Source organism: Leptodactylus fuscus, chromosome 9 (assembly GCF_031893055.1).
Source record: "Leptodactylus fuscus isolate aLepFus1 chromosome 9, aLepFus1.hap2, whole genome shotgun sequence".
Lineage (NCBI taxonomy): Eukaryota > Metazoa > Chordata > Amphibia > Anura > Leptodactylidae > Leptodactylus > Leptodactylus fuscus.
Genome location: NC_134273.1, coordinates 82,717,456 through 82,781,493, shown reverse-complemented (window position 1 = coordinate 82,781,493; position 64,038 = coordinate 82,717,456). Strand labels below are relative to the sequence as shown.

At 43.9% G+C, this 64,038-nt stretch overlaps 1 protein-coding gene across 1 annotated transcript; it reads right to left on the bottom strand.

Annotated features, from left to right (window-relative positions):
* Positions 1–21,275: 21,275 nt before the first annotated feature.
* LOC142218724 (NUAK family SNF1-like kinase 1) lies at positions 21,276–45,588 on the bottom strand. The gene is made up of 7 exons (XM_075287619.1): positions 44,904–45,588; positions 37,809–37,929; positions 35,331–35,482; positions 29,745–29,810; positions 27,024–27,143; positions 26,177–26,309; positions 21,276–25,123 (listed from the first exon to the last, which is right to left on the bottom strand). Exons 1-7 carry the CDS (start codon positions 45,177–45,179, stop codon positions 24,180–24,182), a joined length of 1,812 nt encoding a protein of 603 aa, XP_075143720.1. The 5' UTR covers positions 45,180–45,588; the 3' UTR covers positions 21,276–24,179.
* Positions 45,589–64,038: the final 18,450 nt, after the last annotated feature.

Here is a 64,038-nt window from a genome sequence, read left to right as displayed (position 1 = left end):
TGCTCCCCACTTGTGTCATGGCGGCCATGTGATGTCACTATATCCTGTTCTATGAAACAGTGTGCGATGTAAGCAATAAGATAAGATAAGGTAATCCTTTAATAGTCCCACAGGGCCTGTACGAGCATTGCGACCCCTTTCAAATAGCTGATCAGTGATGTCTATACCCCTGGTGGTCTAGTGTAGTGAAGCTCATTATGTACATCCCTGGTAGTGTAGTGTTAGAGTCAGTGAGAGGGCTGATACCACCATGTGTAGTGGTCTTCCACAGTCACGGGTTTAATCCTGGTGGTCTAAGGCAGTAAAGGGGTAAATATCAAAATCCCTGGTGGTCTAAAGCATTGAAGTAGTGAATGCTAGTATGGCGGGTGGTCTAGGGCAGTAAAGGGGTTAATACCAGTATCTCTAGTGGTCTGGGGGCAATGAAGGGGTTTGTGTAAGGATCCCTGGTGGTCTAAAGCATTGGAGTAGTGAATACTAGTATAGCTGGTGGTCTAGGGCAGTGAAGGGGTTAATACCAGTATCTGTAGTGGCCTGGGGGCAATGAAGGGGTTTGTGTAAGGATCCCTGGTGGTCTAGGGTTATAAGGGGGTAAATGGCAGCAGTCTACCTGTTGTTCTTGGGCAATGAAGTGGTTAAAGGGAGTGTTTTTGGGCACTGAGAAAGTTAATTCCAGCATCTGGTGGGTGACAGGTGGGAGGCAAAAAAACTAAAAAGCTTTTTCACACTGAGTGCAATTCCATAATACTGTGGGTGAGGACAGGCGGGCTCCCGGGGATGTGTCTGAGTGCTCACACCATTGCCTTTGTGTCTTAATAATGTATCTCTGGAGCGGCCACAGAATGGGTCTATATTGTCCGTCGTGTTCTCTGCTGATGACATTTCTTCATGTACAAAAGGAAGGGACGGCCATTATTATTCTCACAGCAGAATCACATCAGGACACTCCGAAAAATCTATGAAGAAAGACTAATCTATAGAAACGTACTGCAGAGCTGAAGTTCACAAAGTGCAGCACAAACAAAGGCAGCAGGATCTAACGACGTATACCTGTCAGACGCCCCCGACATATGCCGTTGTATAGGTGTATATGTCGCCCATAGACTCCCACTCCCTATACTGTGCACATTCTGCAATGGTGTCCGCTACCGCAAACACCCCACTATAGACCGCTATACGGAGTCTCCATTTCTTTCATCCGATGTATATTTAATGCTTTTGTCGGCTCGCAGCATTGATGTGATGGATACAGCGAGGAGATAAGTGCATTAAAGATTCCTTGTCATTATCTTTGAGGAATTTATGACATCTCAAAAAAGAAGGGTTGGATGAAGCGCGTCGCTTGTGAAGACACATCTGTATATTTAATGTCTTCTTTGTGACCTATTAGGGCGGCGCTGAAGACTTATACGGAAAATTCATCGCACGATAAAACGTTATTCGTTTTCATCTGCGTGAGGCGAACTAATAGGGTCGCCACCCAGCTTTCCCAGGCAACTGAATGGCTAGATAGTTGCACATAGGTCATTATGTTCCTACTTTTGGTGACATAGTTATAGTTCATACTGGCGTCGGGGTGTCCGTTGGAGGACGAGAACAAAAGACGAGCGGACCGCTAAAATAGCGGACACCAAGGGAATCCTATTGACTATAATAGAGTCTATAAGGCGTCCGATTTTATTAATTGAAAGCCCTGGATGGAAAAGTTGCACTTGCAGAGTTAGAAGGACACTGCAATGGAGTCTGCGGGAACAACCACGGCGTGAACGCAACCGAAACCTCCACCAGTCAGCTGTAGAGGTCGCAGCATCCGATTTAGCTATATAACCCTTTCACTGCTTACCAAGTTCGGCGCCACACACCATATAGTGGTTACGCTTGGTATTGCAGCTGGGCACAATTCACTTGAATGGGGCTAAACAGGTCAGGTGACCGATACGTTTGACATCACTGCGACGCTTTGAACAGGTGACCTAATATTGACGCCTTCCGTATATAAGTTCTGGAAAACCCGTTTAGTAACATGGGAGTACCCCTTTAATCCTGAGAGAAAATTCTACAGTTATAAACATTTCCATTCATTTCTATGGGAAAATTGATGGCCGGCCTTATTCTTGCGTTGAGCATCCCACGGCACAAGTCGCTAACATGGCGGCTTCTCTCACAAGCGACAGCCATATTATTCAATAATATCATCCAGTATCATCTCTGTAGAAAATAATTTACCTCAGAGAAATAAGCTATTGTGTTATTTACATAGAGCGCCTTCCATATCCTGTCCTATATCATGGCGTGTCCTTACTATCAGGGCTCTGAGGTAACGAACAGGTATTGGCACCCATTTTACATTATGGAGGCCATTTACTGCCTGGGAGAAGGACAGCAGTGGTGTTGCAACCAATCAGACTGCAGCTTTCACTGTGAAAGGGAAGGTCAGAAAATGTAAGCTGTGATCTGATTGGTTGCTGTAGTCTATCGTCTTCTCCTCTCTGCACTTGGCTCTGTCCATTTCTGTCACAACTGAGTGTGTTGTCTCCTTGTGAGTAGCTGAAGAGGAGACTGTACGGCCATTACTGTGTATCCTCTACCTCAGCCCTGAAAATGGTGGATGGAGGAGAGGTTTCTGGATGTTTCTCTCACAGAATGCCCAGTAGGCAGCCATTGTGTCAGGGATTGGTGCTTGACTGGTCCCTCAGTGGTCCTGGGGTTAATATGACTATAGAAATAACTGAATCTGCAGATTTTCCTGGCAGGACATGATATTAAACACCTTAGCTGCTGCAGAACCTCTTAATACACAGCATATGCTGCAAAACATCATAGTACTTACTGCAGCTGCTGCAGAACCTCATAATATCTCATAATATATATGGACTACATGGCGACGTGTTATTCCACAACATAAGGTTGCAGTGTGTCACTACTACATTGCACCTAATGATAGTGAATAGGGTCGCACAATGACGTGCAAAGTGCCGGGCGCCATCGGTGGACAAAAATCTAACCCTGTTGGAGTTTTGTATGGCGGCGATCACTAGTTGCAACTAGCTGTGGCCTAAAATCGCCAAGTAGCTTTATCCTAATGCCTCAGCTGCTGCAGAACATCCCAATACACACCTCAGCTGCTGCAGAACATCCCAATACACACCCTCAGCTGCTGCAGAACATCCCAATACACACCTCAGCTGCTGCAGAACATCCCAATACACACCTCAGCTGCTGCAGAACATCCCAATACACACCTCAGCTGCTGCAGAACATCCCAATACACACCTCAGCTGCTGCAGAACATCCCAATACACACCTCAGCTGCTGCAGAACATCCCAATACACACCTCAGCTGCTGCAGAACATCCCAATACACACCTCAGCTGCTGCAGAACATCCCAATACACACCTCAGCTGCTGTAGAACATCCCAATACACACCCTCAGCAGCCGCAGAACATCCTAATACACACCTCAGCTGCTGCAGAACATCCCAATACACACCCTCAGCTGCCGCAGAACATCCTAATACACACCTTTAATATACAGACATAAACTGCTGCAGAGCATTACAACACAAGCCTGAGCTGCTGAAGAACATCCTAATATACACTCTAGTTGGCACAGATCCCCATAAAGACCTCAGCTGCTTCAGAACCTCATAATACACATCTCAACTGTGGCAGAACAGGCCAATACTCATGTCAGCTGCTACAGAACATCCCAATACACACCTCAGCTGCTGCAGAACTTTGCTATACAGACATAAACTATTGCAGAACATTACAACACATGCCTTAGCCACTGAAAAACATCCTAACATACACTCTAACTGACACTAATCATCCTGATAAAGACCTCAGCTGCTGCAGAACCTCATAATACACACCTCAACTGTTGCAGAACATCATAATACACACCTCAGCTGCTGCAGAACCTCATAATATACACCTTAGCTGCTGCAGAACCTCATAATACACACCTCAGCTGCTGCAGTACATTATACTACACATATCTCCTGACGCGGGGAGCCGCGTGACTCTCGGATCAAAACCCGCCTGCCACGACTGTCGCGGTCGCAGCTTCCCCCTCCGGAGTCGGCTCAAATGAATGGGCCAACTACGGAGGTTGCTGCCGCCAGGCGGAAGCCGTGGCTCAGCGAGCCGCGGAATCCGCCTGAAGAAAGGGCAGATCGCTTCTTTTTTCCGCTAGCAGCAACATGTCAATCAAGGAAAAAAGAACACTAGTCTCCATAGACGACCATTGTGAGGGGGCGGATTATGACGTGGATTATGCACCATATTCCACCCCTTCTGTGTCCGTGTGAATGGGCCCTAACCAAAACTGGAGTTCCTAGTGATGAACAGACCTTTTTTTTCAGTAAGCGATAAGCAGCTCCTATGCGGCGCTGCTTATATCCGTATAACCATCAGAGTATGGCGACTATACTCCTATTCTTTACAGACACCATAATCCTGTATATTCCGTATTACCGCCATAGGTGTCTTACCGATTCCATTGTTCTCGGATACTAATAGTCTTGTACGTTTTCTGCCTAGAAATTGAGTTTTTTTTACCCCATTTGTTTACTTTTCCTCCAGGCGCAAAAATGAATGTGAATGTTTGGAACATCAAAGACTTATTCAGCGTTCCTCCAGGAGCCGGGTGAGGGGCTCGCTGTATTTATAATGTAAATTATTTCTAGTAGCTTCTGCATCAGGTCTAATTCAGGGAAATAAAAGGATCTTAACTCCCGGCCTCGTGGGCTCGCTTGTGTCTTAGGGCGACCGTCACATAATTCTCTGCGGAAATGAGCTATTGCGACTCCATGGGCTGAGGGCATTTCCTGTCACATCTGTTCATCACAGATGACGAGGGCACTAAATGTCCCGAATTTATTATTCCGTTTATGACTGATAAAGTTGTACAGGTGAAAAATTTACAGCTAAAATAGGGTCAAAATCAATATATCTCCAAAAATGAAAACAAGGTACAGTAAATGTAATGTGTTTGACATATATATTTATTAAGTTTAAAGGTCTACACAGTCACCATCAAACTCAGTGCCGCACCTCCCATGAGGCGACCTGAAGCGACGGCATTTTTGCTGACCTAAGCCAGTCCAGGACAAGCTGGACTGGCTTAGCGTCACCGTCTCGGCAGCCCGGCACGGGAAGCGAGCGGTGGATTGGGGATGCCCTGTGGACGCAGCGCTGCTCCACCGGCCTCCCCTCACACTCAGGCAGAGAGCAGGTCCTCTCCCTGCCTGCTCTCTGCCTGCTAACTCCGCCCCGCCCCCTCCACTCCGCCTCCGGGGGGGGGGGGGGGGCAGCGGCTTTCTGTCGGATAATATCCTTTATCAATAAAAATGCCTCTTTCTTCACTTATCAGACTCTTCCTCCTCCTCGCCTTCCCTCCAAAGCTCTTACCTCTCTCCGAAATCGCTTCTTAATCCGTCTTGACTTCCCAAGATGGACTGTCAGCTTATGCATCAATTCACATGTGCCTATAGAAGTATATAGAGGGGGGAGGACAACAAAGGACACACAGACATGGTGCTGCAACGAATGTGTGCCAGTGCCAGTCCTGTATAACGGCATGGATGGCACGATTGATCCATGTACCCATTATTTCCTTCATTGTGTTTGGGCTGCAGAATGGATTCGTTCCTGTGCATGGAGCCTTAGGCCGGGTTCACACGGAGTATTCTGGCTCGTCATTTGGTACGTAGACGCCACGAGAGGATTTGTAGGCCATATACGCTCCCATTGTTTTCAATGGGAGCCGGTACTGTACACGTGGCGCTATTTTGCAGCCGTGATTTTGCGGCGGCCACAAAATAGCGCCGCGTGTACGGTACCGGCTCCCATTGAATACAATGGGAGCGTATACGGCCCGCAAATCCTCCCGCGGCGTCTACGTACCAAATGACGAGCCAGCATACTCCGTGTGAGCCCGGCCTTATAGTAAGTTTCTATTTCACCCAAGTGCTTTATTCGGTCCAGTACTGTTTTTCATGCTCCCTCCAAAACTCAACTCACTCTGCTGAAGCAGTCTTGGCCTCCCAAGATAGGGCGGATTCACACCTGCACCCGTTCTCCGCTTTAGGAAATCCGTCTTCTGCCATGAGAAACTGAACAGGGGACGGAAACCCGGCAGTCAGTTTTCAAACCCATTCACTTGAATGGGGTTGCAAAGTGACCGTCCGTGTGCGTCTTCTGCATGTCCAACTTTGTGTCTGGTTAAAAAAAACGGTTTCACCACGGAGAAGCAGAAGCCACACACGGGCGGTCAGTTTGCAAATCCATTTAAATGAATGGGCTTGAAAACTGACTGCCGGGTTTCCGTCCCCTATCCAGTTTCTTAGGCAGAAGACGGAAACCCGTCGGGTTGCCTAAAGCGAAGACCGGGCGCAGATGTGAACCCGCCCATAGACTGTTAGCTCACTGAAGTATCAGTTTACATGTGTCTATAGAAGTCTACACAGAGAGGAGGGGGAATCTGCAGAAAACATTTAGAAATAACGCTGCAGCTACTAGTAAGTATTTTATTTCACCCCAAGTTCTTCATTCTCTCCAATACTGTTCTGTACTTTTCGAATGTCCTATAAACTGCTGCTTATGAAAGATTTCCTTCTCCTATTCACTTCAATGGGAGGATTCGGGTGAAATCTGCATCAAGATTAAGCATGAGACTTTGTCTGCTAGCTGATTTCTTTCCGTTAGGGGAAAATGAAGTATCTGCCTCTCATTGAAATGAATGGGAGGTGGAATTTTGTGACAGATTCTGTCACAAAAATTCCTCCATGTGAACTTAGTCTGAGACTGACATTCGGATCTCTGTCATTGATGCGCTGTGGCTGTGCGGCAGAGGATTATCTCCAATGTCATTCAGTTATTCCAATCTGATTTCCATGGATGATTTTGTTCCAGAATGCAAAAACAAAAATACTTGCAGAGATTTTCTATAGCATGTGAACAGGGTTGCGGACGCTCCATTCACATGCATGGATGGGGATTGTTATCAGCTTTGGGGAGGATTTTACACTGGAATCTGATAGGTGTCAAAAGGGTTGTGCCAAGTTATCACATACTTGCTGGGGAAAAAAATGGTGACCTCCCAAACTCCCAGAAAAGCAGTTTTTATATGACTTGATGTTATAAGTAAGGGGACATGGTCATACCCATGGGGGCAGGGTGATGTCTAGAAGAGGCATGGCCATAGCCATAGAGGTCCGAAACATCTCACAGGGCACTTGTCGCGTTGTACTCACATAGGCGAGACACATGGGTTGTCTGGGGCTAGAGATGAGCGAGTAGCATTGGATCGAATACCTGGCCGCCATAGGAATGCGTGTAAGCGGCCGAACACCAAGGGCTTAAGCGTATTGACTATTTGATGCGCTTAACCCCTAGGTGTTCGGCCACTTACACGCATTCCTATGGCGGCGAGGTATTTGATCGAATGCTACTCGCTCATCTCTATCTGGGACTATGATACACATTCCTGGCAGATACCTCTTCACTACTTACTTCACAGCGCCATACATTGTATAGTGGCTGTGCTTGGTATTGCAGCTCGTCCCCATTGATTTCAATGGGACCGTGACGCAACATGGCTTTGTGACCGATGAACGTGATGCCTGAGTAGAGGTAGTGGAATTTAATATCATAATTCTGGAAAACCCAGTGGACTTCTTGTCTTGTGATTGGGGAGTCCTAGGGGTGTCAATGTGGGGTTCCTGTCATGTTAGAACTGCATATTACATCGGATTTTGCAGACTATACAGCTACAGGGCTAGCTAGTAGCCAAAATAGCACGAAACTCTGCCTCTAAAAATATGCTGCATATAAATATCAGATTACATATTAATTTATTCGCACATAATAAATTGTTGCAGGATTAATAAAACCGTAAAACGGAACACGGCGTCGAGCAACCATTCCAGCCAGAGCGACTCGCAGCCCCTCTTCAGCTCACAGTTGTGTCCTGACAGCTCTCAGCAGGGACCCCTGGATTATAACACACAGACAAAATATCTGAAAAACTCCAATCAAAACTCCCAAGATGTAAGTAATGGCGGCTTTATCCTGGCAGGTGTCTGTAGTGTGGGCAGGCGCTGGTAGGAAACGCTGGTTTAGGCCTAATGATGGAATGGTATTTATGGAAACGGCGTAACATCATCCTGTAGTTGACTTGAATGTGTCAATGGGGAACAAACCTGAGCCAGTGCAATAAGTTATTCAGCCAGGTTTTATTACATAAGTGCAGTCTAATACACCGGGCACACGGAAAGCCGCAAAATAGTCAGATACACAGCGCCACCTGGAGTGTGTGATGTAAATAACCGGTGTCTGATGAGAAGTCTCTAAACTGCTGAGATCACACATCACATACACAACTCCAGACATCTGTTTCACACCAGGTTTTCTCCTTGAAGTCACAATTTCATTGAAGAGAATTGACATTTATTTTACTGCCATTTCATAAGCATTATAGTGCCATACGTCAGGTCTGGGTATACAGCACACAGTGACTGCATCAGCAGAATAGTAAGCACAGCTCTGGAGTATAATACAGGAGAAGTAATGTAATGTATGTACACAGTGACTGCACCAGCAGAATAGTGAGTGCAGCTCTGGAGTATAATACAGGATAAGTAATGTAATGTATGTACACAGTGACTGTACCAGCAGAATAGTGAGCGCAGCTCTGGGGTATAATACAGGATAAGTAATGTAATGTATGTACACAGTGACTGTACCAGCAGAATAGTGAGCGCAGCTCTGGAGTATAATACAGGATAAGTAATGTAATGTATGTACACAGTGACTGTACCAGCAGAATAGTGAGCGCAGCTCTGGAGTATAATACAGGATAAGTAATGTAATGTATGTACACAGTGACTGCACCAGCAGAATAGTGAGCACAGCTCTGGAGTATAATACAGGATAAGTAATGTAATGTATGTACACAGTGACTGTACCAGCAGAATAGTGAGCGCAGCTCTGGAGTATAATACAGGATAAGTAATGTAATGTATGTACACAGTGACTGTACCAGCAGAATAGTGAGCGCAGCTCTGGAGTATAATACAAGATAAGTAATGTAACGCATGTACACAGTGACTGTACCAGCAGAATAGTGAGCGCAGCTCTGGAGTATAATACAGGATAAGTAATGTAATGTATGTACACAGTGACTGTACCAGCAGAATAGTGAGCGCAGCTCTGGAGTATAATACAGGATAAGTAATGTAATGCATGTACACAGTGACTGTACCAGCAGAATAGTGAGCGCAGCTCTGGAGTATAATACAGGATAAGTAATGTAATGTATGTATACAGTGACTGTACCAGCAGAATAGTGAGCGCAGCTCTGGAGTATAATACAGGATAAGTAATGTAATGTATGTACACAGTGACTGTACCAGCAGAATAGTGAGCGCAGCTCTGGAGTATAATACAGGATAAGTAATGTAATGTATGTACACAGTGACTGTACCAGCAGAATAGTGAGCGCAGCTCTAGAGTATAATACAGGATAAGTAATGTAATGTATGTACACAGTGACTACACCAGCAGAATAGTGAGCGCAGCTCTGGAGTATAATACAGGATAAGTAATGTAATGTATGTACACAGTGACTGTACCAGCAGAATAGTGAGCGCAGCTCTGGAGTATAATACAGGATAAGTAATGTAATGTATGTACACAGTGACTGTACCAGCAGAATAGTGAGCGCAGCTCTGGAGTATAATACAGGATAAGTAATGTAATGTATGTACACAGTGACTGTACCAGCAGAATAGTGAGTGCAGCTCTGAAGTACAGTATAATACAAGCTGTTATACAGTGTTGATATTAGATAGTAACTATAAAGGATGTACCAAGTTACGTAACTATGTTTGTACATATAAGGTATAGGCAGCGCTGACGTCTTCACTATTGGGTGCACGTCCTTTGGGTGTACAACCTTCAAAAAGTCCAATAATTAGAAAAGTGGCAGCGCTCCAAAACACTGTAAACTGAAGGAAGTTTATTCCCGATCTGTTCTGTGGCCGCGTCTCAGCTCATTACCTTCAGGCTTGAATTCCATTGGCTTGTAAAGGACTGAAGGTAATGAGCTGAGACTCTCCGTGTGAACATATGGGTGAATACACTTCCTTCACTTGTCATCATTTTGGAGTTCTGCCGCCTCTCTAATGAACTATTACTATCCTATTATTCATATATAACAATGTTCTCAGGTGGACATGCACCTCAGCAATGCCATACCTTCCCATTAAGGTTGTTTCCCAATCCCGGACATAAATGTTATAGATTCGGCTGCGCTGTGTTTGGTAAGTGGTGAAGAGGGCGCAGAGCAGAGTGGCCTGTCCGTACCGCTCATCTGATCAGACGTTGTTTATCTAGCCTATCACAGTCTCTGTGAATTTCATTTAACATACTTCCTAAATCTTCACCATAGAGTGAATTAAGTGCGTATCAGAAGTACCAGGCGAAACCTCCTCTGTGCAACATCGACCCCCATGAACCATTTCAACCTTTCGGACTGGTAAAATCCAAAGATATTATAGAACAATTCGAGGAAAGCAAGAAAAAAGCCAAAGAAAAACATGAAAGGTAAAAAAAATAACCTACAATTCCATTACATCCCAATATGTATGACATAGTGACCCGGGTCCAGGTAGGAACAGAAGGAGAAGAAGATTCTCTTTATAATCTGTCGTGTGACTTTCCTTCTTTACAATAGTGAGCGGCTGAACCAAGTCGTCACCAACATCCAAGAAACCTTGCAAGATGTAAGTAAAGATACGGTAATAATCTGTAATAATACCTTATATAGAGAGATGAGCGAACAGTAAAATATTCAATATTCGTTTCGAATAGCCGCTCAATATTCGACTATTCGATCGAATATCAAACCCCATTATAGTCTATGGGAGAAAATGCTTCGTTTCAGGGGATCCCACCATTCAACTCAGGAGGGTCACCAAGTCCACTATCACACCCCAGGAAATGATGCCTACACCTCTGCAATGCAACTGGGACAACAGGGGAAGCATGTCTGGGGGCATCTAACAAGCCCAAGTCACTGTTTTACCCCAACATCACAGTCTATCAACTACACACTTTCCACACTCAAAAATCCTCTATCAAAGTGGGAAAATACCTGGAAACCTTCTTTCTTCCCCAAATGGAAGAGCTGTTGTTGTTCTTCGGTTTTTCCCTGCCTATCTGAAGCTAATCGCTATCTAGCCCTCAGCAGATATGTTTCTCTCCCTATCTCTGACCGCAAAAATAGCGAATATCGCGGCGGTCGTTCTTATAAATGGGAGGTCACATGTTTTCGGCAGCCAATGGGTTTTTTCAATTTTTTTCACTGCCTCCGTTGTCGTAGTTCCTGTCCCACCTCCTCTGCACAGTTATTGGTGCAAAAAACGCACCGGGGAAGGTGGGAGGGGATACAAATTTTTACTGCGTATTTGAATGGGAACTAATACCTCGAACGGCCTGATATTCAATCGAATACCTACTCGATCAAACGGTGTTCGCTCATCTCTACTTACATATATTCACACACTTAAAGGACTCACGATTTTTATGTTTCTCAGCTCAAAGTACCATTCATAAATTTAGAAGAAACCACAAATTTGAGATGTCAGTCCATACTGGATAGTATTAATGCAGTCTCTAAAGCAGGTGAGTTGATTTTTTTAAATTTTTTCTTTCTTTACCAGTAGAGGGCGCATGAGTCTTATAAATCATAAGCAGAAGCAGCGGATAGTAAAGAGTCTAGCCATACATTAAAGGGGTTATCCACTATTCTTAGGATCGGTTATCAATATTCGATATGTGAGGGTCTGACAGCCTAGAGCCCTGCAGACCCTGGCAAGTGAGCAGCAGGGCTCCTGGTATGTAAAAATTATACTACGGTCTCCCTAAACAACGGATCTGCAGAGGTCTCACTTGTCAGACCCCCGCAGATTTAATATTGATGGCCTATAACCTCTTCAAACAACTGATCGGTGATATCCAAGTGTCAGATCTTCAACTATAAGCCAAAAGAGCTGCAAAGAATATCTCCCTCTCTCTTTCCGGAGGACTCAGACCATTCGAGCAATACCTTGATTTCAGTAATACCTAATTTACCCTGTGGGGGAGCTGCAGGGAAACTGAACACTTGCTACATCAGACAACCCCTGGTCATGTATTACATGTATGCGATTGAGATTTATCTCTTTCAATTTTAGAGATGTAACTTTCACTCATTCATTACGTTTGTGAATTTTTTGTGTCTTCCAGCACAGGAAAAAATATCCTTTTATTATGACTCCATTTTAAAAGCAGTGCCCCTAAAATCTGATCTGAATCAAGCAATTTTGGACCTGCAAAAGAAAGTACAATTGGTGAGTTGTATATGAGATATTTGGGTATTTGTGATGTGTACATATATCTTACTTATATACACTTCATTCACCTCTTCTGACATGGCTGTTTTAGGAAATCCATGTACTCCCCATAATATAACAATTTCTAGAGAATGGTTTTGTAATCTGTGTTAGTTTGTTCCTCTATTATACCGCCTGGAAATTTAAATATAAATTGAAAATTGGGTGCGACCCTACACAGTCCGACACTGACCAGTCCAGTGTGGTCCGGTGTTTCTATGCAGACACAGCCTTTGACATGGGAATGGTAACGCTATCACATTACTGATGTACTTGTTGTAAATTACTGCCCGTATTATAATCCAGATCTGCATTCACAATTTTGCTTGAGAGTTTGTTCTTCCTACATCAGATTACTGCACATTGCCTGATGTAAAAGGGACACTTCCCAGAATGCAAATGACTACATCAACCTTGGTATATACAATGGGACTGGTTTACTAAGTAAACTTGTACTTATTTTTTCATAAATCCATAGTGCGGGTGAAGGGAATAAACTGTGTAATATACTTTTTTCAGGAAACGTGCCTGTATCTTTGCTTATTTGCCACTGATCAAATTGGTACAATAGAAGTCTATGGAGACGGGTGGGGGAAGAAGACGAGAGCTCTTCAAAGCAGGGTGACATCTGCACTGCAGAGAGACGGTTGTCACAACACAGTTATCAGGAATTATCCAGACTGCCTCTCCATAGACTTCATTATAAACTGACACTGCTTCTGCTCAGAGTAGGGGCTGAGATCACTCAGATATGAAGAAATGCTTAAAGACACAGGCACTTCTCTTTAGTGAAAAGTGCAAAGCTTGTTCCCTTCACCCGCATTATAGATTTATGAAAAAATAAATAAAAGTCTACTTACTCTTTAAGACCTATGGTTTGTGTGCGGGTCTTATTCCATCCGTGCATTGGCACAAGATGTGCCTGAGTTACTAAGGCCTCCTTCACATCTGCGTCGGTTATCCGTTTGGGGGAGTCCGCATGGGGACCCCTGAACGGACTACCGAACGCATTAGCAAGCGGTGTGCAGGGAAAGCACACGGATCCCCATAGACTATAATGGGGTCTGTGTGCTTGCCGTGAAACCTCTGCAGGGAACATGCGGACAAGATAGTATGTTACAATCTACTTTCCTGTCTGCATGATTCGTGTGGAGATCTCGCGGCAGGCACACGGACCACATAATAGTCTATAGGTCGTGTGCTTTCACTACATACTGCTTGCAAATGCGTTTGGTAGTCCGTTCGGGGGGTCCCCATGTAGACTCCCTGAACAGATTACCGAACGCAGATGTGAACCAAGGGTAAACCGCTTCGGCTTCCTACTAGTTCAGGCACGACATGAAAGGTCTTGTGCATCGCAAACAGAAACCTACAACAGTCTACACCAAATTTCAGCTTTAACCTGCAACAAAATAAGTTTGTCTGGCCACAGCGTCCCTGCCCCAGGTTGTCTCCAACAAGTGGCACAGAATCAGAAAAGTCACAGTTTTTATTCAAAAACCAGGTAAGTGACGAATTGCAACTTGTCATGTCTTGTGCATGAAAAAACTGGCAGCCAAGGCGCAATGAATCAGCCATATCGATCCCTCGGTTTGACAAGTCTAGAGCATATTTACACAATTGCCATAATCTCCGGCTTCCTGGCCCCGGCTCAAGTTTCTCCGGTGCCCATAAACAGAGCATTTGTTTGAAAGACTTGACTACTTCTGACAACCCCTTCTCATATCCGATGTTAAGTCCTTTCGGCGTCCCCTAGTCATCCTGCAGGGCTGTCATCCCTAGAGGACGCATTTGCAGACTGAACATGAAATCTATCTATGGCGTCTATTATAAGTCATCTCCTTGTTTTTACAGAAAGACGCAGAAGTGACAGACTTAAGATCCAGCGTCCAGCTGCTTTTAATGGCCTTGGATGCGATAAAGTTACAGCAAAACGAGAAGCACCTGGAGTTGTCAGAAAAATTAGCACAGTTGTCAGATTTCATGCAATCATCAGAAGACAGAATATTAAGTGAAATCCGTAATAACATATTGGCGTCCGGGCCAGCCTGTGGCTCGAAAGACGAAACCACTCAGACTTCCCCCATAAGTGTCCGAGACCTGTCAGTTACAGAAGATCCCCCATCATGGTGTAAGACAATAAGCGCTCGTCCAGATGGGCCTGTTCCTTCACCGGCTAACATCTCCTGCACATGTGGTGGAAATCCTAGTATTAGGGAGGTAAAGGGTAGAAAAGCCATCAATGTAACATCTGCGCGAAGTGTCGGCGATCCTTCAGCTGATCAAAGAAGATGGAAGAATGCAATAACTATGGCCGATACATTTGCACATAATCTCCAATATTTAGGTCAAGATGGTCGCCGCATGCCAATTCATCAGGACAGCTCACCCCAAAATACCGATCTGTATAGTGAGAAGGAAAATCAGGTCATTGTAACCAGATCTAAGGGCAAACAGAACACATCAAAAAGACCAAAGAAGAGCAGGAGATGCCTAAAGAAGAAGGGAGCGAAGAACGCCATACAGATTCATTCCAGAGCCGACAACTCAATACTCGCACCTGGCAATGAACCCGACTCTCAACAAAGGGCAAATTCAAGCCAAGATTGTTTTACGCTCTTCTCCCAGAGCTGTGGCCTTTCATCCTTCGCTGTCACTCCTACACCGCTGAGGAAAGCGCAGAAGAAGAAGAAGAGTCTCAATTTTATAGTCCTCGGTTCTCAGCAAATAATAGAAGGATCTGAAAGAAAAGGAGCGAGCGCCGGTGATCGGAGCAGATTTGGCAAAACAGAGCGAGAACTTGGATGTGAAACGTCCTCGTGGGATGACTCGCATTGTAGAAAATGTGAAGAAGATAAGATGGGGTGGTTTCCATCCTCAAGTCCTGTACGCGGTTATAACACAACACATCCCGCTCAGAAGACGGACCTGAAGGATCTTCTCAGTTTGTTCACTGATAGTAGTGATACTGACTGAACTGGATATCGGAGAGTCACTTCTTAGGTCATGTTCACACTCTTAGGCCAACATGAATGGGCTTATCAGCTAAGTGTCACAGACTCTGTGGCAAGATCAAGCAGGACGCTTATGTTTTTTAGCATCCTGCTTCGATCTTTGCTACCCATGGAATACAGTAGCAGGCCGAATCAGGGTAGAATTTGGCACTGATATTGAGGTCAAAGCCATTGTGTGAACATACCCTTAGGCTCCATGTAAACGATCGAGTGTGTGTCCAATGTGAGGCCGAGTTTGCAGAAGAAAGCATTCACATCTGCGTTGGTATTCCATCCAGCGGTGTCTGCATGGGTACCCCTCCGAACGGAATACCAAACGCAAATGCTGTGCAGTAAAAGCACACGGATCCCATAGACTATAATGGGGTCCGTGTGCTTGCCGCGAGATCTCCGCAGGGAACATGCAGTCAGGAAAGTAGTTCACAATCTACTTTACTGTCCGCATGATTCATGCAGGCAGCGTGCAGCAAGCACATGGACCCCATTATAGTCTATGAGGTCCGTGTGCTTTCACTGCACACTGCTTGCAAATGTGTTTGGTAGTCCGTTTGGGGGGGGGGGGGTCCCCATGCGGATTCCCCCAAACGGAATACCAACACAGATGTGATTGAGGCCTGAGTGATATCCAAACGCATTCTGTGATGCACTCACCTCTATGGAAGCTTCCAGTTCATTCTGTTCCAATGACATGGAGTAAGATAGAACCTGCTCTATATTCATCCATGTCAAAACACAATGAATTGGAAGCCCCCATAGAGGTGAGCACATCACAGAATGTGCTCAAATGTCACCCCTCGTTCATATCTGCGTTGGTATTCCCTTCGGGGGAGTCCGCATGGGGACCCCCTACCCCCCAGACGGAATACCAAACGCAATTGCAAGTGGTGTGCAGTGAAAGCACATGGAGCCCATAGACTATAATGGGGTCTGTGTGATTGCTGCGAGATCTCTGCACAGAACATGTGGACAGGAAAGTAGTTCACAATCTACTTTACTGCCCACATGATTTGTGCGGACAGTGCGCGGCAAGAACACGGACCCATTATAGTCTATGGGGTCCATGTGCTTTCACTGCACAGCGCTTGCAATTGCGTTTGGTATTCCATTGGGGGGGGGGGGTGTCCCCATGTGGACGCAGATGTGAACCAAACCTTATTCGAATACTTTCCACTCCAAACTCAACTCCGGATCGCATGCATACTTGGTCCTTTACATCAGGCCTTAGCGTACAACACTCCTGGTATGTCTAAATACCTGCATCCCCTATAAAATAAGAATCCTGGCGTGTCATTCCTTATCATTCCTTACCTGCAATTGCTCATTACGTTGTATAAGATGGAAGTTTTAGTTAATAGATTAATAAGGGAAATTAAAAAAAAAAAAAAAAAAATCACACTACTTAGCTTCTTGTATGTTTATAAAACTATGACAAGTTCCCCCTTCTCATGGTATATTCACACACACCATAGTGTATTGACTCATAGAAGATTTGCAGGGCTTAGACCTTGCAGTGAAACATTCTACAGACCTGTTCAGGTGAGCAGAACTGATTTTCAGTTGCAGAAAACGGCAGCATGTGAATACAGGTATATCCTTGTCTATGGAGTATTTTTATCCAATAGTCTAGTATTGGTTGGTTTACATAGTTAAAAGGATTGTGCTGTTATGGACACTTATCAGATCCCTGGAGTCCAACCACGAGGTCCTGCAGTGATCACAAGGGCCAGTGTGCTTGTGTGACTTTCAGACTGGCACTCAATTCACTGCTATGGGACTGCCAGGACTGCAATCTCTGGCATTGCCCACATCCTCCTAGATTGCACTAGCAGGAGTAAGGGAACCTTCAGCTCTGCAGCTGCTGTAAAACTACAACTCCCATCATGTTCCATTCACTCCATAGAAGTTCCAAGAACAGCAGAGCAAGTATGCATGCTGGGAGTTGTAGTTTTGCAACAGTGGGAGACCCGAGGTTCCCTACCCCTGCCATATAGCGTGTGAAAAATGTTTAAAAAAATAGCAAATATTCAGTTATTTCATATCAAATCACTTTATATAAATCTCCCAGCGGCCTGTTTCATGTCACATGCCCGCACAGGCCATATACTGAGAAAAAATAAACTGCAAGTAAAAATACTCTTCTATTCCTGTATATTTAATGGATCACAAAAATGTGATGTGTGCGCTGCTCTTTATAAGACGGCCTATATTTAGAGAGGCGCTCCTATAATAACTCCGGATTCCATACCTTATACACAATGTTATTTCTAGGTCTCCACTAGTCGTATCCTGCACAATAAAGACATAGGAGGAACATTTACCAACGGGCGATGTTATATTCTAAGAACTCAGGCAATTGTTACAAAGAACATATTACAAAAACTAAACACATTCTGTGCTCAGTCTACTTAAAGGAACACGCCAGAGAACTGATACCCTGGGGGTGAGTCACGTATGGACTGTCCTAACATGTGACATGGGGTGGCTGTCAGGGGTTGACTCACTCCACTCACTCAATTTTGCACCCACCCTTCACTTAGGCATAAATCAAACCACAACACACTCCACACACACACACACACACACACACACACACACACACACACACACACACACACACACACACACTCAAATACACCACCACTACTGACTTTGGGCTCAGCAGAATCCCCACTCACATGTACATCCATCTCTCCAACAGTCAGAAGCAAACACTTCCAAAAGGTCATGGACTCATGGAACAAATCATTAAATTTAGCGATTTAATACCCAAAGGGTTCAGTGTGATATACGAAAAAGACCAAAATGACAAGACAAGCAAAACAGTTGTAAAACTAAAAGGAGAAAAACAGAAAAGCTTCATGAATTCGAGTCCTCCTGGTTCTATGGTCACAGCTCCCCCTCTTATGCCTTACTGGGTTGGTCACAGACAACTAGTTATAAAGCAATAAAACCAGGCGGGACGCCATATCTTGTACTGCAGGACGTTTATAGTTTCACCCCAGACATTACTTGTATACACACATCCCAATATACTGATAACACCTGCACAAACAGTATTGTCACTAATGATAGATACATGAACAATATGAGTCAGTAATGATATATACACAAGTGGGGCTCCTTTCATCACTGGCTAATGCTATTTCAGTCCCCCACTCTTCAGATCGCTGGGGGACCCTAAGTAATCTGACCTTTATCCTGTGGGTAGGGGATACGTTTCCTTAATGGAAGAATCTCTTAAATGTTAAGAGAACCTTCTATAAAAGAGGGGCTGGATGGAAGAGGGTAAACTCTTTAAAGGGGCAGTGCAGGATTACATAACATGGCTATCTTCTCAGGAAGTGACCTCATATTTGTTGGTCACCATGGCCATGTGATCAACGAACGTGATGTCACTTCCTGAAAAGAAGAAAGCGGCCATGTTTTTCAAGTCCTGCACAACCCCTTTAAGAAATGTGCTTTCTAGAACTGATTGTCAGGTGGAAATCTATCTATCTATCTATCTATCTATCTATCTATCTCCTATCTATCTATTTATCTATCCATCTATCTATCTCCTATCTATGTATCTATCTATCTATCTATTTATCTATCTATCTCCTATCTATCTATCTATCTATCTATCTATCTATCTATCTATCTATCATCTATCTCCTATCTATCATCTATCTATCTATCTATCTATCTATCTATCTATCTATCTATCTATCTATCTATCTATCTATCTATCATCTATCTATTTATCTATCTATCTCCTATCTATCTATCTATCTATCTCCTATCTATCTATAATCTATCTATCTATCTATCTATCTATCTATCTATCTATCTATCAATCATCTATCTCCTATCTATCTATCTATCTATCTATCTATCTATCTATCTATCTATCTATCTCCTATCTATCTATCTACTATCTATCTATCATCTATCTATTTATCTATCTATCTATCTCCTATCTATCTATCTATCTATCTATCTATCTATCTATCTATCTATCTATCAATATGGCTGCCGTATAGCAATAGAGTACACAAAGCAAACTTTCCTGTAACAGAAGGAGGTATCTCCACTGATGACACTTATTTCTTCCTTTGTTTGCGTGCCTACGTCCTCCCGGATGGTGTTGTGCCCGTCTGTGTTTAAGCTTGGTAATGTAAGCAGAGGGCACCATAATAACTACATCAAAGCCTGCGCCTTCCAGGCAGTGCCGTGACTTGATGCATGGGTCTTGGCAGACAATGTAATATTTCTTTAATGCTTTACTGTAAGTAGTCAGAAGAATTACTTGTAGGTGAGCGGGCCACTTCCCGTCAAGGCTGATTCATCTTGGATCCAGGAAATCAGCCCTTTGTACATTTGGAAAATATCAATGCAGTGCACAGGAATGGCCTAAGTAAACCATTGGTCTGTAGCCTATTAGAATACTACACTCTCCTGACAAACCATGGCCGCCATCACATGCTGAGAGTTGTAGTGTCTACTAAATCAAAGGTTCCAGGTCATTCATCTACATTGTTCCAACCAGACCACTAGAGACCACCGCCCGGGTCATTGGGCCCAGCAGTCCTGTGGGACATGCTGACGTCGTGACACTTTAACACACGTCATGACGTTGTCACACCCCAGTGGTCCCTTGGTGACTTGTGATGTCACCCAAGATGGAGTCCAGGAGAGATGGGGGAAGGCGAGTAGAAGTATTTATCATGTTTCGGAGCCTCTATTTATTATACTTTGGGGTGTAAAGAGACCTTAGACTATATTAGTGATTTGTGGGTGAAAACCCCCAAAAGTTTCGGGCTTGGGTTGAGTTTGGCTCAAACTGAACTGGTTCACTAATCTCTAGAGACCACCAGTGATGGTACTTCTTGTATACCGGAGTCCAGTTAAACTTAACTTCAGGTAACACCAATACTTCATACACACCACAGTAGGTTTCTGTCCACCATTGAGGACTCGTACGCTCTCATTCATGTCTATGGCCCCATACACACATCCATAGTTTTCGTGGCCGTAGAAAGGAGCTGCAAAATATGATGCAGATCTTATACGTGTCTGTATTTGTGGTTCGGTCCATTAATGTACGGGTTAGAGAAAATCACGAGAGACGCACGGATCCCAATCCTTGTCTGATCTGTTGTTTTTACTGACCCGTTCACTGGTTGAATCTGTTTCGATCTGAACTGGTTCCCTTATCTGTATAGACCCCTTATTAAGGCCTGCCCTCTTGACAGACTTGACAGTAGATGGCCTAATTAACACCATCAGTGCTGAAAGTAAGGCTACATGCACTCGGCCGCCTCCATTCTGATCCTATAATTATAGAACATAACCTGCTTTGTGATATTGGGTCAGAACCGGACGGAACATCCCATAGGTGTGACTGAAAGACAGAATCCAATCCACTGATTCAAGTGCAATTGGAATTTTTTCTCTAGTCCCGACCATTTCTGAGTAATCACGACTGTAAATTTCAGCACCTGATAGGCTAATTAGGCCTACTGTCTTGAGCAGGTAGTCTGGCTCCGCCCACTCGTCAGTAGAGAGCCTGAGTGCTGAGTATAAATGTTCAGACTGCTCAGGAACGGTGAGACCTAGAAAAAAAATTCCAACTGCGTTGGAATCTGTGGAAAAGTGGCAATTGAAGGATGTAAAGAGTTGGAATTGGTGGAGGTCCCCTTTAAATGATCTGGCATAAAGTACTAGGGTGGGACAGTGAATGAAAAATTTGGCCCCCCGAATGAGGTCATACAGTAATGATGAATATCCACTTATATAATATATGAGAATAAACACAAACAAGGTTTCAATTTTTTTTTTGTTTCCCATGTTTTATTCTTAAACATTTGCAAAAATAAACTTCAGAACAAACAGCAGATATTTTTATTACTTTGCAGCCCCCCTTTGCCACAAATCCTGTCCCCAATGTTTCCCCTTATAGAAATAATTACTAGGCATTAGATGACTATTCACACATCGCACTATCTACAGCAGCAAACAGGATGCCGCAATGTCAGATCCACAGACCGATACAATGAATACTAGAAGGTTTTTGTTATTCATTGTTTTTGTAGCGTATCAAGTAAAACACGGCTGCTTATTACAAAAATAGCGCCACACTTGTATGCAGTTTGTGTGTGGTATTACAACGCAGCCATATGCGCTTCAAGCTGAGCTGCAGTACCAGAAACAACCCTCAGACATGTGTGGTGCTGCTTTTGGAAAAACCATGCGAGGTAAGGTAAGTTACATATACACAAGATCTGGTGTGAAGGACATCAACTGACTGCTCATGAATAGCGCCATCATTGTCCACAGGCTGTGTCTGGTATTACAGCTCAGACCAATTGACTTGAATACTGCAATACTAAATGCAACCATTGGGAAAGAGGGAAAAAATAAAAAGTAGGCCCCCTGTCTAATCTGGTCGCTTTATATAAAGCTTTAACTACCTTAGTAGTCCGTCTCAATGGGCAGTGCAGGAGGAGAGCCCTGTCAGTCCGGGACTGTCCTCCAGCTCCAGTAGTGTTGTTAAGAACACATCTATTAACATAGCGTAGCATAGCCACTTGTTAAGAACAACATGGTGCCCTCTAGGGCTATACAGTAATACTACTCATCACATTTGCAAAATTTTTCAAAAATCATAGCACAGCAATGTTCATGTACAGATAGGTTGTCAGTCTTATTATATCCATAGGTAAGGGCTCTCTTCTAAAGGATAGGGGCCAGGGAGATTAGCCCACTCTTCCAGGAGGGCTTCCCTGTTTTTGGGAGCTTCCTGGATGTGTCATGAGAGCTGGCAAGAATTCTAAGCTAGATTCTGTATGGTAACAGCAGCAAAACCGTAGGCCCCAAAGGGTTCTGGCATCACAGCAACATTTTATTGTATATTGTAGAGGCTGGAAGCGCACACAAAGTTTTTGATGCAGTTTTTGAACCAAACACAAGAGTGGATACCCCCCAAAAAATGGAGAGGTATCCTAATCCCTTTAAACTTTTGCTTCCTTTTGGACCCTATGTTTGGCTAAAAAAAAATTCTCCCTATGGCCATGCTTGGAAGAGCTGAAGTCAACCTGTGCCATGTCTTAAAGGAAGATTCCTGGTAATCTGACTAGATTGTATACCTTGTACCGGGCCTTAGGGGGCAGCACATGCTGCAGGGATTCTCTTTGCCACAGGCCCTGACCTTCTGTTTTTGGAAAAACACTACTGCAGTTTTTGATGCAATTTGCTGAATACGCTTCTGACTTTGACTGAAAAATTGCAGTGTTGTTTTTCAAAAAAATTTTTTTTTTTGCAAGGCGATCTTAAAGTGATAGCACCTCAATGATTGAACCGGTATATTATGGTACGTTAGACAAATTCATGGGATTCCTAAAATTTTTGCGGCCACTAATTGTCCACACTACTGTCACGGACAATAGCTGAGAATTTCCTGTGCTGGGCAAAGCAGTGCCCTGAGAGCAGCTTTGGATGTACCTGGAGCATAACACGTTTCAATCACTGGTATCGCCGCAGGATGTTTTTGCAGGATGGCAGCAGCTGTTTACTAGACACAAGGCTGACCGTCGTGCCATACATCTACTTAATGAAGGTAATGCCATCCATGCCAACGGTTTGTTTCCTTTCACTTCCTTATAAAGAGCCATTGTTTAAGGATTTAGTCTGAAGACACAACAAAGTGAATCTTAATCCCGTTATGTGTATCCCTTTTCGCCCACTGAACTCTGCGGCATTTCCAGATTTTGTTAGACAATTTCCTCTAGCTTGGGACTAAATACTCCATGTGTTTTGGAAACATCCTCTCGGCGGTCATGTGTTGTTCTAAGTTGAAAGCTTACCCAATATCCACAACCCGGGCTTTTATTATTATTAATATTATTATTACATCTGCACACACCCCTTGCTTAGAATGATCAGATTCTGCCTCCACTAGGTGGAGCTAAGAAAAATACAAGGTATACAGTGAGTCAATAATCTGTATGCATTATGTATGCAGGGCTTGCTTGAATGGGGCTGAGCTGCAATAACAGACACAGCCTACAGCTATTAGTAGTGCTGTTTCTGTAAAAAGGCAGCAATATTTTTTGTAATCTAATATAACCCCTTTAATTTTAAAGGGGACCTTTCAACACCTCCAGCTCATGTATTCTTTAATAGAATCCAATCCACTGATACAAGTGCAGTAGGAAGTTTTTCTCTAGTCCCAACCATTCCTGAGTAATCGCTACTGTAAATTTCAGCTCCCGATATGCTAATTAGGCCTACTGTCTTCAGCAGGTAGTCTGGCACCGCCCACTCGACAGTAAGCCTAAGTGCTGAGTATAACTGTTCAGACTGTTCAAGAACGGTAGGGTCTAGAAAAAAAATTCCAACTGCGTCAGAATCAGTGGAATGATGCCAATTCAAGGATGTAAAGAGTTGGAATTGGTGGAGGTCCCCTTTAAATGAATGGGCATAGAGTACTGGGGTGGGTCAGTGAATCAGACTACTCACCTGTCATGCTCTATCGAAACTGCAAAGTGAAATTCTCCATATTCTTAACAAAATTCAACCAAAGACAACTTACAGTACTCTCAAATGATACTCCCACCCTATATACACCCTATCAACAGAGTCTTTGTATTCAAGATCCAGAACAGCTCGGCAAGCAGCACTGGACATGTGCAAACTTGGATATTTTTTACAGTTTTTCAGTACAGTCTCATCATAGATCTCCCATTAGAGTTTATGGTCTTGGTTACAAAGAGTCTCCAGAAGTTTGTTGGTCAATGGGTCTTCCTCCTCAGAACTGTAGAAATTGCTCCTTGAGAAAAGTTGAGGTTTGGCATCAGAATTCATATCGAGAAGGTCGAAAGAATCACTGGAGAGGAAGCTATCGTCACTGATGACGCTCGATGGCCGGCTCGGACTCTTCGGAGGATCTGCAACTAGGACTTCCATACAGTCTGAAAGGCGGAGAGGTGAGCAATCTCTGGGGAGGTCCAAGCTGGTGGAGAAGCGTCCATTTTTTTTTAGAATGCCCTTTTTCCTTTTTGAGCGCCTGTCGTACTTTGCTTTTTCTTCTGGTACTGTGAGGTAGGTCTTCTGGATTTCTGAGTAGGTTAACCTCTCTGGGGAGGAAGAGTAACCCGATTCCGCCTCGTGTGTTTTTTTCAGGATCCCTTTCTTCGGCATGTTGAAAGTGCATTGGATATTAGTTGACTTGTGTGGCTCGTAGGCGGACGCCGTATGAGCTTCTCTGCTGAGCTCCAGGTGATTCTCAGACAGGTTCTCTGAGAAAGTCGAGTTGAAGAAAGAACTGTCAAAGCTGCTCCGTTTCTTCAAGATCCCTTTGGGTTTTTGCCGGGGAACAATCAGTTCAGGTTCCTGCTGAGGGTGATTAATGTCGTTCTCTTTTTTGGACTTTCTCAAGCAAACTTCATATTCATCGTCTTCCTTGTGATGGGCTTTGCAAAGTTCTTTTTGTGTTCCTTGGAAACTTGGTGTGTTCTGACATTCAATGTATCGAGCCAGCAGCGGAGACTGGCATTCAGGTACCAGGTCGCAGTCACAGATCACGGTGTCGTAGCCCCAGTTAACCCACCAGTGGTTGGCAATGTCTTCGATGGTAGCTCTCCTGGCCGGGTTTACTGTTAGCATCCAGTCGATCAGTCCACAGGCCCCTACATACAAAGAATAATCGCTATGGTTAATTACGTCATTAGAATTAGAGCTAAAAGCATTGACAGAAGTTGTTACATTAGGTCAATATCCCAATACATAGGACATGTCTTGGCACAAGCAAAGAATCAAGACCTCAAATTTCTGGGTTAGAAAGAAGACAACAAGCTGAATAGGAGTGGGCTGCAATACCGAGAACAGCCACTATACAAATGTATGGTGCTGTGCTTGCAGGCTGCAGCACTCACCAGCTGATCAGTATTGGTGCTGGGTGTTGCCCCCCTTCTCCCCTCTGTTGATCTAACATTGATGACCTATCCTAAGGATAGATCATCAGTATCATAGCACTGGAAAACCACTTTAGGATAGGTCAATATGTGATTGGTGGAGTCCGAAACCCAGGTCCCCCACTGATCAGCTGTTTGAAGAGGTCATGGTGCTCATGACTGCTGTGGCACCAATAACGTGAAGTTTGTCGGTCACATGGTACACCAACAACTCAGTCCAATTCAAATGAATGGGGCCGAGCTGCAATACCAAACACAGCCACTATATAATGCACAGCACGGGCCTTGGCATTCAGTGCATAGACTGCCGTGATCACCCGAATGCTGCGGCCTCTTCAACCAGCAGATTGGTGAGGGTCCCAGGTGTCGGATCTCCGGTGATCACATATGGATGAGGTTATGTCATCAATATGTAAGTCTTTTATACCCCTTTAAGGAGATTATCCCCTTTGTTAGTTAGAAATGTAGCTCATACATATATTGGTAATAGATTCTCTCACGACTAAGATCCTCAGCGATCTGCTGAGCCTGGTGGCAACTGTTCTATTTTGCTGCAGCACGCTCAGTGGTGAAATGAAGTATTACACCGTCCTTGTAAATAACAATACATGACCATTTTGGATCCTCTAGAGCTGGGTCCTCCTGCTATGACTAGTAGATGGGATCCACAATGGGATTTATCAAGGGTTTTCTGAACCAGACAGCCCATTTAAGACATGGCCCAATGTTTTATCATTTTCACAGATAAAGTAGACATCTTATACTGACCGGAGAGGTGCGGAGGCTGCCTGTACTGTCCGCTGCCAATCTGGTCTGCCAGTATCTTATAATTGCTGTTATCGAATGGCATGCTACCATAGATCAGTGCGTAGAGCAGGACACCCAGGGCCCAGCAATCCACCTGCGGAGGAAAATATATATATATCATGAATGCTACAACCACACGGACTGTGATAATAGATGGAAAGCAATGAATATGCTATTACTAAGCAGAGCTTCAAGACTCCTACAATGTGTCACAACCGAGCTGGAGTCCAATTGTCACGCTGCTGTTTATAGAAAATACACCATGTGACACACTGTGCGATTCAATGAGACCGTGACAATGCAATGATATGGCGCGGACTATCCTGGATGATCTTTACACATTAGCATTGCAAGTTGCTGTGTAACAGCCTCCATGCTGTGCAGGCAAAGGCAAAAGCAGCAAGTGTTCAATATCCCTGCAGCACCTCCGCAGGCGATATAAAGTATTACACAGTGCTTATTGAAATCAATGGCTTGTCACATATCGGGGGTCCTCATCTGTAACCACTTGGTTACTGAGATCCTAAAAATGAAAGGGTCCCAGGAGTAAAATAATGAAGACCTATCATTGGGATATCATATATCACCCCCACCATTCAGCTGTTTAAGAAGACTGTAGCGTGGGATATGGATCACTTATCCTAAGGATAGGTCATCAGTGTTTAACCCCTTTAAGACAGACATCACTAATAGGGGACCTAAAAATGTGTTTTCTATGCTAGAGGAGTATGAATAACCCACATACACTACAAGTCCATATCAAGTATCCATATAGAGCAGCATTATACAGAATATACATAGAATATACCTCTGGTCCACGGTACGGAAGACCCTTGACAATCTCTGGAGACGCATACAGAGGACTGCCACAGTAGGTTTCCAAAACCTGGTTCTTGTGATAGAGATTTGAGAGCCCAAAATCTGCAAGCTTAAAATAGGAGAAAAAGGTAAATTCATTAATATACAAATTATTTATGTAGTAAAAATATCACCTATTACACCAGCAATGAGCTTTACATGTCCCCCCATGTGTGTACGATAAATGGGATCATCCCTTACCAATGAATTAAGCTAAACCTAACATAAGAATTTTCAAGGCCTAATATGAGCAAACATAAGAATTAAGCTAGACCTAACATAAGATAACATAGGAAGCAATCTAATGTAAGTCATCATAAGAAGTCAACTAGAACTAACATAAGCTAGACCTAATGTAAGATAATACAAGTGTTAAGCTAGATCTAACATAAGATAACACAAGAAGCAATCTAGACCTAATGTAAGCTATCATAAGAAGTCAACTAGAACTAACATAAGCTAATATAAAACTAAGCTAGACCTAATGTAAGATAACATAACAGTTAAGCTAGACCTATTCTAAGATACTAAAAGTGTTAAGCTAGACTTAAAGGGGTATTCCCATAACTCTTGTTCTGCAGCCTGAAGACTCTGTACTTTCTTCACTTCCTGGATTTCTCGCACATTGGTGGGTGGGGTTTCACTTGCTCTGCTATCTGCTATGATCCACAGTATGACGCTGATGTGGAAACTAATGTAGCAGAGCTGGATTTGAGTTAGCTTGCATTACATACAGAGGTAAAGGACTCCTTATCTCAGCCCTTATCAGCCAAATTCAATTAAACTGGCTGATAAGTGGAAAAGCTGAAGATAGACAGCACAGTAATCCTGGAGCTCTCACCTTCCCCCTCCCCTATATGAGGAGCTCCATTGCTTGTCAGCGCCTCCCTCCCCCCTTAGAGCAGGCAGCTAGTCACTTGACAAATGAGCAGATAATCCCAAGGGCCAGTGTCAACAATGAAGTGAATAAATTAAGATAGATGCCAAACAAAGCAGTTTTGATAAAGCAATGTATTTAGGAAAAGTGTTATATCCACATAAACTAGCAATATAGATAGGATCCTTGTGATGGGACAACTCCTTTAACATAAGCTAGGCTTAACATACTATAACTTAAAAATGAACTTATCTGTAATATAAGCTAATTTAAGAATTACACCCTCAACTTGCACTTCAGCAGCAAGCGGTTATACAGGATAAGAAATAGATAGCTGCTTTCTTTACTAATTAGCGCCACACCTCTCCACAGGCTGTGTGTGGTATTGCAGCTGAACTCTATTAAAGTGAAAGGAGCTGAGATGCAATATTGTCCAACAGCCCGTAGCCAGTGGTCACGTCCTAGTGAGAGACAACATGTTGTGAGCAGATTTTGTACTGCACTGTGGAATATGTCGACGCTATATAAGGGACAGGAAGTGAGTAATTTTCGGTTGTCTGTGACAACGTGTCATTGTGTCCTCCCCCTACATGTCAAGGAGGCAACAACATGACTAAGAGCCGGCACGAGAGAGAATACACAAAGGATCCGGATTGTTTCCTTGAAAGAGTCATTCCAGGAATGCTAATACATCCTGCGATATGTTGGGAATAGAAGGAATTGCTGAAGACGGATCCAATTAAAAGCTTTTTTTTTTTTCCCCCCTGTCCAATTCTAAAACACAGACATTCCCGGCATTCTTCTGCACAATGTGAAACCTGCCATACCTTCCATAAAAGGCCAGTGCACCAGCAGGATGTTAGTCAGTGGCAGATTCCGGTTATTTTTAGCCACCCCATGAATCTTTCGGCTATTTCTGCCTGGTTGCACTTGAGCTGTTCGATATGTGGAAAATAGGTTCATTTTTGGCTCCAGAACGGTCACTTGGTTCCCACAATTTTTCACAGTCGTGGCCGGGGCTGGCCGGGGGGGAAGAGTCAGGGCCATTAGCATTCTGGCTTCTTGCAGGTGATAGTCCTGTCTGGAGGACTGGGAAGTTTTGGCAGATATAAATGTTTTTGGGGGGTGGAGGGCTTCGAGAGTGCCCTTGATTTGTGTATTATATTCAGGGCCAGATGAAGGTTCCTGGGGGCCCCACTCCTCCACAGTAATGGGCACCCAAATTTGATGCGTACTAAGGTGAATTTCCTAGGGATTGTTGAATCATTTTATCTGGTGGGCCCAAGGAACCTCTGCCTGACACTGAGCCAAGCTCAGAACCTGTACAGGACTCCCTTCTACAAAAAGTGGGAAACAAACACTGGGTCTCTCTCTTCTGGGTGGCAAACCCCAACACCATATAATGGCCCATTATGATCTTTGTTATAGGGCCCCATAAACTACATGCAACATCCAGTTTTCAGATATCGTATAATCCTTAAATTGTTAACCATTGTTTTACCAGGAATATAAAAAGATGTCCACTTCCTTCCATAAACAGCGCCACCCCTGTCCACAGGTCATGTGTGGCATTGAAATTTTGACCAATCCACTACAATGGAGCTGCAGTACCACATACAACCTCATGCAACCTGTGCTGTTTTTGTAAGAAATTTTTTAAATCTTTAAAACTTCTTTAGTCGCCATTTTTGCTTATTTTAGTCATATCAGTTTATGGGAAAGTTGGGTGACAACTGGTCTGTCACTTTTCCCAGGTTTTATTTCATTTTCTAATGTTTTTTTCCAGTTTCTCACCTTTACATTGAGGTTTTCGTCCAGGAGGATATTCTCAAGCTTGATGTCTCGGTGCACAATTCCGTTCTGCAAATAATGATATAAAAAGACGATTATTAATAATTCAGTAATATAGAAAACAGAATTTTAGCCGTATCAGATTATAAAATAGCCTACAGGGTTACTTTATTTCAAAAACAGCGCCACACCTGTCCATGGGTCAAGGTTGGTATTACAGCTCAGCTCTATTGCAATGACTGGGGATGAACTGTAATACCACATGCAACCTGTGGATAAGAGTGGCGCTGTTTTGGAGAAAAGCAGCCATCCTTAACCAAAAGGCAAAAATTCAATGTTGTTATATAAAAGGCAATGCATTGCAACATTCTGGGTCGCTACGTGCCTTGCCGCCGCCGCAGTCTATATATGGCGGCAAGGGAGATCTCTTTCTGGAACTTTATCTTTCTACGCTGAAAACACAAACATTTTTTGCTCCCTTTATTATGTGCCGCCGTTCCATGGTAAGCCATTACCGAGGCGGGAGGATTTATGGTCAGTGTCAGCCATTTTATTATTTCCAGCGGTCGCTGCCAGGAGTAATAATGTATTGATTGAAAGGAGAGGAAGCCGAAATAAAGAGCAACTCACTGGAAATAAACACATACAGGTTACTCCGGAAACCAAAGTAATGTTTCTTAAGACAACGGCGTGCCAAAGCGGCAGACGGGGGCTGCGAAAAGTCAGCCTCGAGATGGAGAAAATTCCAGATAAAGCTAACATAACCGCAAAGATGTAAACCAGCGCTCTAATACGCTTATATGAGCCAAAATCTGGACTACAATGGATGTAGCAGAGCCGAATGTGTCCTGGATAGGTTTTTCAAGTGAAGATTTCACTGCCGTTCTAGTTAGGCCCGCACAAAACCATGGCGTCTATGTAGAGCTATGTGTCATCATGGTTACAGACTACTATCAAGCCCTGTGTAGTCTGATCCTGCCGTCACCTATTATAAGGAGCGAGTAACACGACTGCAGGATAACACTACCCAGGGGCCCTTAAGGGTAACTTAAAGGGGTGCGTGTGTTTAGAAGAATGAAGGTATTTCCTTAGGTTACAATCTCTGGAAGTTGAGCCGAGGCCGCGGCTTCTGGTTGTGTATGTGTTGGCATTATAGGAGGATACGAGACTCCATCTCAGGATAAAGGTGAAGGCGTCTACACCGGTGCCGGCATTGCAAGAAAAGTTCATTGTGAAGGACACGGGCGCGGATATGTTCTTAAAGAAACGAGGCCTGTTCTATATGTCACAGAACGGACGTCTATGGCGTGGTGCAAAAGTTTTAGGCAAAATCCTGCAAAGTAAGGGTGCATGCACACTACGTAACGCCGGGCGTGTATGAGAGCCGTACACGCCGGCGTTACAGCAGGGCTGCCGAACACTTCCCATTCACTTCAATGGGAGCGCTCGTAACAGCGGCGTTTACGAGCGCTCCCATTGAAGTGAATGGGAAGTGCTCGGCAGCCCTGCTGTAACGCCGGCGTGTACGGCTCTCATACACGCCCGGCGTTACGTAGTGTGCATGCACCCTAAGGGTGCATTCACACGGAGTAACGTGCTGCGTGATGTGGCACGTATACAGCGTGTGAGACTTTGTGCGCCGTAAAAGCTCCCATTGATTTCAATGAGAGCCAGGATCATATACGCCGCGTTATTTTGCGGCCGCAAAATAACGTGGCGTATACAATCCTGGCTCCCATTGAAATCAATGGGAGCTTTTACGGCGCGCATAGTCTCACACGCCGTATACGTGCCACATCACGCAGCACGTTACTCCGTGTGAACGCACCCTAAGAATGCTTTCAGAAATAGCTTATTTTTTGGCAATGAAAAGAGAAATGTAAATCCCATCAATATTCGGTGTGACCTTTTCCCTTTGCCCTCCATCAGTTCTTCTCGGGACTTGCACAGTTTTTAGGGAGGTTGTTCCCGCCGCCATCTTGGAGAACTAAGCCCAGATCTTCTGTGGATGTTGCTCGCTCCAATCTGTCTGTCTCTACATGTCATCCCAGACAGACTGGATCATGTTGAGACCAGGACTATATCTGTGGGGTCATAGCATCACTTCCAGGACTTCTCCTCCGAAGGTTAAAGGTTACGCCAAATATTGAGGGGCGTTAAACGTATAAGACGGGGGGGACTCAGCACCGGGACCACAAGTCTCCTTTCGTCCTGCAGGAGATCGGGGTGATCTGTGTGATGGTCGCCATTGTTGAGTAACTTGTGATTCAGCAGAGCTACAAAAATAGCCAAGAAGTATAAAAAGGGACCTTAAAAAAGCTCTAGGAAAGTTTACATCTTTAGAAAGTCGTATCTGAGCCCTCGGCTATTTATAGATCTAAATTTTCAGAGCGGCGGCGCCTGTTAGGTATTCGCGGTCAGCCTCGTATGTGTGTCATTTACATAGAAGTAGAAATCACAAGGGGTTAAGGGATTGTATTGGAGGTTTTTATTTAAAGGGGTAGTCTACATCCTATGTGATAAACGTCAGACAGACGGGGGCCCCACCTCGGGAACCCAAATCTATATTCAATACAAAAGTCCCGAGACAGACAAAGGAAGATGGCGGCCGGGACTTAGGGCCAGATGGAGGGTTTATGGGTAATGGAGGTTTTAGACAATGTTAATGAATTCGCCCCTTGTCTTCAAGATTATTGTGGGACTTTCTGTTACCATGAAAACACTGAGGGACAAACCCAGGACACTTGCGGCCTAGTGCCGAAATCAAGCCATGAGTGTAGTAGGCCTATGGATGATGATGGTTGTCTTCTGGGGCTCGTAGTCTGTGAATCTATATCCAACCTCCAGGTTAATCTCTGAGGAGACCTATCACAAATTCCTCCCTGGCGGAGTCCTGAAATAAACTCATTGCGGTGGTCATGTTATATAAATACCCGGCATGGCGGTATATAGGTACATGCTATACCCCTGAATCACCGCTCACTATTTACTCCTGAGACGTCTGCTCTGTAAACTCCGACACTCTCATGTGTGGTGAATATAAATCAGCCGAGAAAAAATCCTAAAGCTCTGGACATAAAGCAGACGTCTCCGTATATACAAGTCCTGGGAGCCAAGAATTAGCTATAAATATACGGTATAAATATACGTATCCTGTAGCAACAAATCGCTAGACTGAAGATATCTCCATGAGATTGGCTGTCAGTAAGAATATCACAGCAGGGTACCCCTTAAACAACATGGAGATAAGGGGCAAATGTTTCATATCAAGCACACACACCCTATTACCAACTATACCCCCGTAGCTCATAGCAGTTACATATAAGCACTATATGGCAGTACTGGAGTATATATTGCTATATGTTCACTGTATGGACGGTGTTATTTCTTGCTGTTCTTTCTCACATTGCAACTTCAGACGGACTCTGCGCATGTGAATGTCGCCTTATGTATGTACTGCGCTGTCTTCTGTTCAGCATATTGCATTGCACTATATGGCAGTGTTATGTGCTCACACTATGGTATTGATATACGCTCATATATTGTTACATATTTACAGTATAGTATTGTTATATGGCACTTATGATATTGATACATGTTTGCACTGAGGCATTGTTACGCGTTCACCATATTGTATTGTTATTAGAGATGAGCGAACAGTGAAATGTTCGAAGTTCAAAGTTCAATTTGAATAGCTGCTCAATATTCGACTGATCGATCGAACCCCATTATAGTCTATGGGGAATAAATACTCGTTTAGGGGGAAACCAATATTCGACTCAGGAGGGTCACTAAGTCCACTATGACACCCCAGAAAATGATGCCAACACCCTAGAATGCAACTGGGACAGCAGGGGAAGCATGTCTGGGGGCATCTAACACGCCCAAGTCACTGTATTACATCGGGATTCCTGTCAGCTTGTGATATGCGGGAGCTGACTTTTTCCCATAGGAATGCATTGACCAGCGTTGATTGGCCAAATGCCATACAGAGTACAGCATTCGGCCAATCAACGCTGGTTCTGCCGGAGGCTCGTCTGTGAGGAGGCAGAGTCTAATTTCGGACCAGAATGGAGACTGTTGTAGACCGATCTTAGACTCCGCCTCCTCCGGCAGAACCAGCGTTGATTGGCCGAATGCTGTACTCTGTATGGCATTTGGCCAATCAACGCTGGTCAATGCATTCCTATGCCGAGATGTAGCAGTGCTGGCTGTGCGCTCAGCTCGGCTACACCGGAGATGCAGTCGAGCTGAGCGCACAGCCAGCACTGCTACATCGGAGATGTGAACCCTGCTGCACACTCAGCTCTGCTCTACTCGAACAGCCTGATATCTGATCGAACATGTACTTGGTCGAACGCTGTTCGCTCATCTCTAATTGTTATCTGTCCACTCATCTGGCATTGCTAATCTCCAGTGACAATATGACATTGCTATATCTTCACTATACGGTATTATTACTTGGCACAGTGTTATATTATTACATTAAGCTTCTTTTCCCCAGTGCAGAATACGTAAGCGGGTCTTATACTAAGGAGGGTGGGCGCCTGTATCCCCTCACGTACCCGGACCCAGGTGCACACTTTCTTATTGCACATATTAATGGGCAGACGTGATGTGTCCTCACACGACTCCCTGGAAGGATGTGGTCATGTAGTGGTATAAATCTGCTTATTTGATACTTACTATTTTGGAAAGCCGCAGCACGTGTTAGAGGTTTACCCCTATCATCCTACCGTCCGTTCCCAAAGAATTCTGGACTGGAGAGTCCCAAGGGTTCACATGAGTATGGAGAAAAGGGACCCAGTCTATGTAATATAAAGCACTAAAGGGTGAGTCTGTGAGTACTTACTTCTGGAAGGATTTTTTGGTGATGAGCCCAGGATTCCAGGGCTGGTTCTGACCCCGGGTCATGTGATCGGTACCAGAAGCTTCTCTCTTCTCAGTTCATTGGTAGTTACCTGTACTATGGGGACCGGCTGTACTAATCTAATCTGCAGGTAACCAGCAGTGAACACAGGAGGGGATGGTGGAGGTGGACTGACTCAGGGGCCGGGTCATGGTTCCGAACATGTAACCTGAGGTCGGAACCAGCCATTGGATTCACCACCTAAATATCCCACCAGAAGTAAGTACTCGCTGACCTCCTGGAGAGTCCCTTTATAGGGATTTCCAAGACTGCACTATTGATCAACATTAGATCAGCAGGGGGTCCGACTCCAAACACCCCCAGCATCTGCTGGCTGGAGCCGCAGTGTACCAAACGGGCCTGAACTTGCTGCACGGGGGCGGGGGGGGGGGGGGGTAGTGCTTTGTTTTACCCTGCAGCTCTGCCCGTTCAGATTGGCTTCTGTGTATAAGCACAAGCCCACCATGAAGTCACTGATTACAGAATGGGCAGACTGGTTATAGAACACAGGCAGCAAACGCACCAATGGGATAAACCTCATCAATGTATCAGGCTGTAATGGATAACCTCCATGCTGACAGTTTCATTGTCAGTCATCAGGTGACCAGTACAGCGGTTAGATTTATGCTTCGGGCCTGAATGACCCTGAAAGCTTTGTGACATAACTGGAACATGTTTACCTTGTGACAATAGTGAACAGCCGAGACAATTTGTCTGAAGAACCTGCGGGCGTCACGCTCTGGCAGCTGGTGCTTGTTATTTATGAAATCATACAGCTCTCCATTGCTGGCGTACTCCATGACAATGATAATCTTATCTGTGCTCTCAAACACTGTAGGGAAAGAAGAAAAAGGTGTTAGAAAACTTTCTCTATTCAAGCTCTTTTTAATCTTTCCTTTGCTCTCTCAGATTCTCCCACTTGCTGCTCCTTCTTCCCTCTTACAGCATGAAATCTCAGATAAACACACAAAGCTGAAGCTGCATCCCCCTCCACTCCCCTACTCATCCTGTAATTCCAATTAAACCTGTGGATATACAATTATTTCCACTATATATTGGGCAATAATATCTATCCAATTGTCTAATACAATAACATGGCTCACCTATAGGAAATCCTAAACTAAATATTATGTAAATGTCTAGATGTTTAATTATGTTAATGTAGAACCAGTCGCATCATTTAGTGATTATAAAGATGAGTATATCATTTGTGACACTCATTACTTTAATAGCCATATATTGGACATCCACCCTACCTAACATTCTGGTTTGACCATGATGGACTGTGAAATTAAATTTTTCACGTCCTCCCAGTTATAATATTTCCCTGCCCTTAAAATTTGTCATGGTTTTACTGTGTCTGGGATGAATTCAGAGTCCTGGTCACACCAATAGAATAGTGTCTGCCAGTGTTAACAGCCTTGTCTGATATTTACATGGAGGAGTCTTATACAGACATATTATAGGATTCTATTATCTCATGACAATGTATAGGAGATGTACAGTATTATGTCATAAGATTGCTTGGAATTAAATATTCTGGTACGTAGGGGGCAGTATTATAGTAGTTATATTCTTGTACATAGGAGCAGTATTATAGTAGTTATATTCTTGTACATAGGAGGTAGTATTATAGTAGTTATATTCTTGTACGTAGGGGGCAGTATTATAGTAGTTATATTCTTGTACATAGGAGGTGGTAGTATTATAGTAGTTATATTCCTGTACATAGGAGTACTATTATAGTAGTTATATTCTTGTACATAGGAGGTGGTAGTATTATAGTAGTTATATTCCTGTACATAGGAGTACTATTATAGTAGTTATATTCTTGTACATAGGAGGTGGTAGTATTATAGTAGTTATATTCCTGTACATAGGAGCAGTATTATAGTAGTTATATTCTTGTATATAGGAGCAGTATTATAGTAGTTATATTCTTGTACATAGGAGTAGTATTATAGTAGTTATATTCTTGTACATAGGATTAGTATTATAGTAGTTATATTCTTGTACATAGGGAGCAGTATTATAGTAGTTATATTCTTGTACATAGGAGTAGTATTATAGTAGTTATCGTCTTGTACATAGGAGGTAGTATTATAGTAGTTATATTCTTGTACATAGGAGTAGTATTATAGTAGTTATATTCTTGTACATAGGAGCAGTATTATAGTAGTTATATTCTTGTACATAGGAGTAGTATTATAGTAGTTATATTCTTGTACATAGGAGCAGTATTATAGTAGTTATATTCTTGTACATAGGAGCAGTATTATAGTAGTTATATTCTTGTACATAGGAGCAGTATTATAGTAGTTATATTCTTGTACACAGAGGGCAGTATTATAGTAGTTATATTCTTGTACATAGGAGTAGTATTATAGTAGTTATATTCTTGTACATAGGAGCAGTATTATAGTAGTTATATTCTTGTACATAGGCAGTAGTATTATAGTAGTTATATTCTTATATATAGGAGTAGTATTATAGTAGTTATATTCTTGTACATAGGAGTAGTATTATAGTAGTTATATTCTTGTACATAGGAGCAGTATTATAGTAGTTATATTCTTGTACATAGGAGGTAGTATTATAGTAGTTATATTCTTGTACATAGGAGCAGTATTATAGTAGTTATATTCTTGTACATGGAAGTAGTATTATAGTAGTTATATTCTTGTACATAGGAGGTAGTATTATAGTAGTTATATTCTTGTACATAGGGGGCAGTATTATAGTAGTTATATTCTTGTACATAGGGGGCAGTATTATAGTAGTTATATTCTTGTACATAGAGGGCAGTATTATAGGTAGTATTGCTGTGTACTTAAGGGTGAAGGGTCTTTGAACCCCTGAGGCACCAAATGCAGGGCTTCAGATAGATATTATAGCCTGATAAAAGGAAAGCTTTCTATTTTGACTGCTGCTTTGGATGAGACTAGAGCATTATAAAGTAAAGTTTTTGCATAGCTTTTCAAAATCCATTAAGAAGTCAAAGCAGGAGTGAGTTGCACTTTTTAAGCACCAGAATGACAGACACGAGTCTCCATGAACAATCGGGCTACTTAATCCTATTAAATGGAGGGATTTGTGGTGCCCGGGGAATCCTCTGCCTCTGACGCACTCTATGACACATGCCCAGGGCTTTTACTGACCTTCGAAGACCTGTATAATGTGCTCGTGTTTCAGCAGCGCTGTGATCTCAATCTCTCGCTGAAGATGGACCCTGTCCAGCTCATCTGTGATCTTATCTTTTTGAATGGACTTCACAGCAACCTGAAAAACAAGTGATATATTGTATTTAACCAGAGGGCGATCCATGGTGCACTCTACAAGTTCTGCAACTTTCTCATTTTCAAGATCATTGCTTGTTGAAGACCTTCAACTTCAGGTCAAAAACAATCCTAAAGCTGTGTCATAGGACCAGAAAAATGAATGAAACAATCAAATGAATCCACCATAACAAATCTCGGGGGACCCTGTCGCCTAGAATAGGGTCCGTTGGGTACGCGTTAGTCTCTCACTGACATTGCCGCACCAAAAAGTTGGGTTTTCAGAACTCTTTCCTTTGCATTTTGAGACAGACACCAACGCAGATGTGAACGTAGACTAACCCAGCTGAGGGTTTGCTACAATTGTATCTGGTCCAGACCTAACATTCCAAACTCCATCACTGTACCTGCACTGATACATTGTAACAGATTTGTATCAGATATATTGCAGATTGCCTAGACTAAATATATTGTAACCAACCCGGACAGTTTTTGTGCTCCCAAATGCAGATGTGATTAGGGCCTTAGGCTGATGAATGCAAATACGGTCATTGAAATTCACTGGCAGCAAGCAGAGTTCTTGAAAAAGGTGAAAAATTTGTACAAAAATCATATTAGAATTATTGAAAATGTGGCAATTTTTGCATATTAAGTTGCATAAGCTCTGGGGACGAGCTTTTTCCTGGACCCCGTAGTACCAAGTATTGCAATCTATTGTTCCCTGTTATCAGCTATCTCATGATGACTGCGTAATAGCTATAGGGGATGCAGAGGTAGCAATCCATACTGGGACCTGGAGACTCCACGTTTACTAATATACATCTTAGTCTTATCAGCTGATCTTATTAGACTTTGTTGACTTCTGTGTCTTGTGCAATGTGACCAATTCTACGACGGAGGCTCCAGATGAGAACACTAATGTTGCCATACAGTCACATGCCGCCAGTGCTGTTTACAAACAAGTCATATGCAGACTCCTCGCCGCATGCTTCTAGTATACAGTATATATGTACAGTGACATTCATCTGGGCTCTGCAGACACCCAGACCACAAGACCACATAGTTACATAATCCCCCGGCATTCGACCCGCTCTAATTTTACCTCCATTTTGCAATCGCTGCCTGGTCACAAGGTGCTTGTAAACATCACCAGCCCCGTAAACACCAGTACACACCAGTACACAAAGTCAGAGCAACGCAGATCGTGTTCCTTTCACCTTTAACCCTTTCAATTCCTCCATTTTCATGTGACTAGATACATTCTTCTTAACATCTGTCCTTATCCAGCAGAGTTTGTTCCAGTTCTCTGTCCAATAAACCGTCAGCGCTACAGATTGATACATTTTATCTTATTTTATTGCTACATTTTAGGAGACCGCAGAGTCTAATAACAGGATTTACAATCCAGGCCAAACAAATTCAGTCTGAATCGAAACGTGCGGCCGAACCTCGACAATAATCCTGAAACACGTCACGTGGTTCGCCCATCAGAGTTCTTGAAGACGTAAAATAGATGAAAGAATAGAAAGTATATTACAAGTAATGTCCTTTCAGTGTCGTCACATAATCTGGGCCATGGCTAACACCACAACGGTTGCCATAGCCTTTGCTTTTCGCTGGCTCTGACTTCTTGCGTGTTTGAGATGGCGGTATGTTATCACGTGTTTATGTTACTATCGCATCTGCTTCGGTAGAAAATGACTTCCTTTCCCCTCGGTGTTGGCACAATGTCGCCGACTAAGTGCGTCAGAAGCAGCGAGAAATCCAGACTAAATAGACTGCTGCATAAATATACACACCGGTAGAGCTGGGCATGAACAGCCCGTACCAGAGGATTGCCCGCTACGCTGCCATTAGTGGCTGCAGAGTCAGGGCATGATGGGAGTCGTAGTCGTGCGACAGCTGGAGAGTCAAGGCTTGCAGACTGTGGAATTATTAAGTAAGGGCTCTCATACAAAGGTATATGGGATTAGATGATGATGCCGCTCACCTACAAGGGGTAGGACGGGGAACAGGGAGTAAAAAATTTACCAGCACTAGGAAAGGAGCCCCAATAATTTTAATAATTTAATGCTATAGTGTCCACTTTGCTCCCATCTGATCTAGTAACATACTCCCGGTTCGGGTAGTCCAGCACCGAGTCCATCTAAAATCATAGTCAACAAAGTCTTGCAAGCTTCACTTTTTTTGGCAAAAACAATATAATCAATGGGCTCCCTTGGGATCTGTAAATCTGTGATAAGTTGCACAATGGGGGCCCAACCTGAAGATTTGCCCCAGGACCCGCGAGCCTTTAGTTACACCCCTGATGGAGCTTCTAATAAATTAGCTAAATCCTCACCCCTAAGGCCCTGCCGGGGACCAGCAGAAGTCACAGCACACTAATATTAGGAACTAGTCAGCGACTACAGGACGATTCATCCATTATACATTATATTGGAGTATATGGGGTGTAATGACTGATATTATAGACCCGTCGTCACCATATAAAATGTAAAGGCAGATGAGCCGAGTAATTCGGGTTTACAAGCAGTAATGGTCATAAAATCTTTATATAGGAAGCCTCTGCCCAGTATTACATTCACCATGTATAGAAGTATTCAGTAACAGCGCCCCCGGTGGACGTCCTGCGTACATGCAGTCATCCTACAATGTTCTTTTGCTGATCTATGACTTTAGGAAGTTTTTATCTATAGACAAGTCAGCAGCGTCCGGGACACTCAACCACATCCTGCTGCAACCAATGTGTCTGCCGCATCACCCCGCCATGTGATAAGCGGCGGCGCAGATATTCTCTGCAGGACTCCCAGCTCATTCATAAGGAATTCAGGACTATAAATGGAACATAACTTTGTGCCCCCCCTCCCCCAGGCTCCATATTCTATACAATCCTACCCCAGGTATCAGAATTCCGGACTCTTCCACTGTTTCCCAACACCTGAGTCATACAGGATACTGTGACAATACTCTAAGGATATATTGTCTATAGGTGGCCATAAATATACCCGTAAGGCGGACGCTAACAGGAATGAGTCGCTGTTTATTTATTAATCTATCAGGAGTCAATTTATAGAGGTCTATGTGTCTTTAATACACAACCCCTTTAAGGATGTTGCTCCACGAATAACGTTACATGGGGCCACCAGTGATAAGACACATATAGGAAGTATAATACAGGCTGTGACTCAGATCCGGTCTGTCCTTCTATATTCTCAGCAGCGTACAGATGTTATTAATGTCCATGTGAATGTATCTATAAATTTTCGCTTTCTCTTTAAATCTGGAACTTTTTCCGCCTCCTCGGGGTCAGCCCGCGGTCCGACCACATCTCAGGGACCACCATTCATGAAAGGGAAAGTTTTCCTTTCTATCCCCTCAGGAATCTCAGACTCCAATATTTCTTGATATAAAATTCTTCCTGTCTACTCTGGGAATTCTGCTGGAATGTTGGCAGCGTCTTAAGTCATTCAGATTCCTTCTAGCACATTCTGGCCGAAGAATAAGGAGAACATAAAGGTGGGAAAACAGTGAAAGAGAAATGAGGGAGTCTCCTGCTGGTAACAGAAACCAAATGGGGCGGCTTTCATCTCTCCGGCAGAGGGACCTTAGAGGCGACGGATTAGCAAATATTCTGGATTAATGGGCGGTCGGAGCAGTTTATAAATGTAGGAGGAACGGATTAAATAAAACCTGTCGCTATATTATAAATCGCCTACAAGTCAGGGTCGGACCATATGGGAAAAAAAAATTTGGTGACTTACAAAATTAGATAAATAGTGCCCCCTCTGTGCACAGGTTGTATGTGGTATTGCAGCTCAGTCACATTCACTTCATTACATATGTAATACCAGATACAAACTTTGGACAGGTGTGGCGCTGTTTTTTGGAAGAACGGAGTCATGTTTTTCTAAGTCTATACATTCCCTTAAGGCTTCATGGACACGACTGGATGTATAATCGAAGGGTCTTCCGATGTTCCCTTCCAATATATTTACAACATGGTCTATTCAGATCAGTAACATACATGCAAAATGGAAGACAAAATTAGTCAGTTTGGAGCAGATTTTCTTTTGGGGGCACCCCACGGCCTCGCCAGATTTATCATCACAGATGAATGGTGCCTAAAATTTCTGAAAACTATGGTGCCCTGCCCCGACATTATATATGAAGAGCTGCACCCCTCTTTATAAATGAGGCGCCACAGATGCAAAGACTAGTGTTCAATATGCCAGTCTTTATAAATCACCCTCCAAGAGCTTCTCCGTTCTATCCATTTCTGAGAAAGCTGAGTGATAACCAATATGGCTGCTCTTTCACTCTACTTTCCCAGAATGAGATATATGAACTATAAAGTGGTTGAACACAATTTCTTACAGGAGACGCCTCAAGGCATGAGATTTTTTTTTATTTCCGGTGCATTTTGGATGTTTTTGACATGTGCAGCTGTGTGGCGGGCACCTATGGGCATGGCCGCGGAGCGTGTATAGACGAGTCAGCACCCGGCTCTTGCACAACGCCTGACACATTTTGTGGAATTCTTCTTCTCACCATCACATGTTTAGCATTTATTCTTATTTATGAAACATTTGCATATTTCAGAGCTGATGACTCGCAGAATAATGACTCCCAAAATCACTGCGGTTCACTCATGGTGGGCGCAACACCAGCACAGTGACCGACATCCCCTTTAACTTCCCAGAGTTTCTCATCTATGGAAATTGCGGTCTCGGATACAGTAAGATGACATTCATACGACCACTGATATTCCAGAAAATCTTATACCGCAGACTGGTTCCTATGGGTAACAAGGCCAATATTTACTTTATTGCTGATCGTGGGGGGGCCGACAAAGTGATCATGCGTTTAGGGAGACCCCAGCATTGGGACAAACACTGTGGCCTCATCATTACACAACAAGCACAGCGCTGTACATTGTATGGTGGCTGTGCTTGGTATTGCTGCTCAGCCCCATTCACTTGAATGAGACTGAGCTGCAAACAAGCCACATGACGAATGAGACATCACATGACCTGTGTAAATGAGGGAGCCCAAAAAGTTCCTTTTACCACAAATAGGGGTCTTCTTATGTCTCATTCACATGACCAATTGTGCAGGTCAAGTGTCATCCGAGAGCCTTCTGTGCACCATTATCTTGAATGGGGAGTTCCATTTCGTTCCGATATCAAGGCCCACTCTATAACTATCAGCCCTGCTCATACGTCACACTTGATCATGTGCATGTAGCCTTAGGGTATGTTCACATGGAAAATCAGACCCAAATTCCTCCCACAATCGGCCTCCTGTTCAACAGGACGCAGCAGTGGTCACTTTCTTTTTTCAGGGCGCTCAATCTTTCGCCGGATTCCACGGCTGATTCAGCTGCAGAACCCGCAGCGAGGATCACCCTGTTTAGCCTCATCAAATTCCTCTCCAAATTCCTTCGTGTGAACGGCCACTTACATCATTGGGGATCAAGAAGCTGCAAGTTAACCCTCTAGACCGAGCCCCATTATCATCACGCCTGTGCCATAGCTGCCGCCAGCCTCTGGCCTGCACTGCTCTGCCATCTACCGCACACGCTTGCCACCTTGTTCGCCGCTATCGTTTTCTACGTATTAAGCAGCTGTTGTGGTCTGGGGTCCGGGGATTTGGTCTATTTTTAAAGGCCCAGACTATCCGTTCACTTAGTATTTACATCTGTGCCAAAGAGTTTATTTAACTTGGCAGGGCCGCGGCACGCTGCGTTGCAGACCGCGCTCATTCTCATCGCATTCCAGCTCACTTCTGGAGAATTTTCAGCTTGTAATCACTGAACATTGTAAATTTGAGAATCGGCTGCAGAAATTCCAAAATTTTCCCTTACAAGCCAAAAACCTAAATATAACCCCCTGATAAGACCCAGGGTCCAATCGTTTATCCATATTTGCCCTACATGGGTCCAGGACGCTGAGATATACGGAGCGGTTTGCTGTTCGCACCATAGCCTTAGCTGTCCCTGGTGTGACATGGACAGAACCAACGCCTTTGAGAAATGGGGTTAGTAGTTCATGGCAGGACTCCATTATAGTCATGACTCACACAAGTTTACTTGCGAACGACCGACTATAATATGTGTAGGGACGCTATTACCGTGCTGACGGCGCAGTGCGAACGGACCCCAAGTCTCTTTGGAGTGTCTAAATCGCTGCAAACGTAATGGGACATCTATAACAACAGTGTCATTGGCTCCGGGTATTTACAAGCTGGTGACAATGGTGCGAATGATGCCAAATTTATCAAGATGGGGGCATGCTAAGTCACACTCAGAAATATCACTTGTGTACAACGTCTTGGCTATCTGAGTAATTCTCTGACCGTCACTATGCGGCAGGCATTTACCTCGAGGGGCTGCAAAGCCGGGGACAAAGATCAGCACATTGATATGGAAATGACATTCGCCCCCACACGTAGCGGCGCCTTGGGCTGTAGCCAGATCCCTCCACCCTGTTCCTATATGGAACTATCCATAGACGACATACACTAAACATTTACTCGTGATACAGTTATAGCAGTGCTGACTTGGTCAGATGTAGCAGAGCTAGATTTGTTGTTGACTTGTTATTGCGCGGATAGCGGGTCAATCTACTGGATTAGTGGCCATAGACGGAAGATAACATTAAAACTTTCTTCACCTGCTGTCCCTGTACCATGACATGTTAGTTTTACAGGATAAGCGGCGGTCAAATATCTCCAACACCACTTATCTTTGCAATAACAAAAGTACCAACAGGAAAAATTCCTTGAGAAGAAGCAATAGGGATTTGCAATTTTAGGGACACCATGAAAAGGTCTTGTCTATAGCCAGATCTACCCACTGCGCAGCCCCAAAGGTTGTCAATGACAAATTCAGCTCTGCTACATCTGTATCATGTATTGACCTACATGGTGAACTTCGAGATACAACTTAATATCAAACTCAATCCAGTGAGCGTCACTTACCAGCGTGCCGATGCTTTTATCCATGGCCTTCTTCACCTTGCCATAGGTTCCTCTTCCGAGTGTCTCCAGGAGTTGGTAGCGGTGCTTTATACTGTGCTTGTGATGGTGTTTCTTCACAGCACCTAACACAGGACCAGCGTCTGACACCCTGCAGGAGTCACACCTGTCCCAGCTCGGGGACCTCTCCTCTCTTCCCTCTTTTCTATGCCCTTTTGCTACTTTGCTCCCCAACATGACCCCTTCCCTTGCGTTGCCCTCACTAGTCACCCCGGTCATGGTGTCTGTCTTATATCTGCAGCGAATAGGTCAAACGAGATCAGCCTTGTTAACAGAACATGCTAAATAATAAATAAATATTGTTAAATAACCCAAATAAATTAAGAAAATATTACAGATTAATAATCCGGGTGCAAAAGTCACAAGCAATCTGTTTGCTAAAGTTACTTGAAGTCTACCAAGTGCCCAAGTCCTGTTGCAGCTCTGCCTGGTGCAGGATCTAGGCGGTTAGCTATATAGTTGCTGCACCCCTTTCCTCAGAATCTGTCCCCCCCAGGTCTTTACCTCCCCGGTCTGCCCAGCAATGTCTCCCCTCAGCATCTGCTACAGGCTCCAGGCAGCAGACATTGTCTTGTAGTTGCTGAGCTGTGGTGTATTGTGTGCAAGCCCCGAGCTGTCAGAGTCTGAGCTGGAGCCTGGCCTTGCATTCTCATACTATGACTGGGAGGAGACAGATTTGGGAAGTGGGAGAGGTCTCCTCCCTGGCCGGATGACTGATGTTACCATCACGTCTTCTACCTGTTGCTACTGCGGGGTGTTGTATTGTCTTTTGGGAGACACTGTGATATGAGAGGTGTAGTGTAATAGTATAACGGCAGTGGGTCCCATTATAGGATTGAGGTACTGACCACTGCCATCATTTGGAGCTGCTGGACCCAATGCAAAATAGGGTTCCCATCCATCATGTGCCGCTTACAATGTTTGCAACTTCTTTTGGTCCCCAGGGACCGGCATGTGATTGCTATCTCTGTAAACCCTATAGCCTTGGGCACTATAGCCTTGCAGCACTGGGGTCCTGGGTGTGAATCCGAGCAACGGAAACATCTTCATGGACTTCGTATGTTCTACCCGTGTTTGCGTCGGTTTCTTCCAGATACCAAAAGTAAATTGGCTGCCCATAAAATGACCTGACCCTTAAGGGTGTTGGGGATGAGCGCCCGTGCTCCGCCACTGACTCCCCTACTCCACAAGGCTCCTGGTGCTCTGCATCCCTTGTGAGAGAAAAGTATTACAGATGTTTGCCAATGTCTATTATTTTATTTCTTTAGGGGTCCATACTCAGGACCCTGGAGTCACTACTGCATGATACGCATACGTAGGCGCTCTTGGGCAGATTTATCTTTATCAAAATTGGCGTTTGGCCAGTCTTAAAAAGGCCCCAACAGGCGCAGGGCACATCTGATTCATCAAGGGGCTCCGGCCCTTTCCTAAATCAGGTGCAAACCAAAAAGGAGACCTCGGTCACTTAGGGACTTGCACCAAATGTGTACCACGGGATCGCCCCTCTACACTAGAAAACTGGCATAGAGGGGATGATAAACTCCCCCCATCTGTGTGCCATTATATGGTGCCTCCATACTGCAGTATATACCTCCGTAATACACATGCTTGCCTTCCTCTCCCACAACATCTGTAAGGCTCCTGAAAACAGGGATGACCTCTTGGAGTCCCACAAATCTTCTGGGACCAGAGGAATGCTCCGCATCTGCTAGGGTATCTGTCACTTAGTATGTGATGTCCGCATGTTATGTGTCCACGGGACACTCAAATAGGGGGCGTGCTGCATCCCTAAAATGCCATGGCCTCACCAATATGGGGAAGAGGCAGCAGTCACACCCAGGACCTAGTGTATGGAGGAAGTGGGGGTCCCCTACTCAGAGCGATACACCCCTCATAGATCCCTGGAGAGTCCAGCTCTGACCCTGATGACCTCTTCTTCCTGGTCCCACCTTGGCACACGGGAAATGTCAGGAAATGTCCGCCCAGAGGTCACCGCTGCGGCCAGTGATTCGTTTATTGGGCATTTCCTTTCACAAAATATCTACAATGTAATACTGAATTTCCTCTGCAGGGAAACAGACATGTCAGCCTAACCTTCCCCTTGTTATCCAATACCATCAGCTGATTGCTGCAACAACTACATTCTGAAAGGGATCGCTGGTGAACCACCCCTTTAAGAAGACCACAATATTCAAAAGGCATCTATTATGCGGGGGCTCAGTTATTGATATTGCAATGGTGTCCAGGGGCTTCAAGTTATATCGCAGGGTATAAAGATGTGAGGAGGTGAAGGGAACAAAGTGTGCAAGGAACACATTGGTTGCACCTAGGCATGGCAGGAGGGATTGTTTGGGAGCAGCATATGACCCCATAGTGATGCTTGGGTGAAGGTGTACTATATAAGTCCTGGCCTAAGTGTCTTTCTGGAGATTAGCTAGAGACCCAGCTGGAAAGTGCATGTAATCTTCCAAGTGAGACATGACTACATTATGGTCCAGTAGCCCCCTGCAATGTAACCCCTTGGGGCCCGTCACTTAGGAGGATATAAGATGACCAAAGAGGACCCCATGGGATCTCTGGATGCTGCGAGGGAGCCCAGGAGGAGTGAGGGAACATGAGCATTAATGTTTATTGTTTCCGCACCTTCCCTGGGCCATCAATTATCATACCATATGGGGGGGGGGGTGTTAAAGAGCCATATATTAATAACCATGTCCGCGAAATAAAAGGGATATATGAACTTTGTGAAACAAATTTTGCAAGTTTCACCGATCTCTAGTTCCAGTATATGAACCCCGGGTGCCTTGCCTTCCGACACGACTACCCTACACCAGCAGTCTGTGCAGGCCGTGACCATCTGGATTCTGAGTGGCGCGGTTACATTACAACACCCCGGGTAATGGCTGTAGCAATCTATATCATTATAGGGAAATTAGGGAAAGTTCTCCTCTCACTAATCATCATTACAAGACTAAACATCCAGTGGGATCTCCATGTTCTCTACGAGGAGCTGATCTCCATTCATGGACTGTACATGTAGTCACATGCCGTCATCCACAGGACAGAGATATAGCCATAAACAGTCTGGGTCAGAGATATCCTCCATGACTCTCTGATGCAACATCCCTGTTACTCATACAAGACATGGAGCAAACCAGCCCCGAGCAGCCGATTGCGCAACGTATGGAATTCAGAATTGGGGAATGTATCAGAAGAGGATGACTGAGAAGACAGATTGTGGGTAAATCCAGAAGTGATGAGGATGATATCAGTCACTACATGCTATGACCCCCCGCCAGGATCCAAAAATAACCTCTGGGGTAAATGTAATTAGGAATTAGTAGATCTTGTATCCAAAAACGCCATCTGGGGCAGAGCATACAGTCCCTATGCAGTGCTGGTTTTAATGGGGTTTTCAGGGACTACATACATCATATAATCCCACAGATTATGTCAATCATCATTTAACCCTTAGGGCAACACGGTGGCTCAGTGGTTAGCTCTGCAGCCTTGCAGTGCTGGAGTCCAGGGTTCAAATCCTGCCAGGAGCAGGAAGCTTGTATGTTCTCCCCGTGCTTGCGTGGATTTCCTCCCCTTCTACAAAGACATACTGATAGGAGAGAAAAATGTACATTGTGATCCCTATACGGGGCTCATAATCTACAAAAAATCATGATTTTGCAAAAATTTGCAACTTTTTACGACTTGATTTAATTTCTCTGGGAGTTTTTACAAGTTTCCATACTGTTATAATTCTGGTAGAAATGGTGAGGAGGAGTCACTGGTTGTGTCACGTCATGTGACTTGTCTGTCTGTCCGTCTGGTGGACGTTGCAAGAAAAGTAATTTGGTTTTGAAATTCTTAATAAGTAGAGTTAAAAAAATGCGGAAAATGTTGTAGACCCCTCGCAAATACTTGTACCTAAGGGTTCTGGGCTGGGTCTGATCATTGGATCACAACTGGCTCCCAGGTTGCTCTGCTTCCTTCTTCCTCTCCCGTTTTTGCAAGTAGTTACCTGTGCTGCCCGTAAATAGTGCTGAACATGGGAGTGGAGGGAGAAGGTGGAGAGACTTGGGTTCCAAGTGTTGGTCCTAATCACAAGAACCAGGGTCAGAACCCATAGGTTCAGCGTCTAAAAAATAGTAAGTCAAAAAATACCCCATGGACAACCCCTTTAAGGAATTGTTCTCTTCTCCTTTACCTTGGCTAAACCAACGCCTAGCATTACATCATTCCTTCTCCTTCTCTTGTACATGTGTAACCCCCTCACAGGAGTTACTAATGGTTATTTGGCCATATAAGTGCCTTACATGTTATGATAGTTTGTATATGTTGTCATGTTTATTCTGTATTCATTTGTGTAATGTTGTTAAGCTATTGTTCTCTGGTTTCACTTGTCCTAGTGAGCTGTGGTCTCCATAGCAACACACACTATAGTGGGTGGATCTGTAGCTGGAACAGGAAATAGTCATAGCAGGGAGAGGAAGTAGTATTCTGTAAGAGCCAGGGAAGGAGAAGTGTGGCAGTGGCCATCTTGTGTGTCAGACACTGTGTTGTGAGGATTGCCACCGCAGTAGCAGGGCAGAGAAGCTGTGTGACAGCGCCCCCATCACTATCAGTAAGAGGACAGGATTATATCAGGCTGAGCAGAGCTATAACCCTGGCAGCCTGCACCGACCTCTACAAGGTAACTGAGCCCCTGCAGTAAGCCAGAAGCTGGATCTGCAGCCATCTTAGACTCTCTGCTAATACATGGGAAGGTGTCAGCCAGCTACAAGCCACTGTGCCACAGCTCACTGCTACAGGACAAGTGACCAGCAGATGCCTGTTACAATAAAGCAGTGAGCACTTCTACTGATCCTGGCCTGGACATTGCCTTCCTTGCAGCTAAGCCCTGGGCTAAAGCTCTTTGTTGGAGTAGAGCACTGGCACCCACATCACCATCTCAGCCCAGGGACCAGCGGGTGTCTCCATACTCCAACTGGCGTCACAACTAACTGACTCTGCCTATTTCCCTGTGCACCTCTCCTGGGAGTTCTGGTGCCTATAAGGTCACCGTGACAGTCCAGCCTCCTGCACGGTTCTCCCAGGGTGGTCGCAGTTGGCTTTATACACTGTAGGTTCACCCAGCTACTCCAGTCCTCTACCACACTGCCAGCAGATAGCACAGCATGTTCAATACTTTAGGTTCCTTTTAAGTTTTTTAACCAAATCTTATATATGATACTACTGATAGTTCACGAATTCGAACACATTTTCAGCAAGTCCCCTATGGACTTTGGGCATGTCACTGCAGTAGAACACACAATTCAAACTGGTGATCATCCTCCCATCAAGGAAAGACATAGGCCCATTCCCCCAGCACAATACCAACAAGTAAAAGGCTTACTCCAAAACATGAAGGATTCCGGTGTTATAAGGGACAGCCGAAGCCCTTGGGCTGCTCCCTTAGTACTCGTCAAAAAGAAGGACGGTACTATTCGCCTTTGCGTGGATTACCGCAAATTGAATGATATCACTCACAAGGATGCATATCCGCTGCCCCGGATAGAGGAGTCCCTTGCAGCTCTTCAGTCTGCAGCCTACTTCTCTGTCCTGGACCTTACCAGTGGATACTGGCAGGTCCCTATGTCCCCAACTGATGCTGAAAAAACCGCCTTCACAACACCAATGGGTCTGTTTGAATTTGACCGGATGCCATTTGGGTTGTGCAATGCGCCTGCCACATTCCAACGGCTCATGGAGTTCTGTTTAGGTCATCTAAACTTTGAGTCTGTCCTGTTATATCTGGATGATATAATTGTTTACTCCAGAACATATGCAGAGCATTTGGATCACCTTGCGAGAGTGTTTGAGTCTTTGGATCGCTATGGTCTGAAACTCAAACCTTCCAAATGCCATCTCCTAAAATCTGAAATCCAATACCTGGGACACATTGTGAGCGCTGATGGGGTGTCGCCAGATCCTCAGTACACTGAACGGATACGCGACTGGCCAACTCCTGAAACGGTAAAAGACATCCGTAGATTCCTTGGGTTCGCCGGTTATTACCGCCGATTTGTAAAAAACTTTGCCCGGATTGCTGCACCCTTACAGGCTGTACTGGTAGGTCAGTCTACCACCCGATCTGGTAAGAGTCCAACTATCCAATGGACCCCTGAAATGCAAAAAGCATTTGATGAGTTAAAAGCGGCCTTAGTCGGTCCAAATGTCCTTGCTTACCCTGATTACAGTAAACCGTTCATTCTGCAAACAGACGCAAGTAAAACTGGACTTGGTGCTGTCCTTTCCCAGAAACAAGAAGGTTTGATTAGACCCATTGCATTTGCCAGTCGTTCGCTTCGGGCGACTGAACGTAATGACTCTAACTATAGCTCCTTTAAGTTGGAGTTTCTGGCCTTGGTTTGGGCGGTTACTGAAAAATTCCATCATTATCTCACCGCCACTCCTTTTGTTGCATACACAGATAATAATCCTCTGACCCATCTTAGCACTGCCAAATTGGGAGCAATTGAGCAGCGTTGGGCTTCACGTCTTGCCAATTATCAGTTTACCTTAAAATTCCGGGCAGGGAGAGAGAATGTTAATGCTGACATTTTATCTCGGTTACCCCAAGAGTCAATTAATGACCTAGATGACCCTGACATATGGGAAGAAATTGAACTCCCTGACTTCTATGACAAAGTCACTCAACGTGTTAACCAAAATGTCCGGACCAAATATTGTAACCTTCAGACCACGCGGGTTGAGTCCCTCCATCATATGGATTGGGAACAAGTCCAAAAACAAGATCCAACATTGCAAAGATTAAAAGACCTTTTAAAAGATTCAAATTCAATAGGTCCAGATAACAATGCAAGCCCTGAACTTCAAAATCTTTGGCGAGAGCGCGGTCGTTTAACCTATCTGCAGGGAAAACTGGTCCGCCGTTATGTAAATCCTCGTACCCATGAGCGAGTGTTTCAGATTGTGATACCAAGACAAGACGCTCCTTTGATCTTGGATGCGTATCATAATCAGTCAGGACATTTCAATGCCCAAAAGACAGAACGAACCATTAAGGATCGTTTCTACTGGGTGGGAATGCGCCCTCAAATTGAACAGTGGTGCCGGGATTGTGCACAATGTGCTTTGCGGAGAGGATCTAACCAACGTGCCCCTCTACAGGGCATTGTGACAGTCAGACCACTAGAGTTGGTAGCACTTGACCACGTCAAGTTGACACCAAGTCGGTCAGGTTACACTTATGCACTAACAATGATTGATCATTTTTCAAAATTCATGGTTGTAGTCCCAGTAAAAGATCTCACTGGTAAAACAGCAGCTCGGGAATTCCAAAGACATTTTGGGCGACCCTACGGTTATCCTGAAAAGATCCTTACTGATCAAGGTCCTGCATTTGAGTCAGAGCTTTTTCAAGAGTTCTGCAATCTCTATGGGTGTCAAAAGATCCGCACTACAGCCTACCATCCCCAGGGTAATGGGCTTTGTGAAAAAGCCAATCAAATCATTATCAACATGCTGAGAACAGTTGCCCGTGAAAAACGATCTGAGTGGCCAGAGCTATTGCCAGAGATCACTGAGATCTATAATAACACCAGACAGGATTCCACAGGGTACACTCCTGCATACCTCCTTAGAGGTCAGTTAGGACAACTCCCCGCTGATCACCAAATGGGAGTGATTACAGAGGTTAGGTCCCCACCTTTACCAAATGACACTTGGGTAGCAGAAAGACTAAGGGTTAATAGAGAACTTCAGGAACTTGTGTGTAAATCTCTGGACCAGGCTAGACACAAACAGGCTCTCCAGTATGACAAAGGAGCAAATGCTCAACCCTTGCAACCTGGAGATAAGGTCCTAAAAAGGCGACATGTTAGGCATCATAAGTTAGAGGATCGTTGGGAAGACAAAGCCTATGTTGTCCAAGAGGCACCACATGATAACTCTAAAGTGTGTAAAATTGTTCCAGAGGATGGAGAAGGTCCATCCCAGTTAGTGTCTCGAGATGATCTCAAAGTCTGTCCCTCCTCTTATACAAGTCCAAGAGTGACCCGTCGGTTACCGGCTACTCCACATGCTCTGTCACAACCAAGACGGACATTACCCTGTATACCCATTCCTGGCCAATATGGTAAAGAATTAGGACTTGCTCTGGCTTCCCCTAACTTATACTTCTTTGTGAGACCTACGGTTACACCGTTGCAAAGAGAGACTCCTTCTGTGTCAAGGGAAACAAGTGACTCCATTTCCTTAGAGGACTTTGTATCAGAGACTCCAGACACTCAGGTACTCCCTGACAGAGAGGAGGCCTCAGAGCCTGAAACAATTTCTCAAAGGAGATCCCAAAGGGTAAACAAGGGTAAACCATCAGCTCGCTACAGCCCTTAAAGGAACTTGCCAAGATCAGCCATAGTAGACTGTGCATTTCAGCTGATCATCTGCCTTGGAAACTTATCTTCACTTCAACAAATAAGCCATATACCTGGTGCCATAGTGGCGACACCATGCTTGGACTGCCCAAAGTTCTACCTCTATGTTTATTATTTGTTCCTAACCCATTTAACGTTTATTCCATTTACTTTGGACTATGGAATATTTAAGCCATTGACTGTTTTCTGTGTTATTGGTAGCCCGAGGACGTGCTACATTCAAGAAGGGAGGGATGTAACCCCCTCACAGGAGTTACTAATGGTTATTTGGCCATATAAGTGCCTTACATGTTATGATAGTTTGTATATGTTGCCATGTGTATTCTGTATTCATTTGTGTAATGTTGTTAAGCTATTGTTCTCTGGTTTCACTTGTCCTAGTGAGCTGTGGTCTCCATAGCAACACACACTATAGTGGGTGGATCTGTAGCTGGAACAGGAAATAGTCATAGCAGGGAGAGGAAGTAGTATTCTGTAAGAGCCAGGGAAGGAGAAGTGTGGCAGTGGCCATCTTGTGTGTCAGACACTGTGTTGTGAGGATTGCCACCGCAGTAGCAGGGCAGAGAAGCTGTGTGACAGCGCCCCCATCACTATCAGTAAGAGGACAGGATTATATCAGGCTGAGCAGAGCTATAACCCTGGCAGCCTGCACCGACCTCTACAAGGTAACTGAGCCCCTGCAGTAAGCCAGAAGCTGGATCTGCAGCCATCTTAGACTCTCTGCTAATACATGGGAAGGTGTCAGCCAGCTACAAGCCACTGTGCCACAGCTCACTGCTACAGGACAAGTGACCAGCAGATGCCTGTTACAATAAAGCAGTGAGCACTTCTACTGATCCTGGCCTGGACATTGCCTTCCTTGCAGCTAAGCCCTGGGCTAAAGCTCTTTGTTGGAGTAGAGCACTGGCACCCACATCACCATCTCAGCCCAGGGACCAGCGGGTGTCTCCATACTCCAACTGGCGTCACAACTAACTGACTCTGCCTATTTCCCTGTGCACCTCTCCTGGGAGTTCTGGTGCCTATAAGGTCACCGTGATAGTCCAGCCTCCTGCACGGTTCTCCCGGGGTGGGCGCACATGTATATGTATATGACGACCACAAATTCTCTTTTGTTAACAAAGTGCTGGATAATTACAACAATTTAGCTCTCGGACAGGGAATTCATTTTCGCTAATGTCATGGATAATTCTGTGATTTATCTGGAGCTGATCCCTGACCACAAATACCTTTATATATTGCCTTTGTATTCCTAATGGTTTCTGTCTGCTCTGTAAGGACAGCTGTAGGCCACAGGGATAAAAGGTGAGTCAGGGAGAGGGGTAGAGAAGAGGCACCTATTGAGTCACACAGCTGGGTGCAAAACATTGTCTACAGCCCCGGGGCCAGAAGCAAATTCCAAATCCTTTTCTCACTGCAGAAGAAAGTGCCCATTGTGGAGGCGGCAGACAGCTGCTCCTGCCAGAAATCAAGGCACATCAAGGGCACATTCTACCAAATAAACGTCTGCAGACCTGTCCTTGCCCGTACGGAAACTTCTTGAAAAGTTTAAGATTTTTGGAGTTACGTCTTGAGACGGTAGCTCGTGCCACTTGCATTACTCTTTGCGTTCCTGGTGGAGGATTGTGTTATTTGGGAAAATTTTAAGGAACAAGGCAATATCCACATTCCTGAATCCCTGCTGGGATAATTACCCCTATGTTGTCTTTAGGGGCAAGACCAAGGGTTTTTTTTCACAGCAGGGGTTCCATTTGGTATGACATCAGGGCGGGAGGGAAGGGTGAATTTGAGGGTTGTTTTCAGAGGGTTGTTTTGTGGCCACATTTATGGGTCTGTATTATATTTCATATATTCTGAGGGGCCACCCTCCAACCACCCCTTGATAGTAGATCACGGTATCCTTCATGTTTGGGTGTCTTCTGCTTGACCGTTATTGTGCTAGACCTTGAGCCCACCAGGAAATCCTCCGGTACGCTGGTGGGCCAGTCCGACACTGTTCACCCCTTTGGTAATACTGGACTGACCATAAAACCAAAAGTGAACTGTCTGGTCTTGCAGAACCAGGGGAGTATTCTTGTTGCGCCATAACATGGATGCCAAATAATGGTGGTTGCTAGTATGGGGTGGATAAGAGTAGGTTCTCCCTGGTTTGGGTTGGATCCAAGAGATGGCATTATCCTGACTTCAGTGTTCATGTCTCTTCCTGACTTTTATTCTTAGGTGCCCCAGTGTATAACCTGCCCCCGGAGTCCAGGGGTTAGGAGAGACATATTTAGCTACTACTTGGACAACGCAACACAATGGGGTGTTGGAGGAAGTGTTATCGGTAATGGACAGAGCCTGCCGGACTGCACAGATTCATTCAAGTTCATATCTCCGTTGGACTCCACCGCAGAAACTGCCAGACAGAAAAGTCCTTTATGGTGGACACCCAATGGATACCCGGCGGACCCATTATAGTCTATGGGGACAGCCGGTGTCCACGGGTAGCTGCTGTTTTGTTGGTCAGGCTTTCTGCCACTTGTGTAACCCAGTGGATCTGAACAACGGAGAACCAGGCACAGCTATGAACCTAGTTTAACACTCCCAAATAGTAGGTGACACTACCTCGGCATCAGTGTCCACGCCACCTCCTATGACTGTTAGTATTAAGCAAAGCCCCCTGTGTCCACGTCAAACCAGGCGGCTTAGGTTTGCATTTAGGATTTAGTTACTACTTGGACCATGCTACACAATGCCAAGGCAGAGTAATATTAACTATGATGGGACCAGAGAAAGCACCTGGAACCAAGCTAGCGCCACCTACTGGATTCACTCCACTCCAGGGATAACTTACTTTTATCCACTCCGCACACTATGGTGGTCTGAAAGTGTCCAGTCTATTTCCAAGTAGATGTAATAATAATCGTCCCAGCGCAGAGATCGGCGGCACAATCTGGAGATGCCGCTAGTAATGGGATTTACAATACTTATTGATGTCTAGTGCAAGGTTAGGCAACAATGGCGCGCGACACAGGAGATGGAAACCACCAAATCCCAAATAATACTTCCAATCCTGTCTATATGGAACATACCGCAACTAGATCTGTCAAATTTGTGCGAAATCTGATAAAAAAAGGTTCTATATGGCTTTGTATGAGCCGCAACATCCCTATGTGCAAGAGGCTGTAAGGTCATGTGGATGGACACCTTAAAGGGGTTGTATGGCCATTCAAAAAACCAACATTAAATACTTAAAAAACACCTCAGGATAAAGATTACAAAATAATTTTAGTTATTTATTTCAGATCTTTTTGTCTAGGGGTCAATCACGGCTATAACTCAAATGGCCGCCGTCCTCAGGTCAGAGGGCCCGAGACTGATGTAACCCACGACTGCTATGCCTGCCTGAACAGAATGTACATGTCAATGCCAAGATAAGATCTCAGCTGTGTATATATAGACAGGGAGGGGGCCGAAGAAAGGACAGGACGGAGGAGACAGAGGGGGATGAATGAGGACAAGTGCTACTACTACTACTACTACCACCATAACTACTACTACTACTACACTACTACTACTAGAACTACTACTACTACTAGAGCTACTACTACTACTAGAACTACTACTACTACTACACTACTACTACTACCATACTAGAGCTACTACTACTACTACTAGAACTACTACTACTACTACTACACTACTACTACTACCGTACTATAACTACTACTACTACTACTAGAACTACTACTACTACTACTACTACTAGAACTACTACTACTACTACTAGAGCTACTACTACTACAACTACTACTAGTAGAACAACTACTACTTCTACTACTACACTACTACTACTACCGTACTAGAACTACTACTACTACTAGAACTACTGCTACTACAACTACTACTACTAGAACTACTACTACTAGAACAACAACAACTACTACTACTACAACTACTACAACTACAGAGCTAGAGCTACTACTACTACTAGAACTACTACTACTACACTACTACTACTACTACCGTACTATAACTACTACTACTACTACTAGAACTACTACTACTACTAGAACAACTACTACTACTAGAGCTACTACTACTACAACTACTAGAACAACTACTACTACACTACTACTACCGTACTAGAACTACTACTACTAGAACTACTGCTACTACAACTACTACTACTAGAACTACTACTACTAGAACAACAACAACTACTACTACTACAACTACTACTAGAACAATAACAACTACTACTACTAGAACAACTACTACTACTACTACTAGAACTACTACTACTAGAACAACAACTACTAGAACAACAACTACTACTACTAGAACTACTACTACTAGAACAACTACTACACTACTAGTACTACTACTACTACTACTAGAACAACTACTACTACTAGAACAACAACTACTACTACTAGAACTACTACTAGAACAACTACTACTAGTACTACTACTAGAACAACTACTACTAGTACTACTACTAGAACAACTACTACTACTACTAGAACTACTACTACTAGTACTACTACTACTAGAACAGTTACTACTACTACTAGAACAACAACTACTACTAGAACTACTACTACTAGAACTACTACTACTAGAACAATTACTACTACTACTATTACTACTAGAACTACTACTACTACTAGAACAATTACAACTACTACTACTAGAACTACTACTACTAGAACAACTACTACTAGTACTACTACTACTAGAACAATTACTACTACTAGAACAACTACTACTACTATTAGAACAACAACTACTACTACTACTAGAACTACTACTACTATAACTACTACTACTACTAGAACTACTACTACTATAACTACTACTACTAGAACTACTACTACTACTATAACTACTTTCTAATACTACTATAACTACTACTACTACTAGAACTACTACTACTAGAACAACAACTACTACTACTACTAGAACAACTACTACTACTAGAACAACTACTACTACTAGAACTACTACTACTACAACTAGTACTACTATTACTAGAACTACTACTACTACTACTACATCTACTACTACTAGAACAACAACTACTACTACTAGAACTACTACTACTACTACTACTAGAACTACTACTACTACTACTAGAACTACTACTACTACTAGAACTACTACTACTGCTACTACTACTACTAGAACTACTACTACTACTAGAACTACTACTACTGCTACTACTACTACTAGAACTACTACTACTACTAGAACTACTACTACTACTACTACTACTACTACTACTACTACTACTACTACTACTACTACTACTTCCTCATCTGTCCTCCCTTTGGCTCCTTTCATGTATGAGATCGTATCTCTCCTATGAGTGATATATATATATATATATATATATATATATATATATATATTCAGGAGACAGGGTTACGTCAGTCTCCGGCCTTCTAACCTGACACAAGCCATCCCGCTGGCTCTGGAGGATGACAACCATTTCACCATTATTACTCAGGTTGTGTTGGTATATGACTTGCACTGTGAGATGTAGTGACTATAGGGAATCCATCCTCAAAACCTGTGTAATGCTTAATTTCCCCAGTGGTGGCGACACATGCCATACATGTCCACTTTTGACAATTGCGAAGGGACCTCCAATATAATCTGATCACAGAGTACCCTACAGCTAGGATCCCTACGAACCAACACTAACGTGTAATGAAAGCCAGCAGTTTCATTCCCCTGCAGCGCCTCCGCAGGAGAAGTGAAGTATTACATGGTTTTCTTTTAAAATCGATGGTCTGTGTAACACATACACAAATTGGGTCCTCCAGAGAGAAAGAACATCTTTGTTGACTAGTCGATGAAGGTCCTGAAGAATTGGATGTTCTGTTCCCGACAACCCCGACAATATAGGTTTTTCCTACATTTCACGATTGGATTTTGTAAATTTCTCCGCCGTGTGACACAACTATTTCAAAAACAAACAAAAAGAGAACATTTTTCTTGGATATAATAATGAGTTTGGAATATTTCGCTCAGAACCATCTGTTCTCGCCTCCTGGAGGACGGAGTCTGTATTTGTTTGTATTGCCCAGTTCTTGAAGGCGTGTTTGTAGAAAGTAGCATCTGCCAAACATGTGCTGGTGCTCTCCTAGGGGGTGACACGGACCCCACCAGATACTTCTTTGTCTATTTCTGTTTTTCTTTTTGTCACTGGAATGAATTGTGGAATCTTTGCTGGGCAGGGAATGCTCAGGGGTGTACAGCCGCTGCCTGTGCTGTATAGGAGGTAGCGTTCCCCGGTGGCACATCTTACTCTCCATCCTCACAACATGTCCTCTCGGCCTGAATTCCCACACACAGGCCACACTCCTCTTCCCCGAAATTGTAATCATGTTAATTATAAGAAAACCTGGAGGTGTTATTCTTAGAATTCCGGGATTTTTGTAATCCTTGCTCAGTACTAGGACATGAAAATTCTTCTTTGTATTTATACAGAAGGTGCGAATCCTTCCTTTCTGAGGTTCCTTCCCCATAAGATGTCCTGCTGATGGAGAACCTTGCAGTAAGGCCTCTTGTACATGGCCGAGTTTGCAGTCCGAGGGGAATTCTGTTGCTCTGATCTGTTCCAAGGATTAAGAATCATGTCCATATCCTTTCCATGAAATTGGTCACAACTGTATCACCCATTGAAATCATGGAGAATGGAAGATACCCAGAAGTCATCTTAGTGCCTCCTGATAAAAATTTGGAACTCCCTTGGCTCCATCTCATCTACAGTATGTCCACATGTGTTCTCCTGACCTGATTGTAAAAACCAAAAAAAACTGGTTCACAGGTTCGGGGAGAAAAGGTGTCTTGAACCAGGTCATAAACCTTGGGTAGAGCAGGAAGCAATTGGCTTCCTGCCCTACCACTCTCCAGCAGGTAGTCCCCATGCCTGCGGCCTACATACTACAAGGAAGTGGTGAGTATCAGTTCATTTCTCCCGCTTTGCTCTGAGCTTCTTCTATGCTCTGGGTGCACTAACACAGCACAGCTCAGCGCCCGGAGCAGAGAAATTGAGGGGGGCATTAAACTTTATGTGGGCACTGAGGGGGAAAATTTCTGTGTGTGGACACTGAGGAGGAAAAGTTTCGGTGTTTGTGCTTTGTTTCTCCTCCTTCTCCCTAAACAATTTTTGCAGCATGCTTGATGCACCCTCAAGCCTCCTGGTCTCCCTCCATTGGATCCTGTTAAAAGTTTAAACCCAATCTTGGTGACGAGTTTCCCTGCAGCACGCCCACAGGTGAAGTGAGGAATTACATCATGCACAGTGCCATCAGTGAAGCACTCTTCAATGTTTCAGCCAATAGATGAAGGTTTCATTGAAACTGGTCAATCATCAGTGATCATAAGAGGTCTGTGGAGCAGGGGGGGCCCTCAGAGACCTGACAATGGCCTCATACCTCTCCTGATAAATGTGAGGAATTTAGTATGAAAAGAATGTGACTCAGAGTTACTTTGAGATTTACCCAGGGGGAGACCACAGAACAACCGAAAGAGATAAGAATGGCTGACACTACAAGAGATTTATGGATGTTTCTGAACTATTAGTTCTCAGTAATGAGCATTGTCTTTGTAACCCCCCAGATAGTCCTGTAGTGTCATATAGTGCAGTGCAGCCATGATAGAGAGTATACAGAGAGTATACTAGCAAGACAGCAATAAGAAGATGCAGGATATGGCAAATGTCATCAGTAACTTCCACCGCTTGAGACCTATTCACATGAGTGGCTTATATCTCTGTAGTTCACACTCAGAATAGTGAGCGCAGCTCTGGAGTATAATACAGGATAAGTAATGTAATGTACGTACACAGTGACTGCACCAGCAGAATAGTGAGCGCAGCTCTGGAGTATAATACAGGATAAGTAATGTAATGTACGTACACAGTGACTGCACCAGCAGAATAGTGAGCGCAGCTCTGGAGTATAATACAGGATAAGTAATGTAATGTACGTACACAGTGACTGTACCAGCAGAATAGTGAGCGCAGCTCTGGAATATAATACAGGATCAGTAATGTAATGTACGTACACAGTGACTGCACCAGCAGAATAGTGAGCGCAGCTCTGGAATATAATACAGGATAAGTAATGTAATGTACGTACACAGTGACTGCACCAGCAGAATAGTGAGCGCAGCTCTGGAGTATAATACAGGATAAGTAATGTAATGTACGTACACAGTGACTGCACCAGCAGAATAGTGAGTGCAGCTCTGGAGTATAATACAGGGTAAGTAATGTAATGTACGTACACAGTGACTGTACCAGCAGAATAGTGAGCACAGCTCTGGAGTATAATACAGGATAAGTAATGTAATGTATGTACACAGTGACTGCACCAGCAGAATAGTGAGCGCAGCTCCGGAGTATAATACAGGATAAGTAATGTAATGTACGTACACAGTGACTGCACCAGCAGAATAGTGAGCGCAGCTCTGGAGTATAATACAGGATAAGTAATGTAATGTATGTACACAGTGACTGTACCAGCAGAATAGTGAGCGCAGCTCTGGAGTATAATACATGATAAGTAATGTAATGTATGTACACAGTGACTGCACCAGCAGAATAGTGAGCGCAGCTCCGGAATAGAATACAGGATAAGTAATGTAATGTATGTACACAGTGACTGTACCAGCAGAATAGTGAGCGCAGCTCTGGAGTATAATACAAGATAAGTAATGTAATGTACATACACAGTGACTGTACCAGCAGAATAGTGAGCGCAGCTCTGGAGTATAATACAGGATAAGTAATGTAATGTATGTACACAGTGACTGTACCAGCAGAATAGTGAGCGCAGCTCTGGAGTATAATACAGGATAAGTAATGTAATGTATGTACACAGTGACTGTACCAGCAGAATAGTGAGCGCAGCTCTGGAGTATAATACAGGATAAGTAATGTAATGTATGTACACAGTGACTGCACCAGCAGAATAGTGAGCGCAGCTCTGGAGTATAATACAGGATAAGTAATGTAATGTATGTACACAGTGACTGTACCAGCAGAATAGTGAGCGCAGCTCTGGAGTATAATACAGGATAAGTAATGTAATGTATGTACACAGTGACTGCACCAGCAGAATAGTGAGCGCAGCTCTGGAGTATAATACAGGATAAGTAATGTAATGTATGTACACAGTGACTGTACCAGCAGAATAGTGAGCGCAGCTCTGGAGTATAATACAGGATAAGTAATGTAATGTACACATATCACATTGCTGATTATATATAGTAAATCCATACATCTCAGCTGCCTCTTCAGCCTGTATATCCTCCATACATATATGTGCACATGTGGTTAGATGCGGGGGTGATATAAGTTATTTAGTATAGTCTATGGCTTGGCAGTAATGTCTCCATGAACCTGTTACAAGGCTCTGGCAGCAGCTGACATTTCTCGACATGTTGGCCAGTCAATAACTGGCGAGGGCGATGCCTAAACACGCTCAGGTCTGGATGTTTAGCTGCAGCTGTCAGGGCTCCTCGTCACAGTGTATCAGTCACGCCATTAATCTGCACGCGGCATTTATGTAACCCGCATAGTTATTGGCATTTTTCTTTCACAAATACTTTCTAAGTAAAAGCTTCATCTTGTAAGACAAAATTCAAAGAATGCAGCCAGGTTTCTTAAAGGAGCCTCAGCATCAGCTCTTGTGTAGTGTTGTATCTCAGGGTAAGTAAAGCCGTGTACTGAGTGAAAGTGATTCAGGAGCGGTAATTGCCCTAATTATCATATAATTATATAAGTGAGGGTAATGACGGATTAGGAGGAGGAGGAGATACAATACTTATTGTCCCGGATATGCTGACAGTCTATACATTGCAGGCTCAGCGGTGACCATGTAGCTCACCTTCACATACATGTATAGAAGCCTATAGAGGTCAAAGTCTATGCTGATTCATTTATGAAGTGCTATTTCTATGTATTTCTGATACAGAACTCCAAATCATTTCACATAGTCGTGCAATTAAATGATCATATTTGCTGCCACCACTAGAGGGAGACTACTGTGTACAGATGTATATATAGTCTCCACTAGAGGGAGCTTTCTGTATACAGATTTATATACAGCTACCACTAGAGGGAGACTCTTGCATACATGTGCCTGTGATTAGGGGGATACATTTTGTTTGTGGGACAACACCTTTAACCACATACAACTTTTTCATAAAATTCTATTTAATATCTATTTATCTGATATTTATCTATGTTCCTATATATCTGCTGTCTGCCTATTGATCTCCTATCTATCTATCTATCTATCTATCTATCTATCCATCATCTATCTATCTATCTATCTATCTATCTATCTATCTATCTCCTATCTATCTATCTATCTATCTATCTCCTATCTATCTATCTATCTATCTATCTATCTATCTATCTATCTATCTATCCATCATCTATCTATCTATCTATCTATCTATCTATCATCTATCTATCTATCTCCTATCTATCTATCTATCTATCTATCTATCTATCTATCTCTCTATCTATCTCCTATCTATCTATCTATCTATCTATCTATCTATCTATCTCTCTATCTATCTCCTATCTATCTATCTATCTATCTATCTATCTGTCTATCTCCTATCTATCTATCTATCTA

Coding starts and splice junctions, on each gene's coding strand:
- LOC142218724 (XM_075287619.1), bottom strand. CDS start 45,179: ATGACCGGGGTGACTAGTGAGGGCAACGCAAGGGAAGGGGTCATGTTG. Junction 29,811..35,330: donor CTGTTCACTATTGTCACAAG/GTAAACATGTTC, acceptor CATTATTTGCAG/AACGGAATTGTGCACCGAGA. Junction 27,144..29,744: donor ACGAAAACCTCAATGTAAAG/GTGAGAAACTGG, acceptor TCCTATTTTAAG/CTTGCAGATTTTGGGCTCTC.